The 72089-nt window shown below is 40.4% G+C and overlaps 2 protein-coding genes across 2 annotated transcripts; both read right to left on the reverse strand.

Annotated features, from left to right (window-relative positions):
• Nucleotides 1-705: 705 nt before the first annotated feature.
• Nucleotides 706-1571, reverse strand: LOC118794422 (C-reactive protein-like). The gene is made up of 2 exons (XM_036552708.1): nucleotides 1514-1571; nucleotides 706-1343 (listed from the first exon to the last, which is right to left on the reverse strand). The coding sequence occupies exons 1-2, from the start codon at nucleotides 1569-1571 to the stop codon at nucleotides 706-708; spliced, it is 696 nt and encodes a 231-aa protein (XP_036408601.1).
• Nucleotides 1572-17202: 15631 nt separating this feature from the next.
• Nucleotides 17203-51259, reverse strand: LOC118779306 (egl nine homolog 1-like). Its single transcript, XM_036531352.1, has 5 exons — nucleotides 50158-51259; nucleotides 24203-24322; nucleotides 20419-20555; nucleotides 18196-18263; nucleotides 17203-17484 (listed from the first exon to the last, which is right to left on the reverse strand). Exons 1-5 carry the CDS (start codon nucleotides 50935-50937, stop codon nucleotides 17429-17431), a joined length of 1161 nt encoding a protein of 386 aa, XP_036387245.1. The 5' UTR covers nucleotides 50938-51259; the 3' UTR covers nucleotides 17203-17428.
• Between the last annotated feature and the right edge of the window lie 20830 nt (nucleotides 51260-72089).

A 72089-nucleotide genomic window follows, 5' to 3' on the forward strand; every position in this document is an offset into this window, starting at 1 on the left:
AAGGATACGCCCTGCCACATACTGTATTTAAGGTGTCGACTAATACACAGTAGCGATCAGCGAATGTTTGATTTCAATCAATAATTTATTTTGTTCATGTTTGTCATAATCAACACAGCCTTCTTATGCTGCACACACAAAACAGGATACACTGCATTTTCTTACTCAATTTTATTTCCAATTACCGGGGAAGCATGGAAAGAAGTAGAATTTCAGAAACACTGCAACTAAATCTGCGCTACCTTCTCTATCACTAGTAGTAAACTCAAATCATTATTACACTCTGTAATGTGTGTTTGAATTCATTGCATGTTTATTATATAATAATCCTGAGGGGATTGTTATATTGACAAAAGGTTATCCAAATGACAACGGGTAACATTGCATTTTACAATGGCCTATTATGCGTTTGATACAATCTTGAATAAATGAATAAAGAAGAAGCAGAGCTGAAGCTGAAGCTAATAATTTCATAAGCTAATAACTAGCTCTCAAACACTGCTTCTTGTGTGAATGCATGTAAGACATAGTTTATGAGATAACAGAGTTTAGTCTCAAGTAGTTTTCCTCTTTATCCTTATTACACACACCTGCAGTTGCATTTTTAGACGTTGAAATGGTATTTTCTACAGCTAAAGCCAATGAAAGAAGCTAAGAAACAAACTTAAAGGAATGCCTGACATCACCCATATGAGTATAAATAACTCACTCATCTTCACAGCATTTTTGCTGGTCCTCCAGGACCACCTCACCACCCATTGTGAACTCAAGTCTGTGCCAATTAATGACATTTCCTGGTTTGAAGCTAGACCCCTCGGTAAAATCACGGATGTCACAGTCTGAGATAACTTTATCCCACACGTGAACATCTGTAACGTGTCCGACAAAGGCATTCTTCTTGGCAAAGCCTCCACCATAGGAATCTTGGTCCTGGCCAAGGATCATGCTGGGTGCTGCTTCAATAGACCCACCTTTATACCCCATCTGCTTTGCACTGTTCACCCCATTCACCCACAGCTGAACCAGCCCCGTATTGGACTCCCAAGTGAAACAATAGGAATGCCATTCGTTCAGGTTATTAGGCAACCCCCAGAAAGTTAGGGGATCCTTAGTGACCCTCATGTATACTTCATATCTATCTGCATATTTGTACAACAAAGGGCTGTTGTGATGACATTTAGTAGCGACTGAAAATAAGGTCTGTCCGTCTTTATCACTGGAGAGGAACCGCTGGCAGATGGTTATGGCTTTCAGGGCATTGACTGTGCTGTTGAGGCTCGGTGTGAGTCTCACGTAATCAACAGCAGATCTTCTTGGGAAGATAAAGACTCTACCAGTTTGATCTGTGAGGAAGAAGAGCGGTTGGTCAGCGCTAAGGGATGTGAAATTTCACAACAGGTCTTAGGAGACAGTACGTCATCACGCACTAAAAGCACGCACTGGCGACATTGACAGTGTGATACAGTGAATGTGTATGGTACAAGAAGTACAACTGCAGTAACTCCATTCTCACCTTCAGGCTGAGAGTAGCAACCAGCTAACAGGACAAGCAAGACCAGGATCTTCTCCATCTCTCTTGATACCTTATTGGAAGAACATGTCTTATTGGAAGGAGGAGCATTCCAATATATAAATGGGGGAGAAGAAGCATACCACAAAGGTGTAACTTTGTGAATATAACATCTTCCTATTTCCATGAGCATAGCTAAGAAACTTTTCTGGTATTTTTAGATTCAAATACCCTTGCTTAAGCTATAATGCTTAAAAAACATAGTGTTTCAAAAACGTAATGCTTAATGTTAAATGCTTGTTCATGACTTACAAACAGGAATATACTGACAGGGTGGGAAATGCAGAGACCATTTCTGTAGCAATTTCTAAAATCTGGAGTGCAGTAGGAATTTCTTCCACCAAAGGAACTTATTAAGAATAGACTAAAGTTCATAAGGATTTAATAATGAATTATAGTAAATAATTATACTTGTATTACTTATAGTATTAGCAATAAAAACATTTTATAGATGTATACCTTTTAACTGTTGAAATGAGCATGGTCTGTACAGCAACTATACCTAAGTGAATAGCTGTATACTGCAATAATTGTCTCATTTATTCCTGTGCTCACAAGTTGAGAAATACACTGTAAAGCCCATTCATACACATCACCTTCTCACTATAAACAAATCCTGAAACACGCTGAAGCTAGAATCCAAGGTGACACTGCACTGTTACATGGCAAAGTGTAAAAATGATTCCATTCATAATGTTTAAATCATCAATTATCTGTATATTGAATGAAACAGATAGCTGGTCTTAGCCAGCAGTTTAAGAGCAGACACATTGAAATATTTGGAATATTCTCATTATTATCTAACTTCTGCAGGACACATATGTGATGGGTTATAATCTAGCCAAAAGGGTAAGGTTTGCTATTGTAGGGGAAATCTATAAAGCAAGCCACCAAGCTTCTGTGGGGTAGATTGCCAAAATCTGTTTTCATAGTAAATATTCAATGAATCATGAGGTTTTGATAATGATAATTAGTTAGCTAATTCCAAGTAACAACAGGGTAGCAGCTTTCTCAAGCTTGTTTACAGTAAAGGCATGTTTAAATAAGGTGGTGTGGTTAATAGTTGCCTGGCTAGAAATTAATAACAAATGGTAATCTAGCTACAGTACATGAAATGTCACATGTACCTGATGCAACCCATAAACCCAGAATAACTTAGCCTAGGCAGGCTAGATAAAAGTAGTTTATACTAAAGATAGCTATATGGATTACATACTGTAGGTCACAAGGTCACAAGCAAGCTCACAGACATAGCAGTTTGCAGTAATGGGGGGGAGGCACAGTCAACTGCTCTGTTAACACTCAAAACATTAACATTAACAAATGTTAATGCTACAGTGAATATTTATGTCTCTGTAGATGCTTTACCTAACTGTCAAAAACACAAAATGGGCAATTATCATTATTAAAAAAATCCTACCTGTCCTTGGAATCTGCTTGTCCGCCAAAGAAGAGTTATGGACAGCTGAAACTGACCTTTGGCTGTGGTGCTCCTGTCTTTTAATCTTTCTGGGCTTGGCCTATTCTCCCTTCTGTAGTTTGAAGGAACAAATAGAATTTACTGTATGTCAATGTACCCGATCCAGTCATCATGGTCATTTGCCCAATCAATCTATCTGTTACTGCACTGTTTTTGGCTGTTACTCAGCTATTTTTTTACACTTTTTTACCATTTCATATTGTCATCCCTGTTCTATGACCATTGAGCCTGAGCTGAGCTCATCATTGTCAGCAGTTTCTGCGGAAAAACAGGAACAGTAGAATGATGAATAATCCTTTGTATATAACTATGACATTAATCCTGATCTGTTATCAAAAATTCAAATTTTGTGGAACTGAATACTGAACATGACTTTAAAATCACAGGAGGATGAGAGGATAAGAACTTACATTTATGAGAATGAGAAAATTTGAGTTTGAGTTAAAATGGGAAAATATGATTTTTAACATGGTGTGCTTGAGGAGTTGCATTTAATAAAAAAAGTGAAATCATTAAAATCTTAAATCATACTTAAATCAGTAAAATCATAAATCTTACCTAATGCTTAAAAAGGAATCAGAAAAAAAAACAGATTTTTTGTGTAAACATCTCTTTGGGCCTGTGATAATTATGTGTTTGTATTGTGCATTGGAAATTGTATAATCAGAAAGCTGTTGGAAGCTATTGAAATTTACTTGCAAACTTGTAAAGACTACAAAATTCAATAAATCAGTATATGCACAAAATTAGGTTTGTGAAACTATTAAAAGTTTAATTATTAAATTAAAAAGTAGCTGTTTTCCTGGTTTTCAAGTATTTCTTAAATCATCAATCTGTTTACCTGATCTAAAGTCAAGATCACATCTCTTGCTTGCTAATGAAGATAAGATGGAGATGACAGCCCTTTGTCAGAAAAACCTGGGCCCTCAAAGTAATTTACTTTTTTAGAGATCTTGCAGGTTATAATTGCCCCCAGATTACTCCATTCAAATAAATATATTCAGTGAAAGGTGCAGAAAACTGGCCCACACTTTCAGACATTACCATAGATTCCTTGCAATTTACCCTAATTTTTGCTATCAAGGGCCCTTTACAAAGCAAATTAAAACAAAAATGACTATAGTACATAAGTTTTAGCATCATTTCACTGAGTAAGGATAACATAGTGAGCTCAGCTCAAACTGCAGCTCTTGACCTACAAGTCTTTTTTGGGCTTCCACCTGCTTATTTACAAAGATTTTCTAATTCCCCACAAGCACCTTTAACTGCCTTATTTACGAGGGGTTTGCTTTTAGGATGTTCTAAGAACAGAACAAGCTAACTAACTAAAAATTAGACACATTTTCAATTTTCAAGTCTACATTAAAACCAAATGTCACATAGTCAGAGAGGTAATTTTGATATTGACGTCTACATTATCCGTCTCCTTCCCTTCCACTCCCACACGGCTGTGCCTCAGCTACCAAGTAGTTACCATGAACTCTATTTACCCTGGATTGCTGGAGCATCCCTCTGTCAAGCTATTGCTCCGTAGGAAGCTGGCACTCATAGCCTGCCATGTCCAAAGCTTTGTCCCACTGATGGACACCTAACAGCATCTACATTTATCTAGCAATGGATATTTTCACTTGCATTTCTGTCTGTTGTATATTCTTTATATTAATTATCTTTTGCACTGTTTTCCTGGTGTATCTCTGAAATGCCTGGGATGATGAAATAATTTTCTATTTTTTCCCTTAATACCTCTGGGTTTATGGATTGCTTTTGGAGAAAATACTGTCCAAGGCTTGAGCTACCTGATCACAAAACAGTCAGATGTGCTATATAGTAACATTTACTTTTGGATAGATTGGCTGCTTGAATACTCACTGCCTAGGACTACATCTATGGGGTGACTGTGAGTATTTAATGTGTCCACACAATTATTAGTTCATTTTCTACCACAGCTAACTACCTACATATCTTGTGGTTGATAATTCAAAAATATAATATGTCTCAGTTTCAGGACATACTCAATCCCAATGTTTTAAAGAATTAACAGTGTGTAAGTATATGTGTTTTGTGTCAGTTACCAAACAAAGGATTTGAGAGATGAGAATTCAGAAACAGCACATGTGGATCACTTTTCATATGTACCTTCTTATGCACTGATGATTCTGTTCTGTGGAGAGTGTGATGCATGTTTCATGTTTCATGTTACAAACTGCATGCAAGTCTGACCGTTTTCTGTTGCACAACAATTGGCAAATGGGGAAACTTGAAGTGACATACTGAACTGATAAAGGATATTGTGAAATGGGACATGACTATTGAAAATACATTGTTTTACACCACAGAAAGTTTTAAAAGTGAAAAGCATTTTCTAAATTTTCTTTTTTATTGGTGATATCGCAATATTGTTTTTGAAAATTGCCATGACACCTGTTTAACTATGACTCCATCATTTAAACTTTACTTTGGGTCTAATGTGCAATCCTTATTTGCAAATCTTAGTCTTAATATATTTGGTTTTATATTATATACTGTATGTCATTGTGGTTGTTAGATTGCACTGGGGTTGGTTGGAAAGCAGGACTGCAGGAACAAACTCAAGAGGCAGAGAGAGACGTACAGGAGAAACATTACATTACATTTACATTTATTCATTTGGCAGATGCTTTTATCCAAAGCAACTTACAAGTGAGATACAAAACAATGCGAGAAACCCATGTAGCCCTCACTATTATCTCAAGCAGGAAAAGGAAATCTTTAATAAATACTAGCACAAATCCTATGTGATGAAAATGTGACAGAACTGAAAGTTCTCACATAAATTCAAATTGTCAAAGGAGAGCCAACCCAAGATATTATCAAATAGTCCATTATCTGTCATACATTCTGACATAAAACTGTATACATTTAAAAAAAGTCCACTGTTTAGTTTGGTAAACTTGAACTGTAATTCAAGATAAATCTGCCCATCAAACAATATTAACAAAGAGACGACAGATAACAAAAAATAGATAAATCAGAAAAAAAATATTTTGTGTGACCTTGTTAATAGATACGCTTACAAAAATTCAACTTTTAACAGTTTGCTAACTATATAGTATATGTTTTCTAGGCATCCACTGAAACACATACACTGTTTTACTCTCACCCTTCGACCTGACCAAACACAACCTGCTTTCCTGCCCTGGTTGCTCACCTATCAGAAACCTACACTTTCCGGGAATTTCAACAATGTCAGACTAACAGAGAAAACTGGCACATGCTATGGTAGTGGCAAACCATTTTTGAGTCTGAATTTGACGTTTCAAATTAGCATTTGAAACATCAGTACATATTTAACAATGAGCTCATAAATGTGATCAGTTGAAAAAAAAAAAAGGATTTGCCTTGCTAGTTCTGAAGGACTGTGTAACTGTAACAAAGCCTGCAAAAACATTACACATGAGCAAAAACAATAACATGCAATTGTCTGACATTGCTTCTGTTCTTGTTATTCTTTCTCCATTCCTTTTAAGGCATTTCATCATGCAATGTGTGATATGTGCATTTGTGTGATTTTGTGTGATTTTGTGTGTGTGTGTGTGTGTGTGTGTGTGTATGTGTGTGTAAAATGCAATTCATTGTGTTTACTGTAACATTTCTGGGAACGCCATTTAGTGTGTAGACATTGTCTTCATTAAAATGGGTTCAGTCATCTAATAGGTGCAGTTTTATACATGAATTGGCTTAAAATTCAGGAAAACAGCTCTGAAAATTTTACTGACGCTAAATCATTTGAAGTGGAAAAGGTGAGAAGGTGTAAGAAGAACTAAATTAACTCAAAGGTGCTGTATTAAATTAGCCACTTGGTGGTGCTGGATACCATACTGCATTGTGCTGACAACCACAGAGTACCTGCAGCTGTATAATACTGAGTACTAGCTTCCAGCTCCATGAATCTCACATTCCTGATAATCAATAAGTGAGATATTGTCAAAAAAGTATTCATTCTCATGATTTTTCATTAACCAGTGTCACTGTCAGTAATAAAGTTAGTCCTCTTGAGTGAATGTAATTGCAGTAAGGGCAAATTAAACGGTAGCTGGTGGGGGGCTTACCTTAACCCCCCAACCTCCTAAGGATCCTCTGAAAGCAAATTTATATCTCTTGCAGTGCTTTTACTCTAACCTGTTCATGTAACAAATGAAACATCACTACAGCTTGGCAACATGCTGAAGTACTGTGTGTCCATATCTATTCTTGTCCTCTTGAACCCATTGAAGGCAAACTGTTTGAATTTGACTTTGAACTTCACCAGAAACGCAAAGCTTTTAAATAGACCCTCCCCATTATTTGTATTTGCCTAGTTGCTTTTTTGATTAACAAGATCATTATTATTGTTATTGTTGATTGATCTTTTGTGTATAATGTGTACAGACAGGCGCTTCATAATAAAAGACAGTATAATTATAATCATCATCATTGTCACCATACGTATTGGTGCTAATTAGTTATCTACAGTACTATGGATAGCCAGTCTAAAATTTTAATCCTGTTTTTATGATTTCACTAATGTGGCCTTTTTTTGATATGAGCCACTGCCACATAAAGTTTAACAATACATTTCCTTGTTGTAAGTCGTGCATATTAATAAATATGTCTGACTTAAGTGAAAATGTTTGAATACAGACCTGTAGGCCTATCTTCATTGCATGCTGGAATGTAAACTAATACACAGTGTTTTCTCCCTTTAAGTCAGTATTTTTATCAGTCTTGTCTCATTGTTATTATGAACTTGATTAAACTCCACACTGCCTTTGGTTGCCCATTTCAAACATGACAGGATACATTTTTAAAATGCTTACACTTTGGCATTTTATTATTGGATTAAAAAAGCAATAAATCAAGCATTACAGAAATATGACCTGCCAAGCAGTACAATGTCCTCTCTGCTAACTGGTTAAACACAAGAGCAGATTCTTTGGGTTTTTGTTCATATTATAATGTTTTTCCATGTTTCTCCATGTTTCTCCAGCTATGTTGAGTATAAAACAATTCATTGTGTGAACAGAAAAATAAAAAATGTACAACATGTCACCGCAGACCATCAGTGGACCATCCTGAATATATATGAGTTGAATTTATTCTCACTGATGTGGAAACATTAATCAGATGGTGAATCAAACATGGAATCTTTGTTTTACCCTCTATAATGAGTTTCTGAATTCTACATCAGAGACATCAGGTTCATCATCAGATATAAATGAAGAAAACTTTAACTATGGGCTGGAACTAATATGGTAATTTGGATAACTGAGTGGACAATGAGCAATATTAAAGCTAAAGCAAAAAAAAAAATGAGCACAAAAATAGTTTAAAGAACAGCCTGCTTTCACAAAGCTGAGCTATTACGACACTCCTCTTTCTAATAATTTCTCTTGTCTTTAAGGTACATGTCACCAGTCATCGTGAATTCAAGAGCATGCCAACTAATGACGTTTCCTGGCTTAAAGTTTTGCCCACTGGTGAAATATTTGATTTCGCAGTCTGAGATAACACTGTCCCATATGTGTACATCTTCAATTTGACCAACAAAAGAGTCACTCAGATCAAAGCTCCCACCATAGGAGTCTTGGTCCTGGCCAAGAATCATGATGGATTCTTCTTTCACAGAACCACCTTTATACCCCACCTGCTTTGCACTGCTCACCCCATCCACCCACAGCTGAACCAGCCCCGTATTGGACTCCCAAGTGAAACAATAGGAATGCCACTTGTTCAGCTCATTGGGCAAACCTTTAAAAAGCAGGGTTGATCCCATGTATACTTCATATCTGTCTGGATACTTAAACAACAAAGGAGAGTTATGATCGGCTCTAGTGGCCGCTGAAAATAGGGTCTCTCCAACGGTGTCACCTGAGTTGAACCGCAGGCAGATGGTTGCGGCTTTCAGCCCGTCCTCCGTAATGTTTGGAGTGAGTCTGACGTGGTCAATGTTAGATTTTCTGGGGAAGAAAAAGACTCTGCCAGAAAGATCTGTGCGGAGAAGAGCAGGAAGAGAGGTTTGAATGATGTGGAATATCACAAGATGGAGTACATCATCAATCAGTAAAGCATGCACTATAGACAATCAGTGAATGAATGATCTCACACATTAAAGAATTATTATCAAATTAAAACCTTTTTACCAAGATAATTATGCGCTCAAATTCCAGCCATATGTAATCTCTCACCCTGAAGCTCAGAATAGCAGCCTGCTAACAGGACCAACAAAAGCAAGTACTTCTCCATCGGTCTGAATGCCATAGAACTGTTAAAAGAACATACATGTTTGAGATAAGCAAGCAGTGCACCTTTAATTCTGAAAATGTTATATTCTGATAATGCAGTTTTGAATATATACATTTGTATTTGCACACCTTGTGAATGTGACAACAGAGTTCAGAAACTTATTGTAGTTTTGGTGTATTCAGACCTACAAAAATGATAAAGAGGTTAGATGTTGAGCTGAAGATGCACAAATTGATAAGGTGAGTTAATTCTTTAATTAGAACAGGCAGGATAGGCAGTGCAGAAAGAGTCACCTTCAGTCTCTGAATGACATATACCCGGTGATGGTGCGTCTCTCAGACAGCTGCTGTGAGACATCAGAAAAAGAGAGGAGAATGTGAATGTAAAACAACATTGTGTGAAATGTACCATCTTCTATTCTAATTGAGAAGAGGACACCAATATGCATACTGGGTCCCCTGGCCCAGGTTTTATAAAAATTGTCAGCAAAACAAGGAAACTTACACATCTTGATGGAAAAGGCCTACCTTGTTGTTGGACTGTGCTCTCAAGTATTAGGAAAGATCTGTTCAATGAGAGTACATTTCAGTGCCAAAACTTTTATGAAGTTTTTTAATCATCTGGGGGTGTGGTCTACTCTCCCCAAAGGAAACTGTTTTGCTTTGAACTGAATTGACCTTCTACATGACTCTGCATTCATTATTCAATGTACAACAGAAAATCATGATGACTAGAATCTTTGCATCTTATCTTGTACTTCAACTTCTCAATTTTAAATTTATATTCTCTAGTATTCATATGCATAACCTTTTTTTCAAGTGGTGTCTCTTTTCTGAGTTTGCCTTTTTTTTTCAAAAAACAGTCAAACAGAAATTGTAGTCAAATTAAAGAGAATGTAACATCTGAACTTGTTACATCTCCAAGAGCAAAATTAATAAAAACTGTTCACATATATGATGCTATTTCAACCAGCAGATGTCTCAAAGCATTATACGGTCACACACACACCAGTGACCTAACTTACATACTCACGAGATATGTTCCCAGCTTTTTGTTTACACTTTGCAAAAAATGTGCTTAATTCACATTGCTTCAATAAATAACCAGCTGTATAAATATATAGATGTCACAATATTTACATCTTTGAATAGCATCTGCTAAGCTCATGTAATATAATATTTCCTACCTTGCAGGGAAACTGATTTCCTGTAATTTAGGTGTCATGGGTGGCATGACTTCTTTTAAGTTACAGGTTGACTGAGCTTACCCCATGACAGTTACTGAGCCTTAATATTTCCTTTAATCTGACATGTTATCAGCATTTCTTGATCAATGAAACAAACCCAGAGTATGGTTTGGGTTTGTTTTATCACTTTATTAAATATGTCACCAAATGTTTTTCTTCGTTTTTTCATATTCCATTTGAGTACTGCCATTTCATGCCTTGAATACGATCACTCATTTACAAAAACAAAAATAATGAAATCATCATGAAGAAAAAGAGGAAGAAAAAAACTGCAATGGCAAACTGCAAGGCTTTCAAGCTGAGTGGCTACTAACATTGACCAAGAGCACAACTGTAAAAATGGTTTGAGACACGTGGCAAATATTAGGGTCATAGCTGGCTGTGGCCAGGGGACAAAAGATATGACAAATATGTGGGGATTGAAACGATCATCAAATCCACCCCCAATTCTAAATTATCCCATTGTAAAAGCCATAATTAAACTGATCTTGGACTGTGTTTGTAAGAGAAATTACAGTTAAAGGTCATAAATGAATATTACAATAATGTCAAACAAACAGCAGGATTCGCCAAGGCTCTAATACTGTATAAACAAAAATGTTTGTGTAGCAGTAGATAAAATCTATTGCCTGCAACTTAATGGTATTCTTTTTTGATGCTTGGACAATTACTGAGCCTTAATCTTTCCTTTATTCTGACATGTTATCAGCATTTCTTGATCAATGAAACAAACTCAGAGTATGGTTTGGGTTTGTTTTATCACTTTGATTCATCAATCTATCAATTCACCAAATGTAAGGCAGACATTGAATGTTATTGCAAATTTCACAAGTCTCTTAACAAATTGGCAGGTCAATATTACTCTCTGGAGTGTCCAAGCAAATTTGTATCAATATGCTTTGAAGCTGCAACCATTCAGCATAGCCACATTGCTAGCTGTTGGTGATGTTTGAAACATAGAGACTGAAGGATATCAGAAACGTTTAACTACTTCAACAGGAATGTACTGTCTGTTGGCAGCGAATTTTATTGCCTCAATGCATTGAGATGACAGAGTGAAATTTGAAAAATTCAGGGAACACTGCAAAAACGTCTACTGGCTCAAAGGAGACAATTTTACTGACTTCTCAGTCCTCACATGTGTCCTGTGTATGACATCCTTGAGATCAAAGCTGAAAAACAAGACTATTAATAAGTTAACAGTCAACTATGAAATAAATAATTTCATCACTTCTTGTGCTTCATTTTTTGATATTATGCACGTTTAAATCAGAGCCATTTCAGTACTGTTTAAAAAAGGCACAAAAATACCAATATTCCAAAGTAAGTAAACGTCATCAATGATTTTACAAAGTGTGCTAACCTCTGTTGCCTTGTGGTCAGTGATGCCATGTTTCAACTGTACAATATGAACTGAACACATGGCTAAAATTGCAACATGACAAATCTTTAGGATCGAAGACACAAGCCATGCGGTCAGTTCCAGAAAAGTTTGATATCCCTGAACTGAGGCCATTGAAAAAGTGGAAGAGAGCAAGTGTGTTAAAAATATCCTTGTGACATGTGCTGCTTTTGTTGGACATTGCATGCATGGACACATGAAGTGTATCATTTATTGAATTAATTGTCACACAAGTATAAAAATGGTTTATTCATAAGCGCATGAGAGTGTTACAAAACAATTCATCTGAGGTTCCTATTGCATTTTTTTTTTCAAGGATCATTTTATTAAAGTCAGTGCCAAGTCAGCTTTTATTAATGTTTTATGATGTTATCAATCTTTTGAAATTGTCAAAATTGTGAGATTCATGCCACCATTGAATTTAATCACTTATTTACAGATAAGATTGTGAAACAAAAACAGTGAAATCATCATGTAGAAAAAGAGGAAGTAAAAAACTGCAACGGCAAACTGCAAGGTCTTCAAGCTGAGTGGCTACTAACACTGAGCTTTGACCAAGAGCACAACTGTAAAAATGGTTTGAGACACGTGGCCATGGTTGGCTGTGGCCAGGGGACAAAAGATATGCCAAGTATGTAGGGACTGAAATGATCATGAAATCCACCCCCAAGTCTAAAGTGTCCCATTGTAAAAGCCATAATTATAACTGATCTTGGACTGTGTTTGCAAGAGAAATTACAATTAAATGTCATGAATGAATTTTACAATAATGTTAAACATGGGCTGAAGTCTCTTAGCGATTGTGATGTTTATAATTGGCAATGTTTTTTTCTCAGTTGGCCAAGAAGGGAAATTGATAAATTATTTACTATTTCCAAGCGTATTATCTTCACACCAATATATTCAGATTGAGTCTCTGAAAGGAAGATGAAGATTTTCATGTTTACCCATGATAACAAATCATGTTATAGTGACAACCTAGTTTGCTTGGCAGATAAATACAGGATTACTTTTGACTGCTTTTTCTCTAGGCGATAAAAACATAACAATTTGACCTGAATTACCCTGTTGTCAAACTGACATTTTCCTCTGATCACTGACACCTGGTGTGTTTCCTTGTCTTTTTGGATGTGGTATCTGCTGCCATCTTTGTGCAAAGGTTTGTATTTTCTGTCCACAAAGTTGAATGACCATCCGCAAATAACTTTCAATAAGTGACTGAAATTCAGGTGTCTCCCTTGTCATGATCATGGAAAGGGAGATTCTGAGGGAAATGTACTGCAAATCTCTACAACTCAGCAGCCCTGAAAAGGGCAGAGGGAATTCACTAAGACTGGAACTATCCACTAACCAAGGCCCCTTCAACCACTGATCCAAGATCATTTAATCCCCCCCCAATCTTACTCATAACCACTATAAGATGCACAATCGAACTGATCTTAGACCACAGGATGTTTTCTGCCAAGATGTATTTGAGAGCACTTTGACAAGACATGGATGCTTTCAGGCTTTGTTTCAGTCAAAACAAGTAAGGTGTAGTTATATGTTACATATTACATGTAAGAGATGCATGACTTCACTTGGAGAAGGAACTTAGGTTCCAGGCCATGTTTTTACAGTCTCAGACCAAATTACAACACTCACCACATGCCACATGCACAGTTATCAACTGAAGAGTATTATATTGTTACAGCCACTTGATGGCACTGGAGACTGTGCTGAACAGTCAGTCATGACTGATTAACCCAATCTACTTCATAGCATGGAACACCTGCAGCTGTATGATATGCTAGTTTAGTTTGCTCTAAAAGACACACAAACAGCTCTATGATCCTCACTGCTGATCAGCTCTCAATATGAGTGACATCCTCATATTAACAGAAGACCATTTCTTCTCTCACAGTTACTGTCCTCAGGGGGCACCATTAGTAACCAAGTGAGAACACTTGTGTGGTTGTTATATTACAAAGATGTACTTTTTTCCTAATTACCTTTCATCACGTGCAGTAATATTTATGGTATAAACTCCTACAAGATTAAAAAGAGCTCCTGAAATTGTCATGCACTACACCCAGGGTATGCTTAGAATCTTGTGATTTTATCACCTTCCTCTGTATGCATACTCCAGCTAGAATACCTGTCAAGGTGGTGCAATGAATAACCACCCACACACACAACTTTGCCTTGCCTTGTATCTTAGCTTTTTACAAGACCACTGTGTCCAAGAATTCTGACCAGTCAGTGCCTGTCTATCTGTTCAGCAGATTCCATAGATTCTCTTTTCCTGCTGTTTGCCGTGTTAAATCAGACCTGTGTTTTTACAGGGCAACCAACTACAGACTAGAGTCAAGAGAACATCACAGTACTTCTACATAAAAGTCTGGTAAGAATTTAATGCTGGTCCAGACATACGCTCATTGAAACACTGGTAAAGGGTTTTCTTGAGTGTTAACTTCAGCTCGATACAGAGTGCAAACGTGTATTGACGACCAGTCGTTGTGGTTTATGAGGATTATTCTTTAGTCAAAAAAAAAAAACAAAAAACACACCCTGGGTTTCCCAACTTGAGCTGTGCTCAGAGCTGTGGAAGTGAAGAAGCCTACGCAACAGCAAGCATCACAAACTCACCAGCTGAATGAATGAATGCTGCTGTTGTGGGAACATCATGAGAGATTTCTTCTCTCATCTCTTATGCTCAAATGTAGCAGAAGGTCAAGCTGCTGGAGTGCATGCTGTGTACAAGTGCAGGCTAGGGTTACATGTGCTGGAGGCAGACATTTAAATTTACATACAATCAGGTCCAGTATTATTGGCACCCTTGATAAATAAACGCAAAAATACTGTAAACTAAAAAACGAATTCATGGACTTGATTTTTCAGTGTATAAAATACTGTGCTTTATTAACGATTAAATGGGATCAACCAAAGTCTTGAATGTTTCAAATAACAAATGTATTTCTCCAAAAAACAGGTTTCACAATTATTGGCACCCTTGGGAAAGAGCCTTTTCCTATAATTTGCGATAAGGTTAGAGAACATATTTGAAAGGATTTTCGACCATTCCTCCATGCAGAATTTTTGAGGATCATTGATATCCTTGGGGTTTGCACTTATGGACTGCCCTCTTCAGCTCACCGTGGGATTTCGATGGGATTTAAGTCCAGAGACTGGCATGACCATTGCAGAACATGGATTTGCTTTCATTTAACCATTTCTGTGTGGATTTTATTGTTTGTCTGGGGTCATTGTCCTCCTGGAAAATCCACCTATGACCAAGTCTCAGCCTCCAGCAGAGACAAATAGATTTTCTGCCAAAATTTCCTGGTACTTGGTGGAATTCATTATGCCATTGATATTAACTAGAGCAACTGGACCACAGGCAGCAAAATAATTCCAGTGACGTTTGGCAAACTCCACATGCTTGGCTTTGTTTCTTCTGCTCAGTAATGGTTTTCTATGTGCAGCCTATCCAAAGAGCTTGTTGGTATGGTAAGCTCTGCAGTTCTTGAACCGTGATCTTTGGGTTATTTATTGCCTCCCTCACCATCTTCTTCACCATCCGTGGGGACAAGGTGCACTTGCGTCCTCTTCCTGGCAAGTTTGCAACCATCCCCTACATTTTCAATTTTTTCATTATCATCCTTACAGTGCTAAGTGGTATGTTTACCCATTTATGTATTTTTTGTACCTGTTACCAGATTTGTGAAGGACAAGTACCACCTGTCTCTTTTGAACTAACAGTTCCTCGGCTTTTCCCACAGATGGATGACAAAGGGATTTTTTTTGCATGCGTGTTACCTCATTTTTATACCCTAGTGAAACAGGAAGTGAGGGAATGACACAGATTAGTTCCATTACACTGAGATTAATTTAAGTAAAATTTTATTGCTAATTTAACTTTGATTTCATTTACAATATTTGTTAGGGGTGCTAGTAAGTTTGATAACTATAGTCTTCAGAAAAGATGGGATTATTTAATCAAAAACAATGAAACATGAGAATAAACATATTGAAATAAAAGTATATAGTTTTCACATTTATTTCATGCTTATTATATGCAGCCTGACTTCTTCATTTTTACCAAAGGAGTCCTAATTCTGGACCTGACTGCAAACTAATACTAAAGGAGTTGCACCATAAGGTCTGGTCTTTTTTGGAGTAAACTGTACTTCAGATGTGCACAGACAGTGCAAATAATTCTAGTCTCCCACAGGAAGTCTACCTGAAATCTACATGACTTTTAAATTTAATATATCCATACCAACTAAAAGTGACAAACATGACCGGATCTGCAGCTCCACATTACTTATGTTCACGTGCATGAATATGTGCTCCTCCTGGAAGACACTAGATGTTGACACTGGCATACACACTGGTATTTTGTAAAACAAAATGACTAAGTCAGAGGGGAACTTCAAGAAATGTTCAACTTCTGCTGGAGAATAGCTAAGCTTCACTGAGCAATCATCCATGCCGTCATTTTCTTTGGCACAACAGTGAGCGTATTATTTAGTGAGAGAACAATTCAACATAAGTCCTTTAACAAAAGTCTTGTCAGTTGGTGACTCTTCCCCTTTTCCTGCATGCATTTTCCTGTATAGTTTCATCATCACTGTGCTGGAAATCCAAGCAGAAAATCTTGGCTGTCATGCTTGTGAAACACGCACACACGCACACACGCACGCATGCACACACACTGAAAAAACATGATGTTCGACTCAACATGCCCTTTGAAAATCTGCTTGTTTATTTAAAATGTAGCTGTATAAGATAGGTAGAAGGTGTTGGTTTTGGTTTAAGACAATGGTGACTATGTCTGTAACAACAGACAGATCACTGGTGTGGAGCAGCTCCTGCCAAGCAACAATTCCAAGTCAGGGAAAGAGGAGCAAAGAGCAGCACAATTGAAGAGCGGTCAACTTCTCTATTAAAGTGACATAGAAATACAAAAAATGGTTATTATGACACTGAATTTGCTTCCTTTCAGCAGGAACTCCATGCTTGGGAAAAAAAGCTTAACTCACTCCGTGTTAGGAGCATCAACATCCATTCTGAGGAATATACAGTTAGATTGTACCTTTCCTTAAAATGTTAGTATGAAACCGAAATTGTATAGTAAACAACAGATAAACCGTCAGTCGGATTATCAACCTTTTTTTTCCCTGCATCAAGTGCAATTCTTCCACCTCTGCCTTTATACTCTTTACATAGACCAAAAAAAAAAAAAAAAAAAAAAAAAAAAAGATTCAGAGGCCTGGAAAAATGGCAGTCCTTGTGGTACAGCCACATCACATTCAAGGTCAGCGTGTTTAGCCATGCTAAACGCAAAGAGCAGAAGAAGCAGACTCGAGTCAATTTCTGTATTCTCCGACAGTTCTTCTTTCTTTCGCTCTCTCTTCCATTTTGTTTCTCTCAGCCGAGCGCTTGGGAGCAGTCGGGACTTTGGGTCGACCTCTTCTGCTCCTCTTATTAACTGGCGTCTGAGGGTTTATTCAGCTCCACTTTAACTCCCTTTTCTCCCGTGCCTGTAGATGAGAGCAAGGCAGCGTTGAGTCAGGTTACTCGAATAACTGATGAGAGCAGACGACAGTGACCTTCCCCTTCATGAAGCACATATAAACACACACCTGCCCAGGGTAACTACTGCAGTGTGCAATGAACTAAGACTGAGTGGGCAAGTCTGACACCTCTTGAGACAACTGTAACATACATTCAGTTGTGTACATTTCTCCAGGGGGAAAATAAAAGGCAGCCAGGCAGCTAGGTGCTGGACAAAGCATGTTTGCCTGGTTGTCTGCTACAAAGAGGGTAATGCTGCTGAAAGTCATGAGTCATAATTCAGGTTTAATCCTCGAAATTCAAATGCATAATGGATAGCATGTTGTCGTGACAGCTCAGACTAATCCAATTTCAGATATACAAATGACAATCAGCCGGTCAGCAAGCAGCTATACCACACATGTGGAGACTGTCTGGCTACATGTAGCCTGTAGGCCCACATTAGGCACCAGGTGGCAGTGTAGCATAGTGGTTAAGGAGCAGGACTTGTAACCGAAAGGTTGTCGGTTCGATCCCCGCTGGGACACTGCTGCTGTACCCTTGGGCAAGGTACTTAACCCACAATTGCCTCAGTAAATATCCAGCTGTATAAATGGATAACATTGTAAAGAACTGTAACCTATGTAAGTCGCTTTGGATAAAAGCGTCTGCTAAATGAATAAATGTAAATGTCATACCTGTTAGGTATTTCTCTTTAGCTCTTGCTCGCTCATCAGCATCAAAATACCATACTGTTATGGCATACCTGTGAAAAGAGAAAAGAGATGATGAACCACGTGCATCACCGTAGCACTTATAAACAATAGTGGAACCTGGCTCATGAATTTGTATTACGCAGTTTACGACAGGCAAGCCCTTATTAGCAAAGGCAAAAGATAAAGGGGGATGTTATAAAAGAGAAATGGACCATATGACTAATTAAGCCATTGTATTAGAGATGTCCCGATACCACTTTTTCACTTCCGATATCAATACCGATACCGCAGCTTTGGCTTCTGCCAATACCGATATCAATCCAATCCTTTGTTTTACTCTTGAACAAATAATAATAGTAATAAAATATATGGAAGCACTTTGCTCATGATGGCCCATTAGCCACCTAAAAACATCTCATTCAAATGGAGAACAAGCAAATACTTCCCCCGTATATATGTATAGTCCACAACAACAGTTGGTTATGAAAGACTGCCACCCTCAAACACTACACACACACAAAAACAGGGGCCTCTGGGGGGCTCACAGGATAAGCCGTTTGCCTGGGACCCCTGAGATCAGGGGTTCAAATCTCGGTCTCGCCATTGCGGACTATGGCCGGAGGTCCGCATTACGACCAACAGGTTTAAAGTTAAAACAATTTAAACAGCAGCATTCAGCATTGTAAAAACAAAAAACAAATACAAAGCTTATACTGTGTGCCAGGCTTTTCAGAGTTGTATGACACCACTTTGAAGCGGTACCACGACCTCACTAAGAAGAACGATGCATGGCACAAAGTTAGCATCAAGCTGGGGCTACCAGGTTTGTAGATTCAGTTGTAATAATTTATAGTTATTAGCTACATACCCGACATACTCACAAGCTTACTGCATCCCGGGTTATTAGCTAGCTAGCTTAGTTGTTCTGTCAAAGTGCCAAATCCAAACTTGAGTTTATAGTATCAACGTTACAGAGCTACAAAAAACTCAATAGCTAGCTAGTGTATTAGTATACCTGTAAGCACACATACATCTCCGAGACATCTATGCGATGTATGCCGATACATCTGGAAGAGGTATTTAAAAGAGTGTTTGCTCATCTGGAAGACGTCTCTCAGTCATAAAATTTGAATGTCTGCGGTTTAACAACAAAGTACGGGTAAAAGTAAATAATCTTAAACATTTTAAACATTTTAGGGAGTCAATAACACCTCGATATTTCAGTAAAAAGTTCAATCTGCTTACACATACAAATCTCTGCACGGAAACTGAGTGAAAAGAGCATACTTCACTCAAATCGCCCACACAAATAGAATAGAACCCACATTCTACGGGCTCTTTTCCTCCTTCGGCGAACTATCAGAGCAATTGCCAGGGTTTTTTTTCCTGTTGTTTGCTGAAATACATGTTCAGCAAAGTTGTTGAGATAGTAAGTACTTGAGGTTCTGTGGTCGCCTTATTTCTCCCACTCTACTTTTTAAAACAGCGCTTCTGTGATTACATATCTAGGACGCTTGTCACATGGAGGACGGAGCGGCACGTCAAGCCTATGCTGAACGCTGCATTGCCTCCCCAACGCTAATCATGTGTAAGCAGATTAATTGGCTACTACTGTTGTTATCATGTGACACGCTGCACGTATCGGATTTTCTCCCCTCAGATATCCGATCCAGGGTTCTGGGCTAGTATCGGCCCAAAACTGATGCCGTGGATCGGATCGGGACGTCCCTACATTGTATATATCAAAACCTAAAATTTAGGCAGCAAGAACTATACAGGCTAAAATACATAATTCATGTTAAAATAATTTTAAAAATATATTTGCTACTTTTTATTACCCTGAAGCAAAGATCAGTAAGTTTCATGATGATGAATGCACAAGACTACATTTTGGCCCAAATTACCCGAAAACATGGTGCTCTGTCCAAAATATTCAGGCTTATCATTTGATCACATCATTTATTCTACAAATTTTTTGACATTCCGATTTGAAATCTGATCAACAGTTCCACCTTGAAATCAGAATTAGAGGTCACTTAAAAATGGCATACATGAAACTGGCAACAACTGATAAAGCATTTGGAGTGCACTGTTGCGTCTATCAGTTTTTTTTAAACTCGTATTTCACATCTGACCAATTACTGAGATGATTTTATTTACATGTTTTTTTTTTTTTTACTTTAAATCTAGCAGGGAGAGGCTTGCCTTGTGGCGTATGCTGGCTGCACCTCATGAGGGTTCCGTCGGTCTGACCAGAAGAACAGGAGCCTGTCGAACTTGGGCTCGATGTCGGCAAACTGGGCCTTCCCGTCTGGGAAGATCCGGAGCAAGCCTCCGTGTCCCTGGGGAGCCAAACGGGATGAGAGATGCCGGTGTGAGTTAGAGTAAAACACCTGATGGCTGCAGGCCTCTCACGATAACGTGCGCAGATTTGCCTCAGCTGTGGTGAGAGACTGGATGCCTACGTCAACTGACAGTTGAAGTTGAAGACCTAAACTTTCATCTCCTGTTTCCCTCATGTGTTCCAGGAAAAAAATGAGGAAATAAAATGCCAAATAACAATCGCTGCTTACACCGTATTCTGCCTAAAGTAAAATTTACAGTAGACGGCCTAACATTTACCTAAATGCTACTTAATGGATATATGCTAACATAACAATAAATACATTTTAAATCATGGTGTATCTCAGTCAGTATTCTCAAGCATACTTTTTCCCCTCAGAAAGGCTTGCCATGTTCTGTTGAGAGTATGAATAATAACTGTGGTGGTACATTGAACATCAACCCCAATCAAATATCACCAACATATTAAATATTACAACAACTCTTTACATGTACAATTAGGCAATGTTGCTCCATACACCAATGACGTATCAGATGCTGCAGGCTTTTGGTTCGTTAACAAAAACCTGCCTTCCTGGGGATCAAATTGCATAGCACACAGACCTTTCACTCCTGGTGTGTGTTCACCATTGCGTGACATAGCTCATAGGCAGGTTGTCATCGACTTAAAGGTTCAAGAAGAATCCTCAACTGATATTGCAACAATGCGTCACTTTCAGGAAACCACCACTCAGAGTGGTAAAATGGCAGCCAGGTGCTCCCAGGCATGCCACTGTCTAAACATGATAAGAAAGCACCTGGCAGATAAAGTGTTTATTGTGATGATAATGGTCATCATCAAGAATAATAAGGAAGTGGATGTGTGTTCAGTGTCTACTCCATACTGATTTGAAATACTGCCCCATACTGGGCCTTTCTTTTTCACGCACGCCCCGCATTAGTGATTATTTAATGACGGGCACCCTCGGGCACCCTTATTTAATGACGGGCACCCTCGGGCACCCTTATTTAATGACGGGCACCCTCGGGCACCCTTATTTAATGACGGGCACCCTCGGGCACCCTTATTTAATGACGGGCACCCTCGGGCACAAATGTGGCTGAAGGTGACAGGCAACGCATGGACTGTGGCTTGTGGCTGCATGGCGCTGCAGGCGCTCCAGAGCTCAGGGTGTCCTTCGGCACTGACTGCCATCCCTTGCACTGGGGCGGCCCTGGACCGCCAGCCCCACGTGACTCCCCGTGGAACGGGAGTGTGGTAAGTGCCTGTGCTTTCACACCCGTCAGTGCAAAACTTCCAGCAGCGACAGGAGTGCTTGCTGCGTGCGGAGCGTCGTTTGGCGTAAACAGTCGCCGACTCCCAGCGCGCAGCTGGACGGGCCCCCGCCCACAGGGAGCGATTCCCAGCGGCCCGTCCAGGTTGACTTGGGAAAGGCGTTGGTAGGGCTGGAGCACCTTCCGCTACTTCCTGATAAATCTGTTATCGGAGAGGTGGGGCCCGTCTGTCTGGCCCACTCTTAACCCATGCCTTTTCACGCTGGCTCTAAAGTGCACGGGGAAGCAACACTTTTTTAAGAGCTTTTTATTTTGTTTCCAAGGCAGATAAAAATTTGAATTTTGTGGCACTGAGGTATTCTATGATCTACCAGAGAAAATGGAAGCTCTCATGTTACAGCTATAGCAAGCAGTCTCCATTATCAGACTGCTCAAAGATATTGAACTGAGACAAGACTCTGACCTTCTCAACAGCTGCACTGCACGGTGACAGTTTGTACTTACGAAGGTCACCATATGGAATGCAGATACAGTGATCTTGGTCAGAGAAGGATCGGTTGCCTATTCCTTTTTTCCTCCCAAATCTAACATCAAAATGTAAATAGCCGCTCACAGTCTTGTTCTCTTGTAGGCTACCTAATCTGCAGTGGGTTCAGAGCTCAGAGTGTTCAAAAATGCCCCTCGCCACTTCAATACCTTATCTCACTCAGACAAAACAGAGTTTCCTGCAATTAAATCATTGTCTATAAGCAGGCCAGGGGGTCACACATTTGATGCAATTTATTATTTTGTTTCAATCATAACCTCTGGATTTATTTTTCAAGTTTCCTGTTTTTTTCCCCCGCCAACATGTGCGTTATTCAATCTCCTCAGGCCCTGGCCATAATTTCTTTGACGTTTGCCCTTAACCAATGGCTGCCTCATTTGTTGATCATTGTCGGAATCGAAGTGGAAGTCCAATCGTGGGCGGTAGCTTGTCAATGGGGTAGGGCTGGGCGGTATAGCCATCGTGGTAATAACAATAACAGCTGTCCCCGGTATGCGGCGTTAGGTTTCTTCCCATATTCTTTTCCCTTTAGTCACACCTGATGCGGGAGCACACCTCCAAAGTTCAGTGAAATGCTTCAGGGGCAGAAAAATATCACTTGTATCTATAGGTTGGTTAACTTACCTATTAGCTTTTGAAAGACACATAGCATATTTTTTTCACTCTTTATCTTTGTAGTCATGTGTTTCTATCTACTACATGGAAGCAGCATAGTGCTGTTGCTGTGATATCAACATCGAATAGATACGAGCAGTGGCGATTATTCTGTGAATTATTTGTTTTATTGTTAATCAAGGAGGATAAAGGGGAACAAGTTGAAAGTAATGATAGATTTAAAGGTAGTGTTCGGGCTTCCCCTATTTCCAGCTCACCCGCCGTCACTGGATACGAGCGGCGTTTTTTCCCCCGGAAGCATTTCACATGGCCTTGGAAAACTGGAGGTGTGCTCCTGCATCAGGTATGACTAAAGCAAAAACAATATGGGAAGAAACCTATCGCCGCATACCGGGGATAGCTGTTATTGTACTAAAAATAGCTATTCGATATACCGCGACGGCTATACCGCCCAGCCCTACAATGGGGTACAGGGTCTGTGGTAGGATTAGTCTGCAAGAAGTGAGCAGTACCCAGAGGTCCCCTCTCGGTTCAGCTAATGCATCCTGAAAGGACCCCTCATGCTAAGCTCATTTAGCTGTCCTGCGCTTGACTCTGAGTGGAATTACAGCGAGCTACATGCTGGAGGAGCACGTAGCCTCAGTTCCACAGACACTCCCCGTTCCGGTAACCTCGGAAAAGGCCCGAGTGATAGTGCTGTCACTGCTGCCAAATCCCCCCCTCCGGTTGCCAACATCTGTGCAAGCAATTCCCACAAGGCACTCATAAGCTTCTATTTAAAAAATTATTAAATGCAAAGATATTTTGCATGCTCTTAAACAATATTATAAAATATAAATTACATTAATATGATATTAATGATTATTAAATTGAATTAATTGAGTTTTTCCTTTAAGAGCACATACTGTTTATTCCTTTTTAAATGTAATGAAAAAATGAAACCTTGTATTCTCTGATAATTACAAATGCCCAACAAAAATATTCATTATGGCTATCCCAGGAGCCACACACACACACACACACACACACACACACACACACACACACACACACACACACACACACATTTATATATATATATATATATATAATATATATATATGAGAGTAAACTAAGTACATGCAGTGCTTGTTTGCTTTTAAGACATGGTGGTCAACCAGCTTCACAACAGATATGCCAGTGGAAGGATTTTTTTGTGCACTTGCGTACCTTGGCATCCCAGTCCTTATTAAGGTAATATATACAGGTGACGCATCTCCCATCACCGTTTGGGTTGTCCACATGACGTACGTATCCGGTCCCGTTGCCAGGATAACACGCCACCATTGCCTGAATTGAGAAAAAAAAATGTGTTGGTTAGAGAGCAAGTGCACAAATAAGCATAAGTCCCTCTGGTGCAAGGTGCATGGGGGGGATACGGTCTCCATATTCTTTCAACTGTTGTTTAATGTTTTCACAAGACCACTACCGGCACAACAGCCATGTCTCAGAAGACCTGAACTCTTCTCTGCAATCTCAGGATCTGGAACTTCAAAATGTTTCACAAATCTTCATAAAAAATCAGTTTCACAGTAATCAAAAACAGTGTTCCCCCAACCTGTTTCTACATATGGCTATTGTGGAAAAACTAGCATGCTGGCGTGAGAAAAACTTCAACTCAAGCCTGTGACAACAGCAAGTCCCTGGCAGATTACCCTCTGTATGCGGTGGCCTTTCCAAGAGAGCTGCAGTGCAAATAACTGCAAGGCCAGTAATGTGGCAAGGTGTTACATCCCTCCAGTGTGCACAAGTCTTTTGGTTTGAAAGAAACACAACTACAATATCCACTACGATGTAAAATAACTTAGCAACCCCCCCCCCCCCCCCCCCCCCCCGAAGAAAAAAAAAAAGAAAACGATTTCCTTCTTCAGTGCTCGTAATTATCATGCAAATTTATTTTTCAAGTCTGTCTTGTACAATGTCTTTCAGGATATGTGTAGAAAGCGCCATTTTTTGCTGTCTTCTAAGGAAATGGAGCAGACTTGCTTCAGCTGAAATCCTTGAAATAAGTTGCACACAGATAAAGTGCACATATGACTACTACTGTGAAAATTGATTTTAAAACCCAGCACCATTTCAGAAGAATATCCCCATAAAAATAAAACTTTGCAGGTAATGTATCGCCACATACACCATGTCCTGAGGTGCATTTCAGAGCTTCTCACTATGCTTAAAAACTGCAACAGAAGTTTTTGGAAAACCACAGGCAATCAGCGTCCTTTGTGTTTCATTTGAGTGCCGATGTGAATGCTGTAAATATTCTGTCCGCAGCGACTGTTCAGTCGGCTCCGGCGTTTCATACTAAGATTTTGCAGGTAACTCAGGGTGAGAGTGCCATTTTAACACAAGTCGCATGTTCAAATGCATCAGGCCTCTCAGTGCTATGGCCGGCTCCCATTATGTCTACAGAGGTACTGCGTTATAAAGGCTGGTTAAAAAGAAAAAAAAAAGCAAGTAAAACTGGAATGCTTTATATTCCTTAGGATCTGTGATAAGACCTCTGACTGGCAAGACGGACTGGTCCCGCTGGAAGCAGCTCAGTTTTATATCTGTAAACAAGCCATTGTTCATGAACGCCGTTTGTGTATAGCTGCTTTGGCACAGACTGGCGTTATTGTCAAGCCCATACCTGAGGAACGGAGGGGCTCGCTTACAAGTGCGCGTTTGAATTATAAACTTTTCAATGAGGCAAAAATAAATCTGGGCTATAATACAGTGTGGCTACTTCCCGGTGCAGCTTCCTCTTCTAATCAGCCCCGCAAGATATGAACAGGGTTTATGTCATAAACCTTTCACTCTTGTGCATAAAGTTGACAGCTGCGACACACGTGAGGACCATTAGAGTCCACCCTTAACAGCCGCACAGACTCAGGCCCAATGCAACATTATGCAATTCACCGGGTTATGCATGCAAGTCACAAAGTGAATTCAAGAGGATAACAGGCAAAAGAAACAAAAAACTGCCTGTGCACATAAATTACATTTAATGTATAAACTGATTTGAATTTAATAAACACTGAATAATGACAGTGAAAATGTGACTGTTGTAATGTGGCCAGAATATGCCTGTACATAGTATGTTCGCTGTAGGAGTGACCTTGATTAGACAAGTATTTGACATAAACATAAACATAAAGATGGGGCCAAATACGCATTTAAACAAAGCGTTTAAACTGGGGCCAGCTACATCCTATGCAATAAAACAGAGTATGTAATTATCCCACTCTAGTTTTAAATAAGCTACCTCACAATGCAAATAACTGTAATTATTTGTTTTTTGGGAGGATGAAATTCTTGTTTCCGTGGTATCCAAGGACAAAAAAATTAAAAATAGGACAGATCACATAACCGTCTGCGAATGCACCAAACGCACGCCTTCTCTGATATAACTAGCCTGCTTTATGATTCGCTACTATTAATATCAGCATTCAAAGGGTATTTTATGATACCGCCTTATGTAATGCTATTTAAAAACAGCCAAGGGAATCTGGAATTTCCCTAGTATTGGCAGCCAAATCTGCAGGGAGTAATTTAGACCTGATAGGTTTTGGTAACAAGGGCCCCTTCCGTGCATTAATCCACCCCCCCCCCCATTTCATTTTATGGATCAGGTTCCAAATATTCAGAGCAGCTATCTTAGCTATCGGGGACAACAAAGACACAAAGAAAAGTACATGGGGGGGGCCAGGTGTCACGACACATCTTCTATTGCCATCTCTCTGAAATACACGTAGCAGCACTAACCAGTATGGTAGTGAAGCACATCCACTAACAAAGTTCATTTAAGTAGTACATTTCAGATAACAGTGCCCATTCAGTTGCACCTTTTTTGGGGGCATACACACACGATTACTTTACCTAGATATAATGTGAGCTCATACACAGGAGGTCCCATTTCACATTAACAAGCACACTACTATTCCATGTACAAATATGTCACTTTGAAACTTTTGATTTCATTCATTTGCCACTACTATGTGTGGAATTACTTGATTTGATAAGTTTTACTTAATTTTTTTAAAATTAAAATATTAATTATATAATATTATTTGTAATCTGATATAAATTTTATGTGCAACAAATAAAATCATGCCAAAAATGAGCTGGACATACCAGTGTGAGTAATATTATACATAAATAAATAAATATGAACACATTAATATTATGTTACTAGCGTTAAACGTTTCAATCAGTTGGGGAATTGAGAGAGATCTTGCAGACAGGGTGGTGGAGAAAGAATGTGTAGAGTCACTCCTAAGTGTTAATTGGAGGATTGGTGAGAGAACCAGGCTGGGAGCAGAGACGCAGCTCAAGATGATTATAAAGCAACAAGGCTAATTACAGCCACTCTGTTACCCAAGTTCTTTGGGCCTGTGAACAATAGGACAGGGCTTGTTGGCTGGCTTGGGCTTTCCCGGTTCCCCCCCTTGCTTTCGTCCCTCCGTCAGACCGGGAAATGAACAAGCAGGCTGAATTATTTCTGTTCACAGCAACATCCTTTAGTGCACAGTGATATTGCCAAAGGATTAGGGCAAAGAAGAAAGTTTAACCCGATAAGATTATATGTGATGGCAACATCAAGCCACTCTCCCACCCCACCCCAACTTCCTAAGTGACACTGGAAATAGAATACTGTTATGGACTGAAAAATATAAATAGCTTAAAAGAACAAGGGCAACAACTGTGCAGTTGGGAAAAGGACCATTTAATTAATGTATCATGCAAATGAACTGAACTTTTTGAATATATAATTGGTTGAAAAATAATTATATATCATACCAAAGAGAAATTACATTATTCTAAAATGTATATATGAATATAAAACACTTTCCCCCCCACATTTACCATTCCTTTATTTTCCATAATTTATTCTGAATGTATCCATTTACAGCTTTTGAAAACACAATCCTCCAAAAACTACTTGATCTTGTTGTGGTTGGGAAGACTGCTTTGATAGCACGTGCAGACAATCATTCAAAGGTGCTGTTTACAAGTAGCATGTCTTTGCCTTGTGCAAGTTCCCGGAGACCATCCAAAGGAATGCTAATGATTGCATTTTCCTCAAGATACAGGGTTTTTTGTTTTGCCTGGAAGACCCACTGATCTCTTTCCCATCTGGGCCACTGAGAAGCTGTTGACACCAGATGTCCAGCACGTCAGCGAATCACGCCTCGGAGGTCTGGGACCTCCCCAGGTCACTTCCCCTGGGTGTAAATCTGTCCCTTACAGTCAGCCAATCGCCCTTTTTTAAGAGGAGCAGGCACGCAAAAGCCAAGGGAAGAGGTTATGTGAGTTGTGCTGCCAGGTCAGCTCTGAATTTCAATCCGAGAGCTGAGCTTGCCTGCAGAGGACCCAGCAATAACCCTTCGCTGTAAGGCTACACAGAATGCGAAGGCCCAGTGTTGGAAAATGCCTCACACAAGAGGCATGAGACAACACCACCACTGTTTTCTATTTTGCTTATCAAAAGCTTTTAAAGTGCAAACAGATTATATGGATGAGCCCCCCAAAAAACTGCGATATGACGTCTGTAGCATATAATCACACTGCGGCACGCTACGTGTGCAAGACTTCAGTCAACAGCCAGCGTTTTTAAATGCATATATTAGCATTTTCCTCTTAATATTTTTGTGGGAAGAAGAAGAAAAAAAAATGCATAAAAACACAAATACAACTTAAAGCAGTGACGCACAAAATTTCAATGGTACAGGGGCTACCTTGAATGAAGAGTAGAGATAAAACTGATTGCGTGTCGTCTTTCTTAGTCAAGTGTGGAGAATTTACGTCAGACCAGCCACCCAGTGCACATCTGTGGGTCTCGTTGCAAAAACAACCTGGGAGAGGAGCGTGCCTCTCATATTTACATTACGTGGTACACCGACATTTGCGTCAGTTCATATTTGTTCGCACGGGGCCTTTCACTGATATCACGTACGCTGCCAGGTTCCTCTATCAGTATTGTCAAAGCAGTATCTGAGGGGGTTCTTATTCAGAGAGCGTGGGCAAGGGATTCATTTCGGCGACCCACCCGGATGACCCCTTCTCTTGTCTGTAGCTGCACTCCAGGAGGTCCGGAGAGTGGCCCGCCTTGCCGACTGACCAGCGATTGACCGCCTTTCCTATGTGGCTGACTCACTCCAGTTGTAAACTCTCACCCCCCTCACATCTCTCTGTGCTGTGGTGGGCTGGGGCCTCCGCCGCCACCCCTGAGAGTGTTGAACTGATATCAACTCTCAGCTCTTGGCTTCCTGCCAGACAAGCAGTATTTTAATGATCCTGCTACGTGCGGTGCGTGAGGCAGGCTGCAGATCTACAAGCATACCCTGGCACAAGAGGGAGGCTCAAGGATGAGTAAACATATTTGTCACTGTAGGGGAGGAGTGGGGGAGGGTGGTGGGGGGGGCTACGCTGACCACATGTGGCCAGAAGCCCACTCGGGGGACAGAGGTGTAGACAGACATGGGCCCATAACTGCTATTGCATGGGGAGTGTGTGAGACAAAGAGGGGTTGCACACCTACAGATTCAAGAGGCGGCTGATTAAACTACTGTTCCACAGAGATGAAGGTGATTCCCATTTTCCCAAACAGTGTGCTCTGATCGCCGTCACGCCTAAGCTACTTCCTTGTCTTCTTGAACCCTCTCTTAAAATGCATGCTAGCCCTGACTTTATTCAAAAATGAAGTCTGCTCTGTATTTGCAGTGTCTTTGCAAGAGTCCATTGCCACCTAGAGAAATATCTGATCTCTTCACTGAGTTAGGAGGTCAACTCACTCAGCACAACTCACCCTTTCACCCAGCAGCTGAGGTTTATAACACGGCTCTGAAAAATGCATCAGTTGGTGATGAGCAATTAAATGAAACTGACCATTTTGCAATTCGGAGAGAAGTCGTTCAACTTAGTTTGATGGATTATTTATTTAATGTTGTTCATTTTGCGGAATCCATCCAGCTGTTCCTCTACCACCTAACGAAATTCTTGATGCGTTTGACAAATCCAAAAAGATATCACGATTTGTTCATCTAAAAATATTGCTTGGCTCTGGCTAATTATAAACTTTCTCCAGCAAGACTTTCCTCTCAGTTTGAAGATGCATAGTTCATACACTCTGTGAGCATGTCACTCCTCTCTCCTTCAATTTCTGCTGGATCCCCATTAGCCACAAGAGGTGACCACAAACTCACGTTGCACATTTACAGAACCCTAAATTCTCCTCCATCACCCCTCAGGGAGATTCTGCTGAAGTGGAGCATGCTCCATCCAATACTGCAATATCTACAAATTCAGACAAGCTGTGAAGGAGAGCCTTCACCATCTCCTAGAACAGCGTTGTCCAAACCTCTCCTGGAGGGCCACTTGTCCTGCATGTTTTAGGTCTCTCCCTGATCCAACACAGCTGAATAAAATGATCAACTCGTTATGAACTCCTGAAGCTGCCTCATAACAAACTGATCATTTAAATCAGCTGTGTTGGAGCAGGGAGAGATCTAAAACATGCAGGACAAGTGGCCCTCCAGGAGAGGCTTGGACAACGCTGTCCCAGAAACTGAGTGGTAACTGTGTTAATCGTATTCACATGTTTGTAATCTGTATGGGAACCAGCCTATTGGCTAACAAGCCACACCTGCCTAATTGAAGGCTGAATAAACACAGGTGTGGCTGACTGGATGGAGAGCAGGGAAGAGGCTCATTTTGTTTCTGATGTCAGTTTGCACAGGCTGGTTTCTTGTCTTCATTTGTTAGGTTTTTAAAATAAATCATTATTTTTAAACCTTTGCAACCTCAGTCGTACTGCTCCTCTGCTATGGAATACAGTGATCTCCACATATAATGACTTGACCGACCTGTTCCTATTTCATGGATTACTTTTAATTTGCTGCTTTTATTTATTTGTTCTGTCCACTTGATGTTGACTTGCTTTTAACAAACTGCTTCTGTTCTTGAAATTATTTATAGAAATAATATTTTTATATTCAATATTTCAGTTTAAGTTAAATAATACAATTACAAGTTTTTCATTTAAATAAATCACCTGAATTACCTTGTACCGCACCGTGGCAATGGGAAAGCATTATGTAAATAAGATATAACTGCTATTATTAAAGGACGTACCTGCGAAATATGGCTGAAGGAGTCTATTAACATGTGGAGGAATGAGGAAACATCGATTATTTTAAACAGAACAGTGCAAGAGAGGTAAAGCCACGGTGTCAAACAGGCCAAACAAATCCTTGAAATCATAGGTCAGTTTCAATAACCACAATCGAAAAACCGTGACTATGTCCTACAATTAAGCGAAATTACACGGCAGATGAGAGTCGCTCAGCACTAACGCCGTTTCGTTGAATAATAGAAATATGCATACAATCTGCAGCACTAAAAGGACAATATCATACTCAGGGTGTTTCACTCCTTTACATTTTTTTTTATTGTATATACCGTAGTGCAGATCATTTTCAGTTGTGTTTAATGGAAAATTTGTTATTACTGGATGATATCTTACTTACGCAAAACCCTTCCGAGTGTGTGGACAGATCAGTAGAATGTGTGTGCAAGAGGACACCTAACGCACCCTGGCTCAGGTTGCAACTCAGAAATGTCGCACCTGTTTGAAGTCTGTTTCTTCGCCAGAAGCATTGCGCAGTTTTAAGAAGTGAAATGTCCTCATTTATGGCGAAACAGATTATTATACGTTCGTGGAATGGTTTCTCTCTAGCAAAAACCTTCCATCTATGATCATTTGCCTCTCATACTGTGCGTAATTTTAGGCGAAAATGTAATTTGAAATGGAAAGCAATATAGCGAATCAGTTTCATGCAGAGCTATAATCTATGTAACATTTCTGTACATTTACAATGGGAGCAAGAATAAACATCGCTGCTTATATTGCCTATTTCTCTCCTTCGCATAAAGGTAATTAAAAATGTCCAGAGAACGCCGAGAAACTTTTCTATTTTCCAAAACATTTCTGAAGGCGCAATTCAGCCACCAAAGTAACAGCTATTACACTACAACGTGCAACTGGTGTATTATTTGGAATTCAAAGGAACGTGGAAGTTCGTAACAAGACTGTAGTGCGGATCAGCGACTCTGGATTGATGCATCTGTTAATATAACTTAATAGTTAAAACGAACAAGAACTGCCCCAAAAGTACTTCGAGTGAAAAACTGTTGAACTGGCATTAGAAAATTCGTTGACAGGTATTCCTCACACACAATGTGTTTAAGATGTTGAATAGTCCGTTGTTATTAATATGAAATATTAGTCAAACATTCGCCAGCCACTCGTTGCGTCATTCTGTTGTTGCTGTACAGCATACTATAGACAATGAAGTGTGTTACAGTATAGCTTACGCAAAATAAAATATTTATTTCGCATCATGATGCATTCATGGATACTTTTAACCCTAAAAACTGAGTACAATGAGTGATTTACACACGAAGAGACGGTTATGTCTGCAGTCTCACACTCTCCTTTCTTCTAAACGCTTCAAATTGGCAGTCGAGGTTACATTTTGTAGTACTTCTCTTTGACAAATGTGCAAAAACCACAGGGGTTTATCCAGCTTTATGGTGACCATCACTGTTGTTGCAGTTAAAGTACCATAAATAACTGCACAAACTTCTGAAACTATCCTGCTCTACTATGTCGCGATATTTTTATTCAGGTACGATGCCATTGGGGGTTCTTTTCAAATTTATTTTGGAGAATCACCCTGTGAGAACCCTTCCCGTAGAAGTGTTCCATCACAGCTAACAGTCTACACAAATGGAGTGGTCGCTCTGAATGAAAACAACTACGTGAAATGATACGCAGAATCCATGCCAATGTATCCCCAGGAGAGAATGTACACAGTCACTTGGCATTTCTCTCTACTGTACTCGAACTGCTATGTGACTATATTTACAGACTAACCCATACCCTACACCTAGCATATTTTCTTCAGTATACATTAGATGATAGTCACCAATTCAACATCACTAGAAAATCTTTTGACAAGCACTGTAGAAAACAAGGCAGACTTTGTTAAATTTCCATTTATCAAAACTGAAAAATATACACTAAAATACATTCTAAAAATCTTCCATGGCTATTCTTCCAGGAGTTACTTTCTACAATTGCATTTAGACCAAAACACATCTTATACTTTATATATAAACATATCCTTTCACCAACTCAATTTTACAAAAATCAGCAAAATTCCAATAGTGACCATAAAATCATAGGTTGATCAAATAACCTTTTTACTTCATACTGCTTTTCCTCAAACTGGCTTAAAATATATATGCGTGATTTCTGTTCACGGCTTGAATGGTTGAAGTCTAAGCAAGAACAGATTTTTTTTGGTTTGCTCTAATATGCAAAAGAATGGCAGCAGCTCAAAGCATTTTTGATGCTTGGAATGCTCACAGAGGTAAAAATCCAACTCTCTGCTATCCTCGTTTTCCACTCAAAGCTGTTATTCTGCGCTCTTCAGGGGACATGCTTGTGGCATGGTCTGTTTACAATCCGTGGATGCAAATTTGGCCCACAATAGTATTGAAAGATTGGGCCTTTAGGGTTAGTCCTCACTTGGCTATAATTCTTAAATGGAGGATTTCCATCGATCAATCATTCTGCCATGCAGCCAGATGATTCCACAGAATGCTCAAACGTGGCTGACGTGGACTTTTGATCTGGGACTGAGATTGCTAACCACAGTGAGGTTGTTTTTTTTTTTTTAATTGGGGGGGGGGTACCCAAGCTTTCAAGCTGGGGAACCAGGCTGACACGTAGCAGCTGTGTGTTACATAGGACCTGCCCCTTGCATTGTAGGCACACAACCAACCCCTAACTATCCCCAACTTTGCCACGGTAATCTGAGAACATGGCAAAGGTGGGGAATGGCAACTACAGACAGTAGTTCATCTCTGCTTATGCATTCCTTCCTCTGTAAGGAACCCACGAAAGAGACAGGCTCAATCAGGGACATTTTTAAAAAACTAACCAGAATGGTTCAGATCATATACACATAATGTGGGCAACATTTGTGAATTTCATTTGTAAAACCACATATAAACTTTGGTTCAAAACATACGTAGCATGCTCCTTACTGTGGCCCAAAACCCTTTTTGTTACTTTTGAGTTGTTTTAGTCCCTCCCTATCTGCCATATGTCAAAACAGTGCCATCAGAAAGTTGAGACAAATTTGAGGAAATAATTTCAGAGGCACGGCTCACAAACGGGTCTCCAGCAATGTGCAACAACTGGCAGGTGCGTTGGTGAGCCTCCTGGGAGCCCTGCACACCTTCCGTGAACCCGTGTCAAGACAGGCTGACAGCCCTGTCCTTTTCGTGAGAGCGTCTCTGGCCGGCATCTGCAGCTGGGGGCAAGAGTTCTGCTTTGACCATTCTGTACGAAAACCCAGCTGTTCGCTTGGCTCTCTCTGCCAGCTGACCAGAGGGGAATTTCAAGGGCCGAGCATCCTCACTAATGGCGTAAACACATAACGGGATGAACAACAACAACAGCGTTGTGTAGCGCTCTGTGGGCTGGAGGAAGAAAAAAAAAAAAAAAAAAGAGCTTCTTTATCTCTTCTCCAGTTTGTCAGTTCCACTCAAACATCCTGTTGGGAGAGCAACACTGGGATAAAAGGCATAGCAGAAGCCACGGCAGCAGCTGCAGGAGTCGTACGAAGAGAGAGAGAGAGAGAGAGAGAGAGAGAGAGAGAGAGAGAGAGAGAGAGAGAGAGAGAGAGACAGAGAGAGAGAGAGAGAGAGAGAGAGAGAGAGAGACAGAGAGAGAGAGAGAGAGAGAGAGAGAGAGAGAGAGAGAGAGACAAAAAAAGATCATTTTCGTTGGGAGTCCTCCCACTGCCGCCTGACAATGCCAGTCACTTCATCTTACGCCAATGAAAACTGAACAGCTTCCTCATTTATTTAAAGCCTCGACAATATGAAACATACCCTGCTCCAGTTGAATTAGACACAATACTGGCCGCGTTGGTGAGTATCCCAGTCTGTGAATGCTTGTGTTACCAGGATACAGACAGCAGCCTCAAAACTAAAAGCACAGATAACGTGGCCCCCTCACGTCTGTGAAAGGAACTTTTTTAAATGCTCAGAGCCGCCACAACAGCACACACCAGCAAAGCCTCCTGGGTTTTTTTTTTATAAAACAACTAATTGACAAGACAATAATATTTATGTTTTAAGATCTGACAACAGATGCTGAACTTAAACAGAAGTCCAGTCCAAAAGAGTGGAGCGCAAGCTGCACAATAACACGATCAGACTTTTGTTTATTTTTCTACTTAACACCAGTCACACTGACATTCAGCTCTGGAAAACTGAAAACAAAACTTCACAGTCTAGATCCAAATTCTAAGATATAAATATATGATAAGAAATAAACAAAAACATAGGCCTACACAATGTTATGATAAGTAATGTAGAAAAAGAAACCACTTAAATTTTTTTCCTTCTCTATTTTTCTTCGTTTGTAACCATGCTACCTTCTTCTCCCAATGTCACTGATCATCTTTTTCCACTGTGAAGACAACAAAGTGGTTTCCTTTTGGTCACATAAGGGGTCTGTGGTCTGTGCATTTAGTGAACATCAGCATAATTTGAGCTTGTTCGCCTACTGAATTCTTCAAAATGATGCATGATATAGCATTGCATGAAAAATGCTGAGGTTTGCTGTTTGGCAGCCTTATTAAGCTTTGTAGTGGGTACACTCACCTCTGAGGAACAGTATGTTCAACAGATGACGCTTTCTGCAGGTGAGTGCCAGTTACCCTTGCTGACTGGATGATTTCTTTGACTTACTCTTATCATAATAGTGTTCTCTACATAATGTGGTGTTAAATTATGACTTTTCTCTGCTAAACTGAAGTTTCCAAACTGGCGCATAGCATTCATGCACCCTTGACTATATTCTGTGTGCTACCGTGTGCCTGTGACCAGTTATGTATATCATCTAAAAAAAAAAAAAAAGACACAACTTATCTAATCAGCAAGCCCAGCTGATGCCCAAGCTTGCGGGAACTGACACCTTCTTGGACGCTCAGTGCGTTTGTAGCCTACACTGAATACCATTCACTTTTTACCACCCAGTCAACGGTGGAAATGCACTGAAGAATAGATCTTCAGCCGTTTTTTTTTTTTTCTCAAAACAGGGGCACCTGCTCTCCATTGCTGTCCATGCTGCTGTCTACGCTCCCTGTGGTTATTAAAGCCCGCTAACATCAGCAGTTTAGCTTATAGGGCTGGAGCAGAACGAGCTAAAACAGCGACCACATTCCGCCTCCATGCTGCCTCCCGCCCTGTCCGAATAGAACGTTTGCACAATGTGGTCTAATCGCAGGGCTGTTACCCTGCTCTGATGTCACCTGCATCATACATGAAGAGGGGAGCAACCGCCGAGCCAGGCCTGGCCCGATGAGGCAGTGGGAGCGTGAGGAGATGGCCGGAGAGAGCACCGCCCAGTGAGAACAGAACAGATGATCCAAGCTGAATGCTAATGCATAGTGGGGGGAGTGGGGGGAAGGGGCACCGCGCTTTGTGTGGAGGGGATAACACCAGGCACGCTCTGTGGGAACCAGGGAAGTGGGGACAGAGGCAGGAGTGGGGGGGGGGGGGGGGGGGATGCAAGGCCGCGGAGCGTTATGCATGCAAACTCTGGATCTGCTTGGACTCGCAGAGGCGGCAAAGCGCAAGCTGAAGCCGCTCGGGTTCTCAGCAGTCCAACACAGTCTGCTTTTGGTTGTGAGGTCACCAATGCAGAGCCCTGCTCGGGGTATAGCAGGCGAAGCCCCTTGACAACCATCTCGGTATCAGGTTAAATAGTTCTGATGGGGAGTAACAGAGGTGAGTTATGGACATTATGGGACATTGTCCTGAAAATGGTCTTCACTGGCAAAGAGTGTCAAGATCACAGAACTGTTGTGACAAAATAAAAGGAGGAATGCTGAAATGTATGCATGCAGTATGTATGTGTTCATTTATGTGTTTGAGTTACCCATGCTTGCTTCCTTTGCATTTAATATACCCATAGCAATAAACTTCATGGTTTCATGTTTCGCGGTGTATTTTCAAACACCGAATGAGAACAAAAGAACAAGCCAAGGGAGAAACCACAGATGGTTACCAGAATTACTTTTTGTGAAACTGAAAATAGCTTAACCACTTGAACAAAGCTCAAGAGTAAAGCCCCACCCATCCTTTTCTCATGCAAGGGCCACAAAGGGGTCATGATTATGCAGTAGCTAAAGAGAGGAGATGGAACTCGACACAACTCAGTAATTCAGAAAAATAATGCCAAGGTACAGGGAGAGGGCTCTGTGTTCCACCCTCCGCATCTTTGTACTAAAACTCTGTGTGCTGTTTTGGTTCAATCCTCCAAAGCCCTCATTTCAGAGAGCAAATAACTCTGTACAGTGTGCCATTGCTATGTGCAAACTGCCCACAGGCCCATTTGTGCCAGTACAGCTACCAAAGATTCAAATGCCTGAGGAACCTGACCAGTGGAGCTCCGGAACACATCAAATGCACCGGTCGCCACATTGAAATTGCTTGGTTTGTGATCTACTGCCTATTTATGGCAATGTTTATGGAAGCAAATGTTTTAAAAAGTCAAATCAAAAGAAACCACTAAATGAGGAGCTGGATGAGTGTCAGCCACCCATTTCAAAAAAGGGGAAGAAAGAGAGCACGTCTGAAGGAGACTCGAAATAGAAGTCAGAGGTTGTCAGCTACAAATGGAATTAACGGGTGTCTAAGGCAACCTTGGGCTGTGGCTGCATCTCAGATCCCTAGCCCCCTTCTCTGTAACTGATGCTTCTCATGGCAGAACCACAATCATTCATGTACCAGTCAATGATATACTAGAGAAAAGAAACAAAAAAAATGCAAGTATCACAAAGCAGAACTGACACAATCTTTCAGAGCGACACAAAGGAGCCTCCTTCACCTTTAAAATCCTTTATTGGGTCCACGATGCGCAATGCCTATTTTTACTGATATGTACTGGATATGAGTTAAGGATATATGATTAAGGGATCTGCAGGCAGTGGACTTGGGGTGAGAGATGGACGGGGTGCGTGGCCTGATCCCTTTCCCACCTTCTTGCTCAGCGCTTCAGGGCAGCAAGCCAAGCAGAGCACCCCGGTTCGCCAGTGGGGGAACGCACACACCCCCCCCCCACCCTAGGTGGGATCAGCATCAGTCGGTTGCTTCCTACTTCCCCCCCCCCCCCCCCCCCCTTTCCAGGCAGTGCGCTCTGCTTCCCTTCTGGCTTTGCTTCAAGCGCCAAGGCTATCAGAGGCTACTCCCTGACTCTGAGAGGGCTCACTAACAGGCACCATTACAATCGCGTGCTTCAAAAGTACAGTGTGGACGTGGTTGATTAATGATAGGAAGCTACTGTACAGTTTAAAAAAAAATAAAAAGAACACCGGCAGGACTCCGGACATGGAATGAGAACAAAGATTAACGCCTTGTTCTTCAGCTTTATCATGGTTCCCTGATGACATTTTGAGAATGTGGAGGTGGGCTTCTTTATAAATGGTCAAATGATGCACCATAACTTGAAGACGGGTTATAGTGTAGTATGAAGAAAGGCACCTGGTGACAGTGGGGGCGGTGTGGAAAACACCAATGATAGGTTAAAAAGAAGGACTGGATTCTATCTGATCTGGCATTTTTATTATCTCACTTTTAGCTTGAATGTTATAAAAACTGTGGTAGGCCATGCTCTGCCACATAATAATGTCATTCTGGGAAGAAAGACATTAATGCAGCCGCTTCACTTGGTTTGTTAAAGCAGGGGTTTTGAGTGACAGAATCAGTGGGGTGTTCCTTCTGCTTATCCAATCTGAAAGGACAGTCACATACAGTGCTGGAGAGCTATGAGACTTCAAAGAGTTGCGGTGGATGCAAATGGAATGAAATCATTTCCAAGCCTATTCTGTCTGCACTGGCACACCCTTGACATTTTAAGTTGAGCTACATACCTAACGTAACACCCATGCGTCAATTCTTCGGCCACGGCTTTTATCGTAATGTGGTTTTCTGCGTGCGAATATGACAATGCCCAGAGTCATGCACAATGAAAGACCCACTTTCATTTAAAATACTATCAACATTGCCTGTGGAATACTGACATTTAAAACAGTTGTTTTGAATTTTTATAAGTAAAACTGAGGAGGGGTTATGAACCGGTGCGATCCACTCTAAAACGAAATGGTTTCAGCCTCAGGAGTTCGCCGACCCCTTCTCACATGGGCTTACGTGACAAAACGGGGGGCCCTCAACAAATTGTTTTCAACTGCATGGACTCAGATAAGCAGCTTCCAGCCTGAAAGCCCTGACAGGCAGCACACCATCAGGGCTGCGCGATATCACCACAGCGACTAAGCACTCTCAAGTCGCCCTCAGACGCCGGCCGGATTAAAGCGGCAAACGATAATGACAGTTAAAGAAAAATAAATAAATAAATCTATCCATGTGGGACTGTCCTGAACAAATGAAGTGGTGCAGACTTCAGAAGAAAACAAGTCCATGGGGGATTAGGACATCTGTGTGCAAAAGATTTCTCAATTAGCCCCTCCCTCTAAAAAAAAAGAAAGAAAATTGCAACACTACCTGAACATTTATTTAAACTTTAAATCTGAAACACAAATCTGCAAATCTGAAAAGTTTTATAAAACAAATGGGCAAAATTATTATGAAATAGATGGTAGTTTTACCCTAACAGTCTGACATATGTACAGGGGCTATATTCTAAAAGCGGTATCACAAAGTGGTATCGGTTTTAATGTTTTATACCATTTAAACAATGTGCCAAGACAGACAGTATGCCTTTAATTGCTGCACATGTCCTGGTAAAAGAACATGTAGGTTAAATGGAGAAAAACCACTTCTGATGACAGAAAGCAAGGAATCTCACTGATATGGCATTTTCTCCCTCTAGCAAGCAGCAGCAATCACTTTGGCACTCTGAGCACACTGCTGGGCAGCGAAAGGTGCATCTGTTGAACATCACGCATAGAACAATATAAAACTGGACCGTCAATAATGGACCTGCATATCAAACTCATTTAAGTGGTAATTGTCGAGGACTGACAATGTGCACTATTTAACTGAACATTTTTAAGATTTTTTTTTTTTTTTTAATTGCATGCATAAATGCACATGCCGACCTGATTTTGTTGGGTATAGTTTTGGATGACGCAGAATACCAAGATTACTTGCCCTGAAGGACTAGGGGAATTCTAGGGGCATCTTTTGTACATGACATCCACTACACATTGTATCACCCTGTGCAAAGGCAGCCCTCCTTTGGAGTTGGTTCCACTAGGTGGAGTTCTGTATATTAACATAATTCATTTGTTAATCTTCCACTGTTGAGTCCCAGATCATTAGCTAATGATCCTTGGTAAATGAAGGCCTAAGCCTAATTGGTTTAAATACAATTAAAGCAAGGAAAATGTCATGCTCCATTGAACAAGTATTTAGAGACCCCTAATTTCAGTTTTCAACCCCCCTGGTAAGAACTTCATGCCGTGCCAATGTCTTGTTTTGGGTTTGCCTTTGGGAATTCCGGACTTGCTGAACGAATTTTTAGAAATCAGCAAGATGAAATGTGATATTTTTATATTATCATTAAATAAGCCTTGTGATTTAGTTTTAAGCCACTTCAAGGAGCTCACATCCATCATAATCTTTATTTAAAGCTTTAACTAAAAAGGCCTACACAAAGCACTACAATGGCAACAAACCATAAAATGATCATCCTTGATATTCATTAAAAAAAAACTATTTTAATGGAATTAACACCTTCTGGTATTTGTTAACCTTAACCGAGTTATGGTATTAGTTTTACCCAGAGAATTTTGGATGCTTCGTGTATACAGGGGGAAAAAAAAAAAGAAAACTCCCCAACTGCTGTCTTAACGGTGACTGATGTTTATCCGCAATGTTTATCAGAGCCCAGACATCTGGTATGCATGAGGACCCGGCGTTAGAGAGAGGCGGTCTCCTGAGTGTGGGAAATGTGAAAACTGCGCTGGCGATGGATAACTCGACTTATTATCAGTCACACAGGGTGCAGCCCTGAAGGAAGTCTCTGTTTAAAGTAATGACCTCGTTTTTACAGTAGAGTAAGAACAATGGAAACAGATATACAGCAGTCTCTGCTTCACCTATAAACACAGCTCCTCTGCAGGATTGCCGGGGGGGGTGGGGGGGGGTGGGGCTGACACCATCTTTATTGTTATTGTTTAGAAGGCACGTTATTCTGGATCAAAGTCTCTAAAACACTGCTGTACAAATACACGTTCCCCTAGCAAGCTGAGTTAAAAAAACCAGAATGCTGAGGGGAGCGCCACCCAGCTACATACACTAGTATATACAACTGAAAGGTGCCAGACCATTATGGATGGAGAGACAACCAAGTAAGCCAGCTTTATGCAGTATATGGAAGTGACTGGGAGATTAAAAACCTGCAGTGTAACCTCACAGCTATGAACAGGAAAACCTAATATCAAAATGAAAGAATGCAGGAACGGTCTATATGCCTATATAGGGACATGGGAGAGCTGTGGTTAGAGACTGAGGGAACCTCCAGCAATTGCCACTTGGAAACAGTGAGTTAATGGTTAACTTGCTGATGGAAGTGTAAGTAAGTGAGGGGGCACGGGAAGAGGGAACCCATCTATGCTGTCTGACACTGAGGTCTGGCGCAGCACGCAGCAGAGACGTCATGGAAGGTTAAGCGTTAACCTTGCTGGTGGGGGACCTTGCTGGTGATGTTTGTGCAGGCGGGTGCTGAACAGTACGAACGGTCAGTTCCAGTACACTGCGTCACCCCACATTTTCAAGTCAGGACTACAAAACGAAAGTGGAGATTAAAAACTGAGCTGCTACACTAGCACAAACGCACCTAAGAGGACCTGGTATATAATGTAGATCTGCTCCTCAGTCCTTCTGGTTAGCGAGAGCTCTACTCCTATGTTGTACCATAACGTGTCAGTGCCATAACCTCTGGATCTTTGATGCTGAAAACACCTGCGCTCATTAACACTGGGAACACTGGAGGTGTTCAGTTTCCCGTGCCGCTACATCTCTCTTTGGGCGTCACTGTTGAGGTACGGGGGCTGAAACCACTTCCTTCCTTGATGTGCACTGCTTGTGAATGGCTTCCTATACTGTGCAACAGGAGGATATTCTGGTGCCTGAAATCTAGACTGCCATTAGTAAAACGGTAATGTCCAGAGGAGAAGGCCAGAATATCTCTAATACCACAGCTACAGACTGCTGTTAGCATCTGAGACGGGAAAGTGCCACGCCTGAGAATGACAGACACCTGTTGTACATTTCTTCAGCTAACTGTGAGGTCTCCTTTATTGAAAGCCAGGGTTGGTCTCCTAGTGTCAGGTACAGCTTGAACCAAACAGGCCCATCGCATGTACCCACAGGCTGTATGTTTTGTGGGAAAACACTGAGGGGTGACCATTTTTCCAACATCCCTTTCACGACAATCTGGAGCACTGTCTTGACCCTGCCCCCCATTAGAGGTGTGAATCTTCACTGGTCTCACGATTCGATTTGATTATGATTCAAAGGGTAGCGATTCGATTACAAAGCAATTCTCGATGCATCAGGATGCATCTTGTCCTCCATATATATATTTTTTTTATTGATACAAGAATACAAGCCCTCAGATTTGAACGGTTTTTACTTTTCAACTTTTTGTTTAACCCTTTCACGCATACGGTCACACCAGTGTGATTTGCCGTTTAGCGCGTATGCTAAAACCGGTGCGATCAGAACGCTAGATTGGAAAAATTCTAGCTAATTTTAGCTTTGAGGAAACATCGATTTAACATTAAAAAATATAGCAAATGCTAACTGAAAACTATGAGAAGCTTAATAACGCTAATGAAAACATAACGAACCATGTAACGTAACACTCATGCTACATAAAAAATAAATTACGTGCGAAAGGGTTAACAGCTGTTTTCAAAAATCATATCAAGTCATATAACATAAAATTTTTTCTTTTTCAAGTAAGATTACCACAAGGTATATGTAAACAGTAACACAAAGCATTTTAGTTTTTAGTGCACTGTAAATATATAGTATAAAATAATGGTAAATGTAGAAAATGTGGTATCTGCGAGGGGGGGGGGGGGTACTTTTTTTTTTTTTTTTACAATAAAAACAGTACGCTGGCATGTATATTACTTTTTTAAAAATCGATTATTTTTCTTTTTCTGCATCGATGCAGAATCTTTCACCTTCACATCACGATGCATCGTAAAAAACGATTATTTTCCCCAGCTCTACCCCCACCCCTATCACCCCCCTGACCTTTCCAGCTGCAAGCAGTCAGAGAAAGACCTCTTTCTCAGTGCTAACCTTGGATCTCAGCCTGAAACAAACAGCTACAGCACAGCAAACAAGACTGTTCAGCATTAAGCACATTACATAAGAAACTTGTCTGGAATTTTACCTCCCCCCAAAAATTGTATAATTTCAGTGAAATCAAAGAAGTGTCCTCAGCATGCAGCCTGCACGGTGTGGAGCTTGTGGTTGCAGTAGCAGCACAATTGATTCAACTTTAATTGATGACTTCTTTCAGCCTTGCCAATATGAGGACCCCCCCCCCGAAAAAGGGTAACTGAATCAAGCCACTGGCCCCAGAAGGCTCCCTGCAGTGGTGTTTTAAGTTGGACTTGCTTATTTGGACTTGTTTGCTCCCATTAAAATACTTTCAGGATAATCATACTCAAACGGTTTCATCATACAGTTCCAAAATGTCACAAAATGTGAACAACTGTTCCCCAATTTGGTGGTATTACACAACCCAAGTTTGAGAACCTTCTTAAAATAATTATTTTGTTCACAGCAGCAGAACTTTCTTCCATTAGCTATCAAATTTTCCTATAAAAACATAAGCCACTTTTTCATATTCTGTCAAAGAGAGCACCAAGCCATGCAAGTCCTGACCTTCTGCTGTTTCCTGTGTGTTTGTTGACAACCACAGAGATTAGTTGCCAATATAGACAATCATGGAGGAAAATGTCTTGAAAGGTATAGTTAGGTTTAATTTGGTTTGCCTATCTAAACTTTCTGTTTTATTTGCCCATAGCAATGAATATTCACCTGTGTCACATGTAAAAAGAACGTTTTCACAGAGATAAGTTTTTTTCAGTTTGTTTCAATTTAAAGATTTTTAAACCAAGCATCTTCAGGACAAGAGTGCAAATACCCCTGGTAGCAAGCTAAGATGTTGTAAAACATCATAGTAAGTGCAGAACATGTCTGTGATCTTAGTATTACATAGATTGGTAATCATACTGCAGACTGCTAGATAGCCAATAGCTGCTTGATCATAACTTGCTGTATCTTGCCAGCCTGGCAGCTACTTGGTCCAATACACCTAGCTAACTAGTGTTGGCTATGATTTCACAGAAAAGTACAGTAAACTGCAGTAAACTAGCCACCAAACTAAGCTTTGAACACTATGATTTACTTTATACTTGAAAACAACAAAGCAGCTGGCTTATTCCTTACAGGCCTGATTACTACAAAACTAGACTGACAACTCATTCTTGCTGGTTAACTGGCTCCATCAAACTAAGCAATATGGTAATGGTCAACAACTGAAGTGTTTTAGCTGGCAAGCTAGACAATCGCAACAATACCTGAAGTGTCGGCCTACCTCTTCTGTCACTGTTAGCATATTGTGACTGGAATACAGCAGACCCAGGAAAACAGCAGTACACTAGTAATAAACACACAGAACTAAAACGATGTTCCAGTGAGTGGGTGTCTTCATCTGGTGTCAAGAGCCAACATGTTAGTTGGCAACAATGGAAATGTGCATTTTGGCTTTAAATTAGATAGTGAAGGAAATGAGATTATTAAGACCACACGTTTATGTTTACATTACAAACAGGGCTTTTCATACAGGGGTAGTGTGACTACTTTGCCATATCATTCACATGTTAGGAATCCTCTTGGTAAGGCTAGCTGCAAGCAGCAGGGTAATAAAAGGGAGGCTTCGGCAACAGACGACACTACTTTCACATTCCTGTATTCGGTTTTCGGCTTTTCACTTGCCATGTGGATTGCATCAAATAAATTGTGTATTATGCAGGAATTCACACTACTTTTAAATAAATTAGTAGATTAATTGGATATGTTTATCCACTAAAATGAAAAAAAAAAGTTAATTCATTAATTGTTTTAATTACCCGACAGCCCTAAAATATACACATGGCTTATATGTTTACCTGCTTATAACACAGGTAAATAAAAAGATAGTTCAGAAGCAAAGTTTTAGTACAGAACATTTGAAGAGTATCTCTGGTTGTTCTCAGATCAGCTTACTATAACATTGTTAATTAAAATGTAGTGTATAACAAATCTGAGCATGACAAAAAAATTGAAGGTTTCTGGGAATATTCGATGACTTTGATTATTCCCAAAAATGAAACATAGGGAAAGTGTTCAGTTAGACATGCCAGTCACACATCAGTGGCTCTTAACTGACTGATTTATAAACACTTGGCATGTACAACCAAACATGTCCCTGGGTTATAAGCCAGCCAGTGCATTACATTACATTATTGGCATTTAGTAGACACTCTTATCTGGAGCAACTTACGTGAGTTACAGGTTATTTATCTTACAATGTTATCCATTTATACAGAGCTGGATATTCTACTGAGGCAAATGTGGGTTAAGTACCTTGCCCAAGGGTACGGCAACCTTTAGGTTACGAGTCCTGCTACACTGTACCTACCTAACCACTACCACTACTATGCTACACTGCCGCCCCCAGAGCATCTTTTAACAAGTGTGGCTATGCACTTAAAACCATCTCTCCATACTCACTGAACTAGAAAATGACACACCACTTTATGGCCAAAGTCAAATTTCCAAATAACATTATCATTTAATTTGTTTAAGGATAACTAGGGTCATGACATACTAAAATATAAATGTGACCCTGAAAAGTGTAACTGAAATACAGCACAACCCAGCAAAGGTCACACAGCCCTAACATTACCACTTCTGACTATATAACACATTGTTCCAGGATCTCTGCCAGCTTCTGATTAGGGAACAGGGAAAAAAAAGAGATAATAGAAAACGTCTGCCGAACACATTTGCACAAACCACTCCTTTTCTCTAAAGCATCTGATACAGGGGTGCTGCTGTTCGTGGACACAACCATAGCTCTCCAGCTCTTTTCCACTACTTGACATTCAAACCTATCAAAGCTATCCATGCGGGAAATAATATGGCAACCTCTATACTTTTTATACTCTTTTTACGCACTATCAAAAAGGTGTGTAAAAAAAAAGTAAAAAATTAACAGTGAATTATATGCTATACAGTCACAAGCTTGATTTTTTCAAGTGGTTTTCAAGAACATGCCCTGCAAAATGATATTACTTTTTGCACGTTGTAGTGTAAGAGATACAGTATTTATTATACAGTTTACTATAGTAATTATTTTTAGATTTAGCTTAGTGATATTAGCAAGCTTTGCTAGCAAAGGTTAAATGATAATGCAAGTAAAATGTACAGAATATAAATGATCCAAGAAGGCTAGATAAGCTGTTTGTGGGCTGCACGCAAGAATCTTGAAGACCATGACTGCCATCATTGCTCTAGATTTGTCTGAGCCACACCGACTCACATGCTGTTCAATCTTCAGAACACCTTAAGATTAAACAGGAAGAGTGCAGTATTTAGGGGTCAGCTGACAAAGGAGGAACCACAATATTTTGCAGTAAAGGCTGCTTGGCTGGCAACTGTTACTGGTAATGCTTGTTTACGTGCCAGCTGCTTTGAGTTTTGTCTTGTCTTCTTGAATTAAGGAATATTACTGATTAAACTCTGCTGGTTAGAGCCTAATCCATTTAAGGAGAAAAGGTGTTTCACCTTTTTGACCCCAACCTCAGATTTACTCCACAGTGCCATATGTTTGAGCCTTGCTGCCTGGGGTCAAAGACAACGGCAAGAAGCCAAGGTCAGGAGAACCGTGTCTCGCCAGGCTGTTGCGAAGGAAGTAAAAGCAAACAGTCGGAACGTGCAAAATCCAAGGAAGGAGCTGTACAGCATCCAACAAGCACCTCACACAGACTTGGCCAGGGAGCGCCCGGGTACTGATGCCCATCTTAGACGAATCGCTTCATGAAGAGACACAATCAATGTGAAACACACAATGCAGACAATGCACAAATTGTACAGCTTTCAGAACATTACATATGATTGCAGTGGAAAAAAACAAAATCGGTCTGTATAAGCCTTTTTGCTATCAAAATCTAAAATGGAAAGAAACTGGATTACTGGATATTATTATCTAATAAAATCTAATAATAATCTCAGTCAAAACTAATTGGATTTAAAATTTGACATAATTAAATTACTTCAACTAAAAGGTTTTTTGTGAGTGCTAAAAGGCCTCCTCTACATTTAAAAATAACAAAGAGCAGTTAATAATCAAAATGGATATTTAAGGAATGCATCTGATGTGACACATATGCAATGAAAATCAGACTGCTTTTGCTTTGACAGGACTCTCAGAATACAGGCCAATGGATTAGCAGCAGAGTTCACTGCTCGGTCCTGAATGTAGCGAGCGAGGCTCAGAGTGTCTGGGATGAGCTCACCCTGCAGGGTCAACGCTCTCAGAGCAGGTGCTGGAAGATCTGATCAGAGAAGAGGCTCAGGCCGCACGCAAGCCAAGAGGGCGAGGGAGAGAGAGAGAGAGAGTGAGTCTGGAGACGGACGGAAAGAAAGAGAATGAGGGGAACTGAGAGAAGGAAGGTGGGAGCTCAGAAGGATAGAGAGGGTGTGAGAGGCAGACAGAGGGAGAGAGAAGTCCGGCACGCAAACGCACCTCTGGCAACAACCAGCTCTTTCTCAGAGCCGGACGCCAGCGCAGCGGCCCCTCTCGCTCGACCTCAATCTGCGCGCGCCGCAGTCCCGACAGTTAGCCGGACCTCTCACGCAACGGGTTCCCGTCTGGAATTTTGAGAAGGGAGCTAAAAACAAAATGCGTGCCGGAGTGTCCCGGTTCTCAGGCTCTACCCACGGCTTCCTGTTCCAGCCGCAGCGTTTGACGGCAGCGCTGGGAAGGGCCCCAGAATGCCCCCTCCGCCATGCGCGCCGACAGCACAGAGGTGAGAGTGGCCACAGAGCAAACGCGATGGCACGCAATGGCTGGGGACAGGTCCCCGGGAACAACGCAAGGTGCAAGGGCTTCCTGCAGGAGCACAGGGTCACCGAAGCCACTTGACCACGAATGTGTCGAAAATCTCACTTGCCCTGATACCTTTTGTGGGTTTAAAACCCACCGCAAGCGATTACAAAGCATGACTTTCTCCAGGGGTTTTATTTTCCACAAGACATTCTTCTGTACATTTGCAAATGTGTTCTAAATTAAATAATGAAAGATCAAGGGCCCTCATTTCTCAATAATTTGCAGGACACAAAGTCTCCAGCTAGATGCATAATAAAGGTTCAATTAGTACTGGGAAAAATATGATGGCTTTTGATATTTTTTGGTGCAGTATTATATAAAAAGATAAATAATTTATTGGGTTGGTGGCACTTGCCAGCAAATCACTGACCAGATATTCACAACAATACTCTCATCAGTTTTACGTTTTATGTAACGGCTGAATATTCAGCTCAAAACAAAGGCATACATGGTACTCATATAAGTATACATGGCCCATATAAGTATATCATCTAAGAACAACTGTATGACAAATTTTATTTTAAATTTTAAATTAAAATGCCAAATTAACTGCAAGACGTTATTGAACAGACTGCATTTTAGAAGAATCTAGAATGGGAAACTATATATGTATGTATGTATAGTTACAATGTATGCTGTGTTGAAAGAAACATCTGAAATTGTCATAACTTTCTACTCACTTTTCCATTGAGATCCAGCTACACATAAGTAACCAGCTTTTCAAAATGAGTTTGCTGACCACTGGTTTCCCCAACAGCTTCCCTTAAAGTTAGATCACTACTAAATAGCTTTATTAGGGTATGAACAAACAGACTACAACACAGTGTCTCACTGTGGCTGGTTTGTTAGCCTATATTTTATTTACCTCTGTCTGTATTTACAACTGCATATGCCATACAGCTAAACTATGCATGCCTTGCTATGTGCTTTGCATTAATCTCAAATCAAAGCAGCAGATAACTACCATCCACATTAAAAATAAATTATTCAACCACATCTTCAATGTGGCTATATACGGAACTTGTATTAAAGGGAAGCCAAATTGAATACCGTCCTGAATAAACCGAATTCTTATTAAAACAAACATGGTAAGGCAACACAATTGAGACCATATTTTCCATCAACAAATTCATTGTGAAGCCAATGAATTGAAGACAAACCTATATATGCAGTAACTAAGTACATTCCTGATAATTTCAGAGGGGGCTGTGTTGCTCTTATCAACAAGATAAGATGTACATAAAATTAATGGAAATTATTATCACAGAATAATGAAATAATGGAACTCTTGGTGATATTCCTTGCATATAGTGAGGAATTCTGTAAAGGTGGAGGTGTGTCAAATTGTTGTAAAAGTTTAAAAGTAGTTTCCAACGTATGGGGGGGGGGTATATTTTTCTTTAGGCAAAAACAGGCTGAGGAGTTGTGTTGATTAATTTAAGATGTTTAAAGAAAATAGGTTTTCACTAACCTGTTAAAAATACGTGTTTAAAGACCTAAACTGACATGGCTAAACTGACAAAGGCTAAAGTGAAAACAGTATAAGACAAAAAGTTATAAATTACTATTTATATTTCAAGATGATTCTGTCTCATATTATTAGTGTGTGCATGTCTGTACAGCTAGTTGCATGTAGGCTATCTAACCTTATTCGAGCCTTGTACTGTGAATATCTGTCAATGTTAATGCTCCCCTCACCATACAGATATCACAACATATGCATCCCGTTTTACCCCGCAAAGAAAGTACCTGGAAATAATTATTAGTTAAAATTAAATGCATTTAGAAATTCCTCGGCAAACGCATTTCACACTCGATGGAACAGACAGCACTTACGTCGCATGTGTGCCATACTTACTTTCGTTCTTCCATTTATTTTGTAGTTTCCCAGTTTACCGTTACAGTGTCGGACCAGATCGTCCATGCGACTCATTAAGAAAGCTATCTTCTCGCAGCCGGGTTCTCTTCCTTCAATCCACGTTATTTTGTCTCCTCGTATGTCTTTGGAAGAGTCACTTTTCTGACTGACCAGCTGGCCGTCAGTGAATTTACCGGTTTGATGGAGGGCTCTTACGTCCTCCAGAATACACAGTCCAGTCTCTTCTCCAAGAAAGTTATCGACTACACAAATACCATGCTTGTTCATGCATGGAACTATATATTCCAACGCTAGTTTTTGCGGTGGGGATTTCGTTTGTCCGTTGGGTTTTGTGTTATTGTTAATCCCGTCTCCAGCTTGCTTGTGGTCAGATATACTACCCGAGCCCTCTGAACAAGTGATAAAATCTTTCATTTTTTCTCCGTCCGCCGGCGGGTTGACAGGCCCTGGATCTGAAGTGCTTTGAGAAGCCGTGTTATCCTGTTCTGCGCCGTTCTTTTGCGACAGCTGCTGTTGCCCCGATTTCTCGTCCCGGGACGCCGGCAAAGGATCGAGCTGCGGAGGGCACTGTGATTTGTCGGCCTCCTTACAAATCTGTTTGTGTTTTTTCCAGTCCTGCTTCTGATGCTCCTTACTGCAGTAAAAGGAGTTTCGGCATCGGCCGCACTTCAGCAAGTTCTCCATCTTTCCACAAAGCTCGCAATACTGCCGGTCCCGGTCCAAGTCCGGCGTGCTTTCCCTTGTGCGCTCCTTTTCCATGGCTGCAGAGTTACCCAGCGCTCTGTCACTTTAAATACACCGCTTTCCACAGGGTGCTACTGTATTAGCGAGCTAGCTAAGTTTGGAAGTGTTCCACTAGCCACACCACAACAAGCGAAAAGGAAAACCTGCCTCATCCGCTTCTCGGGCAATCAGATTCATCACACACGCTCAGTTACGTCCTTCGTGCGTTGAATAAATACACAAAACTGATAATACGACCGCCACATTTCGAAGAGCCTGTTGACCTCAGACCGTTCTCGCCGAAGCTGACGGAATCGCATGGCGCTGCTTTCTTTCTCGGTTTCTCACGTAGTCCGAGCCAACCCCAGGGCCTGACGTCAGCAAGCCGAGGGCAGGACAAGTTTGGGGCCCAGCTGGTGAGAAGGGTCCTTTCTAATTCAAAATGTGTTGAACGAATGCGGACTGGGAGGAGCGCATTGTCTGCTGTCCCACATGCAGTGTAACCGTGCCTAGTTCAGGCTGAATATCTTTAACTAAAATGCCAGGACCGAAGTATTGTGCAAAAAATAAATAAATAATTAAAAAAAAAAACACACACACAAACTTCTCAACATAGACAGATAATTGTTGATGAAATTATCATCAGCTGTAAAAAAAAAAAAAAAAAAAACCGTAAAACGATTCGTTTTTGCATAAAAAAACGGATGGCCAAAAAAATTGTTTAGTGCATTTCTTACACATCAGTAGAAAACATACTGGTTTGCTCAGACCTAAACGCTGCAGCTGTCCAACTTTGAATATAGTAGTAGTAGTAGCAGTAGTAGTAGTAGTAGTAATAATAATAATAATAATAATAATAATAATAATAATAATAATAATAATAATAATAGAAGGCAGCTTTGCACTGTCAACTTTTCACTTTCCCTTTTATATATGTCCTAAAATTACCTCAAATGGCTATAGGCCAAGGTTATCGGTGAACATGAGTATTTAAGATTAATTGTAATCGAACCTCTGTCCGTTTATTTGCCGACAGTTGCATTTATTTTTATTAATACATTATCTGTGTTTCTCACCTGTTTTCTGAAACAGAATTTGCAACAGTCGTTTGTTTCATTGCATTTCCACGATCGGTTCTTTCGAATTGACTAAAATGTGTGGCAACCCAAAGTTGTTTATTTAGTAATTGTTTCACATTTTGGTTATAACGTGAAGTGTATCATCCAAAATATTTTCTGCAGCTATTAACTGGAACCATGTGTCTCAGGGATCAAAAACTAAAATATTTTGGCATTATAAGTTGCTTATAAACAACTGTTGACAAGCCAGTGACAGCCCTGTTCTTACATTTCATTACAATCGTAACACGTCCCACTTTCCAAAATTGTTGCACAGCTCCCCAGTTGCAATTTATGGGGGTGGAAGAAATAGTTCTGACGAGAACAGCTGGAAGGCACTGGCACCTTCACAGGAAATGTATGAAGAGGCACAGGGCTGCACGTACGCAGTTGGCCACAGTCCTGCAGGAAGGCGTTCGTGTAAAGGCAAGACAGAAAAGTCATCAGTACAAGAGAGCCGCTCCGCTGCTCTCGCCTGACTTCCCAGGAGATCTCAGCCAAGCACCTGTGCGGGACAACTTCATTGCTTTATGGCAGCGCTGCCCTTGCTTTTGTGACGATATCTTAATTAGGCCTCAGTATTGCGAGTTACCAAAACAATCTGAATCTGAAGAAATATGTCCTGCGCAGAAAAGGGGGGGAAGTTAGAAACCATAAATGACATTCATTTTTATGTGCTGAAGTTGCCGAAATACATAATTTCCCGCTAGTTTTTTTTTTTTTTTTTTTTTAATATGCAGATACTGTAAATGTCTTACCAAATGTATATCGAGCATGACTCAAAGATGCACGTCTGGTAAGCGAGGCCACAGGAAAATTCCCTTTCATGCTGTTTATTTTTGTGTTAAAGGGAGTAACGAAAAACGTAGCAAGCTGGAGTATCCCGTAGGATTTTTCTGCACCTGGAAATAAAAAAAAAAACCCTGTAATTTTCAAGCTACATGTTTCATTTGCAGTATGATGTCTATATCACCCCATATTCCGAGACTGGGATTAAAATTTAAACTACATTTCCCGAAATGCAATGTAAAGTTTAACGTCACGGTCCGAAGGTGGAAAGAGGCGGTGAAGAAACACCATACAGTTCTCAATAATAATGCAGTAGTGACATTATTTGGCTGGATTCATTTATCAGCGGTATATTTTTATCTAGATAGTTCCTGATCTTTGGATTATACTTATACAGAATCTTAACGATTTATTTATTTATTTTCCCCGTGAGATGCAGCTGTGTCTCACAAACTAGGAGGTTTGTCGAGTTCTGAATGTGTACACGCTGTCTAAATTATCTTGCCAGCTGTCCTGTTTTTGTAATTTTGATAACCAGCTAGCAATAACGTCACCTTAATGTATACACAACTCGCTGGGAGACTTACAGCTGTGTGATGGCGTGTGCGTGTGCGTTTGTTTATTCCTGAACTCTTTTCACATCTTTAGTAATCTTCTGCAGCTAGTAATGTAATGCAGCTAGATACCAAATGATGGGGCGGGGATATACAGTATGTATCCAGTACTTAGAGGGGCATTTTGAACAGGTCTGAATGCAGACATGATGATAACTGAAAGTTGGAGAAGAAAAAAAAAATAGATTAAAGCGTTACTAACATTAACCAACCAATAGCAGCATTTTCTATAAACTGCATATATGCTATCTATACAGAGTGAGGTATATCTTCGGAATTGTAAGAAGGAAACTAATGCTGGGGTCAGGGAATGGAGACCACGGCAGCTGCAAGTCTGTCGTGTTGTTCACGTTTAAAATGAGGGAAACGCAGGCAGAGAGACATTGTTATTTTCGACAATTTTAGACAATCTGAGAAAATGGTTTAGCAAAATTTAATGAGGCTGTGTGTGTGGGTGCGTCCTTCATTTTGTAAGTTTAATTTCTCAGTGATTATGATATATGATGTTCTAATCAACAAATATTGTCCAAAGTACTCGCTGGGAACGAATAGGTTAAGCGTCTATTTTTCTTCTGTGTGTAGCATTTCAGATGGAGCTTGACACCAGATATGATCATCTTAAAGAAACTGGTTGTCATGGTTAGTTTGTGTTGCCCCACATTACGGATATTTATAAATTTAGGTCCATTATATGGACACCCTCACTGACCAATGAAAACCACATTTAAACCTGGATATGACATAAGGGTTTCATACGTGGTTTAACTTAATTTACGTTTTAGGACAGATTTTTCTGTGTGTGAGCCTGGATTAACACGATGCGAAGGACGATCATGTGAAAATGTAAATTTTGTTTTGTCAATACATTAATTTTGTGACTGATTTTCCCCCCTGAAAACACATTATTATTTTTTCAATAAAGAACTGTAGTCTTATAAGGATGATTCCAAAATGAGAGAATAAAGAAAATGAGCACTGTGTTTACATTATGGTTTGCCCCCACGTTGGAAAATGAAGTGTCAGTTTGTGACAGGGCATGTGTTTGCATGCATTATTAACAGTAGTCCATTCATTTGCAATAACATTGCCATTCCTCTGGACTACAAGGGTGTGAAATACAGGGCTGTGTTGCTGCATACCTTCCATGTTTTTCTTTTCTTTTTTCTTTTTTTTTTGCCTTTCTATCAGCCTCTGTGTCCAATGTGGATGAGATTCTGATGGAGTCTGAAGTGAAGCTGGATGGGGTGAGACCACAGGAAGAATGATGCTGAGGGGAAGACCAGAAATTACAGGGCTCCCAATAGTCACGTCATGAGTCCTCATAAGTAATACCAAGGAGGCCATATGGGTGAAAACACACTGGCACTTCCCTCTTATTCAAGTGTCACAAAGTCCTCAGTTGTACTCTGAATGTCACTACAAACTAAAGAAAAAAAAGAAATGCATCTCCCAGGCAAATAGTGGTTGATTCTGTATGGTTTGGTTAGAAATGACTAGCATGACCATTGGATTTGAAAGAAAATCTTAAGAAAGTGAGTGGCATAACATAATTATGAGCAACAATATAGCAAAATGTTTGACATGAAAACAATGATTTGACAGTATTTGGATGTTTGTTGTGGACTGGATTGACATGTTCCTGATGTCATTGTTATAACGGCTTTATCTGTTGAACACATTTTATAGAAATTAAAACAAGGTATTCATAAAAATGCAGTGATGTGTAATTACTGTGAGAGCACTAGCAGTGAAATGAGAGGTTGACCATTGGAATATTTTATTTCAGACTTTCAGCATTTATGGAATGATGTAAAATGTCAGGTTTCAAATTGCATATGAGTTGCATTTGCAAAAAAATTAAATTAGTGAAATATATCCCATGACCACAAAACTTTAAGGCTATTGTAATTAACATCTTTGGATCTCACGAAATTATATCACAATGTCAGGCTAAGTCTAAGGCTACCAGTTTAAAGATAATTTGTTAAAGGTTCCTGCAGAAAGTGATTTATTTGAAGCTATGTTTTTTGTTGGGCAACTGTTTACATGGAAAAGCAAATGAAAATAATGTATTTTTGCAGAGCCTCTTTTCTTTTTCCACTTGTTTTTTTCTTAATCAGGGTGTTCCACCAAAAAACTAAGAGTCCTTGACCAAACAGGAAGTTGAATGTTTAACCGTAGAGATCAATTAATGAAATTTATGACAAGCCTCTCTTTGTTTCACTTTATCTCTGTGGAGCATGCACTCATTATTAATGTGATGGTTGACGATATTGTCGTTAGGGGTGATATCTCCTGGATATGTTACCAGAATGAAAATAAAGCTCTAAGAAGAACAGAAAATTGTCTTAGGTAACTATAACAGCATAAAGGAAGAAAATTAGCTTTGTTATGAGGTAACTGTGATGCCAGAGCTGCTTAATGATATGAAGTCTTAATGTCATTGTGGACAAGTCCACCTCTTTTTGGCATGTGTCCGTGACCCTTTTCATCTACCAGTTTTAGATCTGATTTGACAGTAGCAGTAAAATGCGTTACATGTCTTATAACTTTCAACATGATAACAGCCCCCCTGGGAATGTTAACAAGCAAGAGACCAACCTCAAAGGGTTTTTTAGTGTAGTGGCTTTTTTTGTATGTAAACAGTTTGAAACAAAAATGTCTTTGCTTAAAACCATTACATTTAGGCTGTGTGTGGATGAAAGGAAAACTGGCAAGTAGGTGCTACATTACCAGTAAGTATGCGGCCTTGAACACTGGACAAAGACGTCACAGATTATTTCTGAAAGAATTGTTTGCAGTGTTTGATAACCCTTTCTGATATAAAAGCATTCTTTAGAGAATGGTTATGTTCGTATTGTCTCTATTGTCTCCTCTCTGTATCTGGTGCTCTATTCTCCATGGCAGCTGGAACCTGTTGATTTCAAACAGGCTATATGTTATCTGTTGGACTTTTGCGGGTAACTTGCTGTGTGATTGGTCAGATATCGCGCAACATAACCTCAAAGTGCAAGGCCCTGTTTTTGCTGAGACAACATTTTGCAGGAGTAATTTGTTGAATGACCTTCAATCAGACAGGCCAGTAGTGTGACAATAATAAATGATTATCAGCCCTTTGAAGTGACTGAAAGGACCCCAGATTAACCTTTCCCACCACAGTTGGAGTTCTGGGAAATATTGGAGCAGATGCATTGTCAGCCACGTTTTGAAGGAAATATATATATATATATATATTACCATTTTAACAGTTATCAGCTGTGGAATAAATCTTTAGGTTGTGGCTGCAGAGCAATTGACATGGCTACCCGCTGTTTCCATCAGTTTTATCATTAGTATCTTGACTTTTAGCTCTTGTGCAACATTTGCAAGTTGTGCAAATGCTCAGCACTCTGGTGATTTCAAGCTGAAAAAAAGCCTTTTCCCAGTCGTGTTTACTGGGTTTGCTTGTGGATCAAAGGCTACTAGAGATACCCCAGCTAGATTTGAACATAATTATCACTGATATTGGTAGACCATAGTGCTCTGAAAATTGGGTTAGACTGAATTACAGTTGATTCTCTGTTGCTCAGCCAACTGTTTGGTCTGTGGTTTGCAGTATACGTACAGCTGGGAAAGTGTGTATCAAAAGATCCCGAATCAAACACCATGCTCATTTCTTTTGTTAGCATAATGTGTGTTTTCTTGCATGTTTACTAATTGATGTCATGCGAGAGGTGAATATTATTATAGGCCATGCTTGCTTTGCATTTTTGAAGCATTTTTGCTGTATTTAGTGTGTGCAAGTCCTGATAATACCATTTGTAAAAAAAAAAAAAAAGAAATACCAGTATACAAAATGCCAAGCACTTTGTGACGAGAAACATTTAGGTTGCTGTAGAACTACATGTACTTGCCCGTACAACATGTAGATATAAACAATAAAGTTAAAAGTCACCCAAAAGCATTTAGGGGAACCTTTATTTTGTATATTCGACTTCAGACTAACATTATGTTTGACGGACGGACTTCCCTCTTCTGTTATTTTCTGTTTCAACAATTTTCATTTATACCACCTCTGTTCTTAATTAGGCATGTCCAGTAAATAAAGCATTATTAGCATCATTACCCAATGATTGAGCAGACACACATACATATTGTCAAATACACTAATCCTAATGAGGTGAAACTGAGAAAAGATTAGTTATGGCAAGGTAAGGAAAATGATTAAATATACAGGGCCCTTAAACATACATATATATTCACTATAACTGAAAAACAGGGAGGAAAATATTTGTCCACATATGTGAAGAGTGCTTTATCTTCACAATCAAGTTTCAGCAATCATTTCCCAAACCACCACTAGATGTACAGTATGTAACATCAATGCCAAATTCACAAGAGGTTCCTCTAAAGGAAAAGATGCTGTTGAGTTTTAAGGTCACTGGCTGGCTGTGCATTGTCTTACCTTGCCAGAAAAAAAGCTGTACTTGGACACTAATCAACATACAGCACTGGTGGCAGCTAGTCAGCTGACACATCTGGTAATTCTGCTAGTAATCAAAATGTTTTGTAATTATTATTAATACCATGACCCAAATGCACATGCAGATTTGCCCATAACCCTACAGCATACATTTTAGGTGAAGCTCTATATTAAATGTGTGCCACATGTGGTTTAGGGTCAGTGTACGGAAATGGTCATGCACCTGTTGAAATTGTCAGTGCTGTGGGTTTTTGAATGGCAGCGTTGTGTCCACGGTAGGATCGCAATATATACGGTTGGCTGTTGAGGTGATCACAGGTGTGGAATGGGTTGGAAACAGGCCCAATTCAGTAACAGATAAGAGCGATCAGGCTCACGGTTTTATCTAAGACATTTCAAGATCAGCCAGTTTCCTTGGTACCAGGCAGTTGTCTGCGGCTTCAGTGAGTCAGCCAATATCAAATGGTGTGTGACGTGTTTTCCTTGGCACGGCTGGGGTTTGGTGTACCTGTGTGCCCCACTGGACAGCAGTGTTAGGCTTGATTCAGATGATTGCTCTTGGCTCCAAAGCAGGAACATAAACCTTTCTCTGAAAACATTCACGGTCACGGCTGAGGATTTTGTAGTGGAGTCATAGGGCTCTGACTGAGGTGTACGGACCATACTCTCCTTGCTGAAAAGAAAAGACGTGTGAACTGTGTGCCTGTAATGACGAGGCCCTACAGAAGTAGGGCTTGATTGAGGTCAGTGTTAAATGAGTGAACTTAGTTCAACTTTTCACAAAAGCCTGTCTGAGACAAGTAATGTATGTAACCCTTAAAGGGCTGATACATAGATATCTTTTAAATAGCATAACACAGTATGAGGTGTAAGCTGTCTGTTGTAAAAAGTCAGTTGCCCGTATTTACAGTGCATAAAGCTCTGACTACTTGAAAATGAGCTGCATCCTCAGTAGTTATGGGGGTTGGGGCAACGTCACGTTTTCCCCCCATATAAACTACGGGGCCTGCCATTCAGCGTTCCTCTGATCTATTGTCTTGCGAAGAATGGCCCAGCCGGCCAAATGCGATAAACAAGCACGTTGCTTATCAGATGCAAACCAGATAAATTCCTTCCCCTATTGCCATTGTCATCAACTCACTGCTATCCTCAGTGGCCTCTCACATTATTGAGCCTATTAATCCTCTCCTTGCTCCTGTGTTTTTTTTTTTTTTTTATTTTTCTTTTGCTGTCAGCTGTGTTCCATTTAAGCGGATCGCGTCTTGAGAAAAATAGGGGTCATGGCAGTTTTTTCGACTGGAGTTTGATATTCTTGGCCAGCTCCTGCTGTGGTTATTTCCCGATTGTTTAATGAGGGGGAGGTCAGGTGTGCTGTCTTTTTTTCTTCCTGTTACCTTAAACAACCCAGAGCATTGTGGTTTATTTCAGATCAGTATCATGGGTTTCAGGTGTGGGTGTCTCTCTCATGAAAAGTGGTGATTGAAGGCCTTATGCATATTGTATGCACAGATTTTTGACTGGATAATTTGATTGTACCTACAGTGCTCAGAGCCAGTGTGTACATCCTTATAAAAAGACTATATGACAGTACATTGCAAATGGGAAGGTCAAAATGTAAGGCACATATTTTGCAATCAGTTTATAAGTGTACGTGTCACAAAATATATCAATTGTCATCTTTTACATTTTTAAATTTGAACATTTTTCTGTTGTTATCTCATGCTTTTCACCTTTTATTATATTGCAGAATATATTATATGTGTGCACTTACATGAAAGTGGTAATAATTGACACCGTACCAAACATATTCACTATATTTTAGAATATTTTGCATTGCTTTAATTTATATTGCTTAATTCTGGATCCTTAGCATAACACTAGGAGTGCTGATGCACTGCTGTTGCTGGGCCAGAGAAGAACGCTGGTGTCAGTACCCACATACACTATATGGACAAAAGTATTTGGCCACACCTGTTTTTCAGGGTTTGGGCTAGGCCCCTTATCTCCAGTGAAGGGCAATCTTAATGCTTCTGCATACCAAGACATTTTGGACAATGCTATGCTTCCAACTTTGTGGCAACAGTTTGGGGAAGGCCCTTTTCTATTCCAATATGACTGCGCCCCAGTGCACAAAGCAAGGACTATAAAGACATGGTTTGATGAGTTTGGTGTGGAAGAACTTGACTGGCCTGCACAGAGCCCTGACCTCAACCCCATTTATTTGGGATGAACTGGAACGGAGGTTGCGAGCCAGGCCTTCTTGTCCAACATCAGTGCCTGACCTCGTAAATACTGTACAGAATGAATGGGCACAAATTCCCACAGAAACACTCCAAAATCTTGTGGAAAGCCTTTCGAGAAGAGTGGAAGCTGTTATAGCTGCAAAAGGGGGACCAACTTCATATTAAAGTATATGTATTTGAATACAATGTCATTACAATGTAATGGTCAGGCGTCCAATACATTTGTCTATATAGTGTATGTGCTGGCAGTGGTAAAAACTAACCACCACTGTAGGGGTGGGCAATATATAGAATATACTCGATGTATCGCGGCTTGTTCTACGTGGGATGTAGTAAATGACTATATCGCGAACATCGAGTACAAATTGTCACGTAATTTTTTTAAGCCGCCGGCTCTTCTCGCTCTCTCCTATGGCTCTCTCCCTCTCACAGACACAAAAAGAAAAAACTCACATATATGCGTCACACACACTTGCCCGCCCATCCAGACACTCTCCTGGGTGAATGTGTGTGACATATAGGTGAGACGTGCGTTTTTTGTATCTGGAGGGAACAGGGAAAGAGCCTGGAGAGAGCGAAAGAAGTGAAGCGGCAAAGTGAGTTTATACGTGTTGAGTTCGGAAATGGTAATAGAAGATGGAGGCGGACAAATTGGTTCCGAAAAGAAACAGCACTGGATCCATCATCTGGCAGTGGTTTGGGTATCACAAGGAAGATGTTGAACAAGCAACAGTTATCTGCAAAATATGCAGCAAAACCACTGTCTGGTTTGAATAAATACTGTTTTGGTTGCGATTTCCCCCTTTTTGCATGCAAGTTTAAAATTGTTCCAATAGAAACCACTAATGGATATAAACAAGAATGTTTTAACGCAGACATATCTTGCAGGAACTACTAGAATCATCATACTGGTGTGATTGTATGCATCAAAGGGTTAAATCAAGCGTTTATGAAGTGCTTTAGAGGAGATTTCAAAATATCTATTGTATATATTATGAATATATATGAATATATATTGTGTATCGTGATATAGCCTAAAAATAGCGCAATATTATTTATAGGCCATATCACCCGGCCCTACACCACTGTATTGCATTGACTCCCTGCTGAAAGGCCCAATTGCATGGCTTCCTGCAGAGACAGAAAAACAAACAACCCCTCAGAAAGAGAGCTGATACATTAATAGCACAGGACTGGTGTGGTGGTGCATTTCCTCACCTCCTCTGTTACAGCCCTGACCTCCCTGTGCCGTTGTTATCCACAACCATACAGTACTGCTTCTCTGCTTGACACAGGTATGGGGAGGTTTCACTTGGTATGTTGGCAAGTTATGATATGTTGATAGGTTATATATAGGATTATCATTGCTCCTGTAAATGAACAAGGCTGTGCAGTGCAAATGCCTTAACGCCCCACGTTTGTAAACTTGGACCTTCCAGGGGTTGAATACTTATTCACACAGCATATTTGAGTTTTTTATTTTTTGTAAAAATATTTTCTAACATTACTTATTAATTAATTTTGAGTTTCAGTACTTTTAAATAAAATATACAGAACGAAATTTCAATGTATCATTTTGAGTGAAATGAGTGAATTGGTGAAGGGTCTGAATACTTTTGCAAGGCACTGTATATCAGGGTCACTCATGCACCTGCACTCAGGCCCTGTGTAATTTGGGGTCATTCTGTCTCTGAAGGGCTCATCAACCAAGTCTTTTTTCAACCAAGTATTTTTTTACCCCACCTAAAGTTTTTCTTTTGGTTCAGTGCTGCCCAGTGCTTTCAGTATACAGTCTTAGTATATATAGTGTAGTGTGTGTATATATATATATATATATATATATATATATATATATATATATATATGGACAAAATTATTCGGACGCCTGACCATTACATTGTAATGAGATTGTATTCAAATACATATACTTTAATATGAAGTTGATCCCCCTTTTGCAGCTATAGCAGCTTCCACTCTTCTTTGAAGGCTTTCCACAAGATTTTGGAGTGTTTCTGTGGGAATTTGTGCCCATTCATTCTGTATTTGCATTGTCCAAAATGTCTTGGTATTCTGAAGCATTAAGATTGCCCTTCACTGGAGATAAGGGGCCTAACCCAAACCCTGAAAAACAGGTGTGGCCAAATACTTTTGTCCATATAGTGTATATATATATTTATTTTATTTTATTCTATTGTGTTTGATTTGTGCTGGACGGTGCTGTTGTGACACTCAAAGTATTTCTTATCTGATCTTGTATAGTAAGTCTCAAGTTTCAGTATACAGGACTTAAATGTCTGATTGTTGTTTCTGTAAGTATATGGCATTTATGTTCCTGCATGCATATTATGCAAGTTATTTTTACTTTTCTGGTTGTGTCCTGAATATTTTAGGTGTGTTATGATTTAAAGTTCCTTAAGAGTATCAGTCTAAACATGGCAGAAACTTCATGCTCAAAATTGTGCTTGGCAGTAATTTGATGTGATGAGTTGAAGACTGAATTATTAACATTTATGGATTAATAATCACCTTACTTCACTAGCTTCCTGTTACTACTTCAATCAATTTAAGAACTTTGGTGCTGACATACAGGACAGTGAAGGGAACAACCCCATCATACCTCCAATCAGTCTTCAAACCCTGTGCACTGACCAGATCACTGTGCTCTGCAAACTTGGGGCAACTGACTGTTCCCTCGTGACGGGGTCACTCCTCCCGGGCCCACAATGTCTGTCTGTTCTAGTTCTCCCAGGGAAGGAATTTATGAACTTCCCACAGGGGTCAGGACAGCAGAATCACTGGCTTCTTCTGACAGAGACTAAAGACCCACCTCAGACTGAATCCAGGTTCCCATTCAATCCCTACGCCCTAGCACCTGCTACTTGTACTAGTATTATTTGCTGCTTATTCAAATGTAGTATCACCATGTTGTGGATGTTGTGATTTAATGACATTGTGATGTACAGTAGTGTATGAATGTAATGATTTTCCGTAGTTTTCTAGGCTGCCTAGTTTCAGATTAGCACAAGCTAATTTGTAGTGATGATTAAATGGTGTTGTGCATACACTCGCTGGTTTGGGAGTGTTGTTAGCCTGGTTTGACACTGCTGCTCATATAACTCGGATGGATGCACTTCTCTTGTGCTGGAAATCACATTGGATAAGAGTGTCTGCTAAAAGAATGTGATGTATGGATGAGTGCAAGTGCTACACAACTATAGCCAAAGTGTAGTATCAATGTATAGTATCAATGATAACATTGTGGGCGATCCTACTCTTCGAAGATAAGACAGATAATGCTTTCAAAAATACAATAGTATTAATCATTAGTCAATAAGGAATACAAGTGCTTTTTGCTTTTCCGATTCGACTGAGGTGTTAGGTTTGATGAAGGATTGACTGTTTCCTTGGCTTCCTGGAACTGTGTGTTCTTCAAGGGCCCAGCAGTTCGTGTTTATCCTTCCAGCAATTAATCAGACATTGCTGTCCTGATCATCCTGGAAGCTTGAACATTGAAATCCACCTGTGAAAGAAACATTGGACACTAAAATCCACCTGTGTCACAGCCATTTCGAATTTGTAAAATGTTTTCAGGCAGAGAGTGATAAAGTTAAAAGCCAGGTACTGAACGTTTGGCGTCCAAGTGGAAGTGGCTACGTTCCTTAAAGCACTTACACCAGAATTATCTGATTGGTCAGCTTCCATCAGTGTTTTTTTTTGCTGCTTTTAAGAAGGAGATAACAGCTGCATGTGCACTGTGGAAAATGGAAAGGATGGCTTGAATATGGCAGCTTCATATTCATAGCATTCCATTTTTAGAAGCAGCCTCATCACGGACATTTATCTGATTGACCCAAATCCTTTCATGGTTCTTTTCTGTTTTCTTTTCTTAGAAGCAGTCTGTACATGTTGCCATGGTGCAGTACGATTAAGTTTGATAATAACAACCGTTTTGTCCAGTTTTTTTTTTTTTTTTGCTCATGGTGTGCTTGCATCTAAGAAGTTTCTAGAAATTGGGCAAGCTGCAGCAAGAAGCATGGAGCAGTAGATAATCTAGTGATATGCTTTTGATTGTTTGTAAAACTGTAATTTACACAACAGTCTGCGGTTTTGAAATGGGAAAGTAAACAGTCTGTTCTCACTGCATTCTGAAGTAGATCGGGAAAAACAAATCTACAGTAACGCAGACTGTGTGCCCATACGCACGTGCACAAGACACTAATGTTAAAAACAAGAGGTGGCACTTGGCAGAGAGTTGGTCATAGCAGCTGTAAAAAAATCATCAAAAATCAAATCGTTTCTTTCTTATCCCAAAGCCAGTCATTTCACCAGGTTTCCCACATCTCTGCAAGACTTTTTCAGTTACCCTGTTCACAGGGTGTACAGGGGTACAGGGAGACCATTGCTCAAAATATGCTCTCAGCATTGGAGTGGGTAACTCTCTCTTTTGTGTCCTCTGGTGCTAAGGGTTCCTTGATGGACCAGCTGGGGGCAGTAAAGTGCTGGTCTTCTAGATATTGCTTACTTACACCCAGCTGAGCGTCACTGTCCTAACTTGCAGGCTGAGACATGTGTACGTATGTGTCCTCACCGGGGGGGAACAGTGACATCGACACACACCCAGTCTGAATCAAGGCCAGGTTGGAGATGCCTGCTGTGGCCAGTCGGTGAGAGCCTCTGAGATCCAGTGTCATGCTTGGTAGGATGGCCCTCGTTTACATAAAGAAAGCTACTATGCCACGTTCCTGTGTCACCAGCGTACCGACTCCAATTTCACATTTACAGGAAGGCCTGCATTAGGCCTGATGTCACATCTGTTGCGTGTGGTGTCATTTCTGTGTTCTGAGTAGATGTTGTCATGTAGTGAGCTCAGCTTTCTGGAAACAATGTTTTTCCTCTTCAAATCATAGTGTCCTCAACTCCAAAAAGAGGTTCATTGATACATGGTTGACTGTAGCACCATTGACATTTGCCTGAATGTACAATGGTAATGTCAGAGGTTGAAGGGATTGCTGAAGCATTGGTGAAAGCTGCACCCCATGTTTTCAGTCTGCTGGTGGGCCTTTGCTTCCTCGCTGCCATGTCAGTCATCTCAGGTGAGCACTGCTATGAGCTCTGCTTTCTCTCTGGTCCGCCGCAGGCAGCAGCACGCGGCCTGTTGTCACCGCACGTGCCCCACACCGGCAGGAGAGTCTCAGGCTGGGCCTGCTCCATTGCATCGCTTCAGATCCTTCTTCTGCAATGTACTGGGCTGCCACTGGAATGAAAACAAACTCCCCCAATCCGATTGGCAAGTGCCCAAGACGGCAAGTAACTTTTGCTGCTCCACTGGGGAAGAAATCATTGTGCCAGCTTTGACTGTATGATTTGTATTCCTGTAATTATATTAGCTGAGTCCTCATATTTTTCACACTAGCAGACCAGTTTACAGGTGGTAGCCTTCCCCCTCCTCTAGCACAAGAAATTAGCTTTTTTCAGGAAGATATAATTGTCAATGACAAGTGGCTTATTTCATTGACATGCAGTATGTTTAGGGGTTTTAAAAGTAAATATTTGTCATACCATGTTAAATTACTGTGCAAATGTGGTGCTTGAGAAGACATTCAAATATCTTGAATTGACCTCCAGCATGGTTGCTATTTTGATACTCTTGGTAAGGAATTTGGTACAGAATGTGTGGCTCGAGGTTGTTCTATGTTTGTTTGGAAATGATAATCTTCATGTTATGTGGAAATCTTAATCTTACCACTGCTCCCTTTTATACCTAGGTCAACAAACGAAGGGCTTTGTGTGGGGGTGGAATTTGTCAACAGACCTCAGTAAAGAACTGGATTATCCTTTGTTTGGTTATTGGGCACAATGTAATCCTCATTGACTCTGGATACAAGAATGGGCCAACGCTACCCTCTTCTGACAAGGTGGGGTTTTTTGGCACAGAAAATTATATGGCACCAGCTTCAGCAAAAAGATTGTACACATGGGTTGTACACATGTCTGTTTAAATCAAAATGAAATTGCATCTGTATAAATGTCCTTCATACCTCACAATATAAGTTTCTAATTTTATGGAGGAAAAGAACTCCAACAAAGATAGCTCTACAGCTCTTGGACCTATTCCTAGGTCTTTTACACCAATTCAGATTCATTTTAGGTGCTTGTGATTTTATACATGTTCAGATTCAGTTCAAACGGTTACATAACAGTCACCATCAAAAAATCTTACACCCATAGTAAAACATTGAATACAATGCCAATATTACTGTGGCCTGGCATGATGGAGCAGTATGATACACAACATTATACAACCCTGCCATCTTGTGACACAAGTTACTATGTACGCATCATACACAAGTCACCTTGGGTGGGTTGACTCAGTAATTTTCAGCTATCTTCAGTCCTTCATGTCTGTATCTAAGTTCCTTTGGCTACTGTGAGAATTTGTTGAGTCTGACCATGCTGCACAATATCACATGATCAGCCTAGTATGTTATGTGACTTTAAACAGGTTTACAAAAATCAGTCGGAATAAGAGATAGATTTGAATTGAAAACGAAGCAAATCAACATCATAAAACAAACAACATAAACAACCTACATTTCTGTGTTTTTGTCCCAGGTTAAGATCACAGTTTCAAGTGTTGGTTGTGGTGTATATGCAGTGGCACCTCAAAGAGGTTCAACACAACAGTGCCAAAGTGAAATGGAAGCCAGGATTGTTGAGCCCCAGCGGCTGGAGTTGAAATGGCTCCTCTTTGCAAATTCAGGGCAGCTTTGGGACCGTGGACACTAGTTCAAGACAGAATCCAAAATGAAATTTGGATGATGCTGACCGGGCCTATTTGACTTTGCACATTACTTTCCCAGTGTTCATATTTTGGCCAGCTGAGAGAGGTTGCCCTCTTGAACCCCGTCGCTTCTGAGTGAGGGATGTCGGGTTCTGCTCCATCCCGCCTCCTGTTCGGTACGTCCTGTTCAGCGGCAAAGAGGGGTGGGCCTGCCCGCTTGTTATCAGCTGACAGTCAGGTGATTTGAGAAGACAAGCTCTGCCAGTCGCCTGATTGAGGCACCCTGGCACCGCTCTTTCAGTTAGTTTTGGCTGAGTGGCGTTGGCGGTGCTACATGCTTTGCCAAGGACTTGATTCAACTTGTATGAGTAGTGCTTGGTGGCAAGGACACGAGGGTTGCAGAGATGTATATTTTCATGATGTTTAAAAAACAAATCACATCAATGTTGATGTGAAAATCAACCTTAAAAATTGACAGTCTCCACACAGATCTTTTTATGTTGCAGGTAAGTGGTCTCCAACACCAATGTTGGAATCTGGTGGGAACCTAAGTAAGCTGAGGTAATGAACATCCCAATGACATTCAGTAGCTAAGTTATGGAAAACTGCATGGTGGCATTACAGCGTCAAGGTTGGAGTCCATTGCTGTAGACAAAAAAGTGCCCCCGACAATGCCCCTGACACAAAACCTTTCTAACCATCAGTTTCCTTGCTTCTTTCCAAGTTTAAGTACATCACGCAATGGCCTAAAGTTCTATGAACAGTCTGTTGGCATGACTGTGTCCTGGCGAGAAGGCTGTAATCTGTACACAGCAGCAGAGCTGAGGGGGCCGTCATCATTTAATGAACACCAAACCTGCAATGGCAACTTGATTCCCTCTTAACAGTGGCAAGACGCAACACCAGAAAAAAAACTATTCACGGACCCATGATCACTGACAAAAGCTGTTTTGGTTTTCAGTGTGTGACTGCAAATGTTCTCCACAGCTCCTCAAAGACAGAGTGTTTTGAGAGGTTTGTGTCTAGCCAAGCTGAAATTAGAGAGATCTAGTGGTGGGAAAGCAATTAGGACAAGCACAAGGACACTGTTGTCCAAAAACGGTGCAGAAAGTTTGATTGAATTTCCATAAAAAGAGAGGGTACTGTCAGGCACAGGAGAGGACAAATATGCATGCAAATATGTTCTTCTCTTTCCATGAGGTCAACCTGGTTGCAAAGAGGCCAGCATACCAACTGTAAAATAAAGTCAAGCACACAAATCATTGCATTAATTAAAGTCCTGTGCAATATATAGGAAGTGTAAGTTCCCTTGGTCTTCTATATTTTTCATGCCTCACACAAACAATAATTAAAAAAGGGTGAGGCAGTTTAGAGCCATAAAACAATCTGGCTCAAGCTATACAGGGGCTGAGTAATTGGCCACCCATGTTTACGAAGTAATGAAACAACTGCCAGTATTTCCACGGCAACGTCACCAGTTTGTAATATGTAATGCGTTTATCATGTTAATTTATAAAACATTCAGGTGGTAATCGTAATCTGAATGAACTCCTTATAAATGCATTTGCAAAACTTTATTTTTATACGTCCATTTTACAATGTATCAGATACAGCCCACAGCAGAGTGTCATGATGTGCTGCTGCTGTGTTATAAGTTCCTTCAGCTGATGAAATATCATATGCATATTCCATAGATACATACACAAGAACAAGAACTGAGTGAAAAAGGTAACATAAGGAATAATATAATGTAAAATAAATTAACAGATATATAAAGTAAAAAATAAAGAGACGTAATGGACAAATGAAATCAGGTACATTTAGCTTTAATCGTAATATTTTTTAGAACTGTTGCTTATTATTTTCAATAAGGATAGATAATATTGTTAAAGTCACATAAAAGGGGAAGGCTCAGACCAATGCTCATCCATTTGCACTTATGTAGTGGTGGTGAAAGAAATTGGTTCCTTCAACATCAGAATGACAATACCCACACATACACATCACCACCATTCGCATTCTGAGGTTCCTTTTCAAACGTCAATAGCAACAACAATACATGTGAAAACAAAAGTGAATAACAAACACAATAACATGCTAATGATTACCTGCTTTATGAAAAACCCATATGTTGACCCTCCACATTCTCTTTTCCTCAATTAACAATACAATTGCACAATTTCACCACACGAGGGCACTATCATGCTGAAACAAGATTTATCTTTGGTTACAGACAGAATTCTACACCATAAAAGGAGTACTGAAGTCTAGCACCAAGTCTGTCAATGACTTGGTCTTTAGTACACAGGTTGGCATTCAACATCATGCAGACAACATTGTCCGAAGAGCCTGAGTGAGAGACCATTAACATAGCTGAGCACTTAAATATGGACTTCAGCTTAATTACCCTACCCAAGGATACAATAGCAGTGCCTCATCCAGGACTCAAACCTGCAGCCTTCTGGACACTGGTTACATTTCCTAACCAGTTTCCCTCACTGATTTCCACATTTGCTGCATGCCTGCTCTCTGGGAGTTGTAAAGATTTGGTAAGTCACATTATGAGATCAAGCACAGTGACAGGCCTTAGTTTAGCTTCAGTAGTGCGATGATTCACGGTCAATCAAAATTTTAGAATGGGTTTTGGATGTATGTATATATGTCTCCCATCCAGTTACCCCTCCTCGGGTTGGGAACAGGTATGGTCTGATTATAGTTTTTGACTGTCAGGTTTCTCAGTTCACACTTTGTTTACACTAATATTTCTCTTTGGTCCAGTGTGTGCAAGGTGAGGGTGTAGGTGAAGTGTGTGTTTATGTGCGGTTTTAACTGATGTGAAAGTACAACAGCTGTGCTTCTCTGACCCCGGTCCTTGCACTTCAGAATTGACAACTTTCAGGTTCTGAAACCTATTCATTTTTTTACAGTCACAGTACATTGGCGTTAAAATATCATTCATCAATTTAGCTGATCGATTGATTTGACTTCTTGTGACATATTTCAGATGATGTGCCATGCTGTTCGTGCAACTGCAATATTTATTAATTTATTTGGATTCATTATTGGTTTACTTACTCTGACTTGTCTTCTCCAGCAAACAATTAAATCTATTTTAAGTAGACCCGCAATACTGTTCACCTTGAATATGATCATTATAATTTAGGCTGGCAAGGTGTCAAGTTGTATCGAATCAGAATGCATCAAATCACATCATGTTGCGTGATTCTTACTTGACAGGTATTCAGTTTGTCTACTTGTTCTGCAAGCTAAATTAACTTTGAAATGTTCAAAACAACACTGAAAATCATTTCCTTCAAGTCACAGGGAGGAAACCCTGTGGCTTTTAGAGTAACATAAATTTTCTGGTAACTAAAGGAAGGCTGCCTAAATGTACATGCATGTATGCTTCTTGCTTTTTAGGAACAGTGCTTGGAACCTTAGTCAGCCAATGAGGCTTAATCAGGCCAATGTTACCTAATATTAGTCATGGCTATCATAGCATCGCTCAACTCACTTCCAATCACCAACCTTCACTTGCCTTTCCCTTACTATTAGCTACAAACTACTTCCCTCCCCAAGATACAAGCAGGTTTTCCAATCTCATGTGTTGAACTTCTTTCTGTGTCAGCCCTCATTCCTGCCCACCCCTTTTTCTGCCATTTTTGTGAACGTGTGTTTGAGGGAACTAAACCATAGCATTCTGCGTTCTGTGTTAACTTCTGTGTTGTGTTTCTCTGAAGTGAAGTTTGCAGTTGACCTTTAAAGAAGGGGACTTTGCCTCTGTAAGGGAACCTCTATTTTTCACTTGACCTTTCTGCACAGTGTGTGTGTGTGTGTTTACATGCATATGTGTGTGTGTGTAGTGTTGAACACACGGCTTCATAGAAGTCCCTGACATCTCACTGAAGTGACAGCAGCTTATTGCTCAAAAGGAGATTAGTGCTGAAATGCACCGCTGCAAGGAAAATGGCAAGGGACTGGCGTAGCAGGGGATTTTTTAAAGGCTGGCAGAGGCTCACATGCCCGGCGGCTGGCACACCAAGCATGGCTAACACAGGCTGTAACCCACATTAACCCAGTGACAATTAACCAAATGATACCAGACTTGGGGGGAGGATCTTTAAGGTTTCCATATTTTCCAGATCTTACCTCTTTCCTTAATTTAGCGTGTAGCAATGTAGTTGTTCTTCTGAACTTAAGGGTCAAGAAAACTTCCTCATACATCTGAGTTTTTTGTTTAAAAAAATCTGATGGAGAAGCAAGGCTGGCTTGATGCACAAGCAAACTAAGTGCCTGCTTAGGGCCCAAGAGCGCTTGAAATGTCCCACAAGAGAGCTTGAAATGTTTTTTTTTTTTGTGATATATTATATTATGTCAGCGGTAATCATACAAAAACGCAATATTATGTTAACGGGCTGGCTAGCTAATACTACTGGTTTAATCAATTCCCACTGCCTCTGTCAGAGCTGGTGTCACGTTCATGCGTATGCGTACTGTAACGGATGTTAGCTGCATTTTGCAAATTGATAATGGGTGTGTTAGATTTACGGTAGGTGTGCGAATGATCAAGCATTGACAATAGTCAATAGTATTGGGGGCGCCAAGGCAGTGGAGGGCCCCCGAATCATATTCTGCTTCGGGCCCCATAAAGGCTTGGGTCGGCCCTGTTGGAGAAGTGAAGATTATGTTCATTTTTCATGGGTAGCTCTAATTGCTCTTATCAACCCAGTGAATCATGAAAAGATAACCTCAGGCAAATCTACTGTTAACACTCACAATGTGCCCAACTGTTATTCCACAGCTCTGAGGGGTAAAGTCAATGTTTATCCCATCCCCTATCTTTCTTCATCCTGCAGGTGTGATGTTTGCTTTGGTGGAGTCTTAGTGTCTTTGAGAGTGTCCACAGTTGTATAAGAGTACAAAAAAAACCCAGAACAAAACACAGCACTCATAGGCAAGCATGATAGGGCATTAGGATCTCTGGTTGCACTCAAGGGCCTTTTTAATCCCTGGCGGGATCATTGACACCTATTACAGTGCTGTGCTCTTAGTCCATTATGCTACCCTCACCTCTGCTATCAGTGCACTCAAACCACTGTTGTTGCCTAGGAGAGCAGGCACTCTGTTCTGCTAGTGTGAGTCATTCCACTGCAGTGTTCCGAGAACCGGGCCTTTGAGGAC

Source organism: Megalops cyprinoides, chromosome 1 (assembly GCF_013368585.1).
Source record: "Megalops cyprinoides isolate fMegCyp1 chromosome 1, fMegCyp1.pri, whole genome shotgun sequence".
Lineage (NCBI taxonomy): Eukaryota > Metazoa > Chordata > Actinopteri > Elopiformes > Megalopidae > Megalops > Megalops cyprinoides.

Bases quoted from the DNA above. Each gene is read 5' to 3' on its own strand.
- LOC118794422 (XM_036552708.1), bottom strand. From the start codon at position 1,571: ATGGAGAAGATCCTGGTCTTGCTTGTCCTGTTAGCTGGTTGCTACTCT. The intron at 1,344-1,513 runs GTGAGAATGGAG...TCTTCCTCACAG, and splicing joins TTGCTACTCTCAGCCTGAAG to ATCAAACTGGTAGAGTCTTT.
- LOC118779306 (XM_036531352.1), bottom strand. From the start codon at position 50,937: ATGGAAAAGGAGCGCACAAGGGAAAGCACGCCGGACTTGGACCGGGAC. The intron at 24,323-50,157 runs GTAAGTATGGCA...TTCTCAATTCAG, and splicing joins AAATAAATGGAAGAACGAAA to GCAATGGTGGCGTGTTATCC. The intron at 17,485-18,195 runs GTATGACATTTA...TCTCATCTACAG, and splicing joins TAAAGAGAAATACCTAACAG to GCACGGGAGAAAAGGGAGTT.